We start from the raw sequence: 72,089 nt of genomic DNA on the forward strand, positions 1-72,089 counted from the left end.
TCCGTTTATAATTGATTACAAAACGCAGAAGAAAATTCAAGAAAACTTTTTCACAATTCATAGAGACGCATGGGTCGCTATGTCTGACTTAGGTCTTGCAAAACAAAGACGTCTTTTTCCGATATTGAGGCCTAAATATAAAACATGCAAACAAAATATACACTTTCTAGGCTTGATTTTCGTGTAGACAACTATCATATCTATATTTGAACAAAAAATCAAAAAAATAAAAAATGGGTTTTTTGAGAAAATCAATTTCAAATACGGCACTTCTTGGTTTTTGCATAATATTAACGTAAACGTACCGCAAAGGATAATTTATACAGCCAAGGCATTTTATAATAAATATAAAGAGCGTGTTTTGGGCTCTCCGTGGACATAAAAAATATCGGTGTAACCCAAGTAGATCGCCAGTAATTAATTGTCAAAGTTCGTCAACAATTGACCGAGGAGGCGTTTTTGACATTTTTACAGAAAAAAAGCAAAAGGCCTAAAATTATTTCATGGTATTGGAGCCCTTTAAATGTCTCCACAGAGTGCTTCAAAAAAGATAATATAATGTGGACTGAAAATCCATGGCGGGAGATCAAGCGAAACATCCGACCCACGACGGGTGTGAAAAACACTGCTTTTCGCCGCGGCCTCTTTAAAAATTGATAAGTCGAGAACAAAAAATCCGACGAACTTGCGGTTTGTGTCGACTGCGGTTTTAGAAACGGCGCCATAACATATATTTTTTTCATCGAAATTAAAAATTCGACCCTTTTTGCCTGCACGATTTGAGATGAAACCACCCATATATATTATGTTTCATTATTTTACAAGGACAATCAAAGCTAGACACAAGAACGCTAGTTACGCTCACCTTACGTTTGCCTATATCTCAACGGAAACAGTTATGAACCTTCAATTGAAGGTTTACAAATGCTTCTGTTGATATGTAGGCAGACATAAGGTGTGCATAACTACGTTCTTGTGTCTAGCCTTGATTGTTCTGGTAAGCGAATACAACTTTTTTCAGCACTTTGATCCTTTTGTCTTGTGGGACATTTCTTCTTAAATTCGCCATTAAATTAGAGTATGAGAAAGGTAAGTTTTATCCGGTTATTAGGGAGTTGCATTAGATCGTTTTTTTCCTCCGCTACGGTATCTGTAAAGAAAACGGCGCAGCAGCGCAAGCGCGTCGCCAGCCTTGTCTGCATAGTTCAAGGTCTTGTGGCGGATTACGGAGCGGTATGCGGGAGATTAGCGGGCGGCGGAAACCGGTACACTAAAACTCCCTCTTCCTTACGCGAGTCCGGGGCAGGGCATGATTACGTTATACAGAGTCGCGTGTACACTTATTGCTTCTTAATTAAAAGCAAAATGCTTCGCCATCACATCGAGGACCCGGCCACCTGACTCGGGGGATTCGCGTCACGGGCTTCTCAAACTGGGGCTTTTAAAAGCGGGACAAAGAGCACGGGGCATTTGCCGCAGGTCATTCGACACGGGGTTTTTGACATCGGGTGCTTTCGTACCTCACCCCTTTTAAAACCACCGCGTTTTAGTGAAGTTTTGTCTTGGTACAAAAGTAAATCTTCGATTCATTACCGAGAAAAAGAAATTACGCGATATAGCACGTGTCGCTGGCAGTACATTCACTTTTTAATTATTTTCCTCTCTGCTCCGACATTATCAATTCAGCTTCCTCGCTCACATTCATTAATCACGCGCAACCTTTCATTGAATAGTGCGGCTTTTGGTTACTTTTTCTAATGACCTTTTACTTTCATCTTTGTGTGTACATGGGTGTTATAAAGATTCGTATAAAACACTCTATATCGTCGACGACACGACCAGCATAAAAGAAAAATATAAAAACTGATTAGAAAACTTTACTTTAGATAGAGGCTCTGAAAAATAATACATGTCTACATGAAAGTACACTTTCCGAGATACAAAATTATGCGCATATTGATATATATAATTATAAGAGCCGCCCTTCCGGGCATTTATTAACGCTCGCAACTCAGCGAAGATATTTGTAACATCGGCGTCTCAAAAATAAAATACGAAAATAATGAAGAAAGTCAAATATCGTGTTGGGCCTACCCTCTCATATTATATTCATGCGTCTCGTGGCGAACATTACGACCAGACAGATTTTTTTTTTTTTATTCTTGACGGAACGAAGCACACTGTATTTTAAATGAAAACTAATGTGGCGTCGTTCCGATTCATTTATATTTAAACTGAATCGACATAATTGTTCTAACTAGGCTTTCATTGTTACTTCGACTGCTTGCCGCATTGGAGGCCTGGGTGTATGTCACAGCTCTCAACAACGTAGCGCTACGGAATTCAATTTTACGATCGCGGCAGTCATCTGAGGTGTTTCTTCAGAACCACGTCTTGAAATTTCCTGATTTATCAATAATGGAAGTCTCCCATATACAATACCCCTTTTCGCTCTTGGGTAGCTTTGTATGTTCTTATTCCTTACTCTAGATTATGTTCTTGGTACCCTCGGGCAGTAACGCACAGCGCGTTCTGTGGCTGGCCACGAAGAGAAGTGATATGTATACCAGCAACAAGCTCTGTCTAAAAATGTCTGCAATTTCCCAAAGGCAAGGTTTTCTTCCCATCTATCTGACCGGAATTTTTCGTGTATTCATCTCACAATTTAACGCGACCTCCAACACACCTTGCACGCTGTGACAGAGACTCTTTGATTATTCACTGGTTACACGAGCGTCGTTTTCGGAAGTTTCGCATGACACGCTAATGTATTATAGTGGGGGACAGGTTACGATTGCAGGACAAGCTCAGCTCCCAAACCCCTCCACTCCTTCAGTTTTAGCAGAGCGAACACTGGAGAGAAGGCGAGGAGGGACTCGCCCGTTATCGAGCGTTCGCTCTGTGAAAGTGAAAAGAGGGAAGGGCTCTGCGGGAGGGCCTTTTCTTGCACTTTTAGCCTGTCCCCAACAGTACATAATGTGGAAAAAGAAAAGGAAGAGGAAGGAAGGGTAGGCTTCAGGATAGATTATTAGGAAGCCTGGAAATGTTTGTTACAATTATTAACTTTGCGTATTTCTCACGACCCTGTAATGTCGGCTCACTGTTGTTGTTGTTGTTTTTCTTTTTAATTCTGCAGTGTAAGCGAGAAATTGAGGCGCAAGTTTTACAGTCGGCAAGTGTAACTGCCTTCAATGTAACCATATATAAGGTGGGTCCGACCCTTTAGAGAACAAAGACATGTCTCCTGCTGGGTAAGTAAGCTTTCATATCCTACACCGCGAGCAAGACGAACAGTACAATTTAATAAAAAGAAATCTGTCGAAGCGCTTCAAAGCTCACGAAGCTCCAGGCATACGGCATTCCAGGAACTGCGCACAAACTTGTCACCAGTTACCTTAAATCTCGCGCACAGTATACGGTCCATAGTAACACAAAACCACCTCTAGGGTTAATAAAATATGGTGGGCCACAATGCTCAATATTGGGCATTAGAAATCATGACTGCGAAAACAAGACTGCACAATACCAACTCCTCCAACACTCAGAACTTATCGATATTGGCTCCCTTGCTGTTTCTTAATTATATAATTGATATACATAATATACCGCTTACCGTAGACGTAATATTCTACGCCAATGATGGAATGAATTTGTTTTCTGGAGCCAGTCTTTATGAGCCATAGTTTACAGTCATCAACTATTTATCCGAACTTTCACTCGGGGTAATCGCAAATGAGTTATCACTAATACAAAAAAGACGAAAACATCATCGTTTTCTAGGCGGACCGGGCGCTCAATAAAAAAAAATTTTTTTACTACAATTCAAAATTACAGAATTTGAACGCGTAGATGATCGCACATTTATTGAAGTCTGTTTGAATAAAAATTTCATTGGACTAACCACGTATAAAAAAAAGAAAAAAAAAAACGAAATCTCGAAAATTAGTTGCTTGATTTCCTCTGCTAAATATTTATTTATTTATTTATTTATTTGTACTGATTAGCACCGCAGTATTAGAGCAGTGGCGTAGGTTACAGATCACATTTGTACATTCGAAACTCACATATACTTCACAAGCCAGGAACCAACAATATAAACAAATATATTTCAAAACAACACTCAATACTAAAATTTTAAAATATCAATATTGCCAAAATATTAACAAAACTTCACATTGCTTTGATCAGGTTAATAAAATATGCAATGTCAGCTAGTGCAGTATTGGGAGGTAGCGCATTCGATTCGGATATAGTTCTCGAAAAAAAACAGAAAAAAAACAACATTATTATGGTTCACGTATTTTCTTTTCATGATTTCTTCTGCTCGATATATAATGGGGCATCTGAATATAATTTGATTTGTTGATTCCAGTTAAATCACTAATAATAGCATAGATAAGTTTAAGTATATTTTTCTTATACTTTTTTCAAGAGGTTTAATACTGATACAAGCTTTCTTCTCTCTAACACTTTCTGCTCGAGAATAATCATTTACAATAAATCTAGCAACAAGATTTTGAATGCCCTTTATCTTGCCTACGTGACATTTTTGATGCGTGTATCATACTGCGCTTGTAAACTTGCATATTCAAGGTGTGGTCTAACTAATGAACGGTACGCAGATCCTTTTAGGACTTAAAAAGAATACGAAGGTTGCAAATGACAAGGTTAAGGACCCTGCCAGCCTTTTTCAATGTCATATCTATGTGTTGATTGAATGAGAAGTCTTCTTAAAGAATAACTACGAAATATTTAGTTTCGATTACTTTTCGCAATGAGTCTCTTCCAAAAGCGCACGCGGAATCAATATTCTGTTTCTTTTTACTAAAGGCTATGTAAAAACATTTACTTGTGTTTAAGCACAGTTCCCAGGTTTTGCGGCATGAACTAACTCGTTTGAAATCCTCCAGCGAAAACGACACGTCATTAACATTCTTTATTGCTCTAAAAATTACGCAATCGTCCAGGAATAATCTGATGTTAGAAAATATAAAAGTCGCTAAAAATATTGATGAAGATTAAAAATAAAAGTGGTCCAAAAACTTAACCTTAAGATACCCCCGAAGTTACGTCTATGAATTCGGATTTCTTACACCCTAGGACCAAGGCACTGTTTCTTCCCACGCAGATAGTCTTCTATCCACCGAAGTACATTACTGTCTATGTTTAGAGCACTCATTTTGTGCAATAAAAATTGGTGTGAAACAGAGTCAAATGCTTTACGTAAACCTATACAAATTGCATCGGTTTGCTGCCTATTTTCAGCCGTACTGACCTAATCATAAAAAGTTGAATTAAGTGGGTGTTGTAGGAGACTCCTCTACGAAAGCCTTGTTGGTTAGGACAAAAAAAAAGATTATTGTCTTCTTAGTGCTTAATTATACTGCTATGGACAATATGTTCAAATATTCTACATGATATACAACTTAACGAAATCGGTCTATAATATTCAACGATTGATTTTGGTCTGTTTTTATGAATTGGTACCACATACGTTTCTTTCCATTCTTTAGGAAGCAACCCAGTATTGAAAGACTTACAAAAAATTACATAAGAGTATTTCGACACTATACCCGAGCACGTCCTTGATACTTTGGGAGACATCTCGTCTGGGCCGACCGCCTTGTCTTTTTCTAAGAAGTTTAAAAATGTCTTATTCCCTCTTGTGCGATTAGGGCGGGAGGCATGGCATTTTCTATCCTATCTGTAAGAATCGTCAAATTTCGATAGCTACTGGTTTTTGAAAAAAGATTTAATGAAAATAATCATTGAAACAGCTAGCTTTCATAGCAAATATCTTCTAGTGGAATGGCTCAAGTACCTGTTTTATTATGCATTACCATGTAGCAAAGTCTACTACAGCTTTCCTGTCTGGGGTCACACGACAAAGATAAATATTGTACATCTACATATTTTGCAGAAAAAGGCTGCTCGATTAATAGGTGACTGAATATGACGCAAGCACTACTCCATTTTTCGAAAAAAAGTATATAATACTGAAATTTTATCAAATATAAACATGAAGATTTTGCAGGCTATAATTTCCAAGACCATAGACTTTAAGAGCCAACCTATCCATCACTCTGCACTAGACCCGACCATCATTATAAAACTCGTAATGAAAAGTATGTCATTTAAAAAAAACAATTAGGAGTAACATCGGCTCACAAACATTTGTATATCACGTTCAAGCTTTTTTAACACTTACAATCTTCTCCATGCACAGATTACCTATTGCATCTCGCTAGAAAAATACAAGTTAATATTGAAAAAAAATAACATTTACGATAGTCACGGAGAATTGATATACAAAATGTTCTATTACTGCTTTTAGCAGAGTTTGACGCTATGGCTGCGTTGAATCTTACATTTTTTTGCCTTGTTGTTGAAGCATTCCTAAATGTACGATATTATGCGCACCTGTCGGTAGAGTTTATATAAAACATTTTGTTATTTACTTAGTGGCACCGAGGCCTCTTGAGGCCATCCGGTCTTTTGTCTCGGTGCCGCAAACATAATGTAATGTTTATACAAGCTGAAATAAAAACACAAAAAAGTTGGGAGAATTGAGTAGTTTTAAATAAAAACCAAAAAGAAAGATAAGCCTTTTTCACCATCCCCCTAAGTGTTTCTGCTGATCTGCGGGCCAGCGAATTGTTCTCACCTTTGTCTCAGTCAATATTGTATATATGAGACACCATGTTTCTGAAACCCAGTCGACCTATCATCATCTCCAGTAAAGGCTTGGAAAAGGGGGGCGGGCCTCAAAGCTATCATAAGGTGGTATCAATTTTTATCCTTCCCTAGCAGCGCTTGCTACATCCCCGCATGAGGCAACCTCACGTATTGGGATGGCGAAATCCTTTCAGATAAATATCAAAACAAAAAAGATGCGTCTATAAAAAAAATAAAAGTATCATGTAATCATGAAAAAGTGAAACAGACGCGCTTGATCCCTGCCACCCGTAGCCACAGATGAAAACTTCGAGATTGGATTTTTGCCGATGATCCGGTAGAGCCGTTCCCCTTTTATTCTCGATATAGATCAAAGTATGGTATATGAAAACCGAGAAGAGGGGTTCGTCTAGTGAAGTGATCAATATTGAAAACTCCTCCTCAAGTCTATGAAAAGTCCGCCCAAAACAGAATCATCTAGACGAGCAGTGGCTTGTTTCACCTTCAATGAAATGCTTGGTAAATGTGATGGGCAAAATACAAACCGAAACACCGAAGTGGGCTTTACGACGGATTGCGGGCACATTTTTTCGACAGGGTTTAGCACTCTGGTGCTCCCCTGGCTTTAGCAATGTAATATATTCGACTCGATCCCACAAAGGAGGTGCAGATAGATTGGCGAACCGTTGGGTTAAACTTAAATCTCACGTGCCAAAATAAATGGTTTCATGTTTGGTCGTTTTGCCAAAAACGCGTTGAAATGCGGTGGCTTTATGGGGTGGGGGTGCTCTTATTTAAGGTAATGCCTAGGGCAGGATGACTCTCAGTCTTTCAGAATCTGGGGTCGGCGGTGCCATTAGTTCCGGTGGTGCCTAGGGTGGGGTTTCGAACAAAAACAGATTATGTGACACCCCTGTCTCTTTGTGACGCTGTGCGCGCTTCCTTTCAGCGCTATTCGCACGCAAAGCCTTTGCGCTGAATTTTCTGGGTCACTAAGAGGGGGGAAGCGCTCTTTCCTGCCCTTTCCATCCCTCCTAGCTCCGCGTGCACTTTCTTCACAACCTTCTTCCGCTCCTCTCTTGTCCTTCCCACTCCACTCCGCTCCGCGCACTTTTTCACACCACCTGCTTCTGCTCCTCTCTTTCTTGCGTGCAGGATCCATAGCTTAGTCAGCAGTACACGTGGTTTCCACGCCGGTGACTGGAGTTCGATCCCTAAAACTGTTTGGCGTTTTTTTTCTTTCCAACATGGTTAAGTGGTTACGGACTGACCGACCTCCACATTATCTGCTTACGCGGTCCTGAGGTTGGTTGGTCCTATAAAGCTACCACTTTCATTCAAATCCGAACAAAAAGAGACAAGACATGGCAGAATCGAACAAAGGGTTTCCCAAACAAATTATGACGCTATTCTGACATTCCGCACAGTCATTCGCATGCAGAAGTAAAGCGACGAGAAGTTTCGGTGGAGCCCTCCCATTGTTCCCATCTGTGACGTCACGAACAGAATTTTCACTTGAGAACGTCAAGCTGGATGGTGTGTGTAAAAAATACGGTGGAAGCTTGAAGCCATTATTCTCAGGTTGGCGGTCTGACGTGGCTCTTAATTCTTTCGACGTAAGCACAAATAATATTTAATATTATAAAAGATGTCATCGTGAGCGTGTGACCGATCGCGGAAGTCCGACCACAGCGGCGATTTTATTTGTCCATGTAACCAATATACGCATACCTAGGAGCGTTAAAGTGGGACGTGAGGTGAGATTCGGACTCGTACTGTCGCGTAACTAGAACAAAGCTCTTAGATCTATAATTTGTTCCGCTTTATTTGCGGACAAAGCCAAAGCGATACCTGCACGAGGATGTTGCCATATAAGATGCTATCATTGCATGAATGCAGATGCTTGGCCGGGATGTCGATGGCATGGAGCTCACACCTGCCACCTACGCTCGCACTTAAAGTGCATTACTTAAACTACTTAAAGTGATTCACCTCCAACGTAACACCCCGGTGTTACGTTGGAGGTGAATCCGATGTTTAACGTGACGTCAAGTTACGTCGCAACAGAACTTCTCACCGTGTGTCAAATATGCCACCATAACTTCACGCCGCGATGTCGCGTGACCTGGCGTGACCTGACGCGGGATTTGTGATGCCGTCGCCACGTGAGGGGATCCGGACATTTCGGTGCAGGACGTTTCGGTGTAGGACTTTTCGGTGCGGACTTTTCGGTGCAAGGACGTTTCGGTGCACAGACTTTTCGGTGCACGGACTTTTCGGTGCACGGATTTTTCGGTGCACGGACTTTTCGGTGCACGGACTTTTCGGTGCACGGACTTTTCGGTGCACTGGCCTTTCGGTGTAGGAAGCAAGCATAGCATCTGAGGCCAGACCCAAGATTTTAACTTGAAACATAGTTTATTCACAAAACACGTGCAATAAAAAATTTAGAAGGATACGTTACGAGCAATGCCTCTGAGAAATCAAAGAGCATGGTTGCGGACATACTATCTAGCGAGTGTCTGCAGGCGCTCGGAAACCTTCACATACTTTGTTGCCGGCTTGAATCGCTGTCCCATCTCAAGTTGTGGGAGCCGGTGAAGCTGCATGCAGTCCTCTCTTTGTAGAACCGCCAGGAACCTCCAAAGAGACGGGTTAGAGCACTGCACATGAGCCTGGAAGAACCTGTGCCATGCTTCCACCGAGTTGGTGGTCTTGGAGTCGCACTGGAGCACGGTGTCATGGTGATTCCAGAGTTCCACTGGAAACTGTGCGTCTCGCCTTCCCCCAGCCGTTGGCCGTCCTATGAAGGTATCTTCAAAGTAATCCACCACTGGTTGCAGAGCTGAGTGTACGCTGGACGCCAGTTCGGTGAAGATATCCTCCACATCACTCCGGGGTACCATGGAAAGAGCAGGTATCATGCGGGCCTCCAAGTTGATTTGAGGATCACAGGCGTATAGTTCTTGCTGTCCTTCAGATTGAACCTTGCCGTAAACGCACTGCGATAGGTGAAAGAAGCACCCACGCACTATTCGGATGTTGGCAAGACCGTCTTGAAAGCGTTAAAGGCTGCAAGTTCGTAGTCCACTATCATGGTACTTGGCTCGCAGACCCCTCCACACTCGCTAATAAGGGCGCTCAGAGCTCGCGTGTACGTATGATAGTTTTAACGGGTTAGCAGCATATAAGCCGCAGGCAGAACAGATCCGCCAACTTAACAATGTAGGCTGTAGACTTGAAAGAACAGTTCTGGTGCAACCTTGAATGTACCGTCGGCAAACCATTTGTTGGATGTTTGAAGAACTGCAATCATCTGCGGACTGCAGAAAATAAGGAAGCGGTCCTGATCTTGCACACCGGAGTCGAATACAAGAAACCTCGAGCCGTCTTACTTCGACGCGTAGTTAGCTGGAATGGCAACGTCTTCTAACCTCAAGGGTAGGGGTATGGGCCTTTGCTCCTTTGCACGAACTCTCCTGCACGTAAACAAGTTGAGATATCGTTGGCATCACGGTTCAAAACAGTGACACATGTGAATAAGAAATGTGTGCAATGTACGATTTTAAACACTACGAGGGGCTACGCCCTAAACACCTCTAGACTGTGAAATAAAAATAGCAGACGACTAAAGAAGTAAGAGGGGGACAAGACTGCTCATAGTCGTGAACTGTAGCGCGCGCCTTGTTATTTATTCTGTTTTTATGCGGAGCGCCGTCCTGTTCTCTTCTCATTTTCCTAGTCGTTTGCACTTTTTTTTTTATTTAACAGTCTAGATGTTTAACCGACTGGCCCATCAGAGGTACGCGTTTAAACACTTTTTTTAACTGTAAAAATAACGAAAGTACAGTAAGTATTTTCCCACTGCCATTTTCCATACCTCTTCTAAACTTTCTCCTCCCAAAATATATAGTTAAGGTCTATATTTGCAAACTGGGTAGCAATTAAAGTAGCCTATAAATGCTTACCTCAATGTTCTCTTGATGGTATCTTGAGGTGGCAGGTAGCTACACGCTTCCGGCGTCATCTCGGTGATGAGGCGTCCGACAACGGCTTGGTTGCATTCTTCCGTTGTTTTGGCTCTCTCCTTCATCGAGGAGTAAGCCAACTTGGCTTCTTGATCCATTTGGCAGGTGGCATGAGTATGTTCGTTGATGAGTTGCAAGACTTCCCCATCAATGGTATGTGCTCTTGCCTTGCATTCGAGCTTCCTGCTGCATGTCCAATATGTCTGCGAGGAATAAAAGGTGAATTAAATCGAAGTCGTTTAGAGCTTGACCATTAAGGACTGTCCACACTGCCCCATTTTCTTACGTTAAGTTACGTTACGAAATATTACGTTGAAGTCACCGGGATTTTTGTGCTTCATATTAAATTAGGCTACCAGTTCAAGGAAAAAGCATGACACGCGACATTCGAGGCAGGAATGTTTCGGTCGTGACGTAACTTAACGTAAAAAAATGGGGCAGTGTGGATCAGCCTTTTGTCTGGTATTAAAGGGAAGCTGAAACACTTCCTAAGAAAAAAAAAAGGAGTGAGAGGTGAAGTTTGGCGTATTTTTATCCCTTGAATCTGAATATCAGGTTCGTTTGTTTCCGAAGGTGCAACTAAACACGAGAAAACACGAAAAACCTCCGACCAGTCGTGACGTCATACTAGGATCTTTTGGCAGCCAAACGCGTGTCGCGCGAGTGGGCAGCGCGTGCAATTGCAAGCTTGCCATGTATATTCCCCCGTACTGACACCAGTCGCAACGTCTCTTTCTGACTTAAAAAAAAAAGCAAAAAAAAAAAAAAAAACAAGAGTGCGCGTACATAGCTTTGACAGGCGCTGTAGATACGTGAGAGCGGAGGTTCCGAAAACTCCTAATATGACGGCCCGCCCCGGGAAGGGGGGCTTCAGTCGTACTTTAAAAATTAATTTCTGCAGGCTCCATGAACCATATTGAAAAATAATCTCGATATTTGTGATCCTGGAGGACAAATTAAGACGATTTAGGAGTTTTCCCTCAAAAACAAAACCGCTCCAGTTTTCTTCAATAATAATTAACTGTGGTTCTTATGAAAGCGAGGAGTCGCGAGCGCCACAATATATTATATTTTACATATTTACCAAAAAAAAAAGGAAATCAACGTGAAGGTTGTTCGTCCGTAGGTAAGGCCGAACACTGGCTCACTCTCGTGTTATCTATTTTTTTTTTTGCGTGCCTCTCGCGCATCCCTGCGTCCTCTTCTTCCTTGTGACCGTAGATCCTACAAATACTCCCCCCCTAGAGAGGAAGCGGTTTGACGAGCGCTGAGTTTTACGCTGTTTCTTGAAAACGAACTTTCTTTGGAAGTCTGTTACTCCTTGGGGGCACAGTGAGGAGATCGACGCTTGAGGAAGGTTGCGGACATTCCTCGAATGCAGGCCTCAGTCGGTCGATAGACACTGTGTCTGTGCGACCATTGATAAGCAGAGTCATGTGCTTGGCGTCTCTGCGTAGAACTTCGTATGGTCCGTTGTATGGAGGTTGAAGTGATCGCTTTACTGCATCGTTCCGAATGAAGACGTGGGAAGATTTTGACAATGCTGGACTCATGAATATTGAAGAAGATTGTGTGGCTCTTGGGGGGCAGGGTCGTAGCTGTGCCATGTGCTGTCGTAGGCGGCTTGCAAAATCTTGTATGTCAGGAATTGCAGGCTCTCTTGCAGGTGCAATCAATTCACCAGGCAAACGTAAGGTCGCGCCATAAACGAGCTCAGCGGTAGTGCAGTTCAGGTTCTTTTTGAATGCAGAGCGAATGCCGAGGAGTACTAAGGGCAAAACTTCAGTCCAACGTGATGAATGCGTGGCTTGTGCGATGAGAGCTGCTTTCAGTTGGCGGTGCAGTCTCTCAACCATACCGTTGGCTTGCGGATGGTACGCTGTTGTGTGAATGTGGTGGACCCCCAACAGCTGGGAAAGATGGCGGAAAAGAGAGGATTCAAATTGTCGGCCACGGTCAGTTGTGATGGCAGATGGTATACCAAAACGACTGACCCATGTGGTAATGAAGGCGTGGGTGACATTTTCAGCTGTTATGTGTGTGATGGGAATTGCTTCAGGCCATCTTGTAAAACGGTCTACGCATGTGAGCATATATCGAAAGCCTTGCGATGATGGTAAAGGTCCCACAATGTCCATATGGACATGGCTGAAGCGAGCGTCAGGTTGGGGAAAAACATCGTGAGGCGAGGTGGTGTGTCGATGAACTTTTACCTTTTGACACTGAAGGCAGGATTGTGACCACCGCCTCATGTCTGCGTTGATTCGTGGCCACACAAAGCGCGCGGTGACCAAACGCTGGGTAGCACGTATGCCAGGGTGGGATAGTGTGTGCAGCGCATCAAACACTGTGCGCCGGAAATGAGGTGGAATGTACGGTCGAGGTGTGCCTGTAGATGTGTCGCAAACTATCGTTGTAATGCTGCCGGGAATGTTGACGTCTTGTAGTATAAGAGACGTTTGTGATGAGCGGAGCTCACTTAACTCCTTGTCCGTTTGTTGAGCTTGAGCGATAATCGCAAAATCGATTATTGGTCGGGATGAAGAGATCTCATTTATGTTTAATCGTGATAATGCATCGGCCACGGGGTTGTCCTTGCCTGAAACGAACCTTATGTCGGTAGTAAATTCGGAAACAAAGGACATATGACGGATCTCCCGCGGCGTATGGTTAGAGTTGTTGGATTGAAATGCGTATGTAAGAGGTTTGTGGTCGGTCCATATGCAAAACTGTCTACCTTCTAAAAAATGGCGGAAGTATTTCACGGCAAGGTACACCCCAAGCAGTTCTCTTCCGAAAGTACTGTATCTTGTTTCGGCTGGTGAAAATGTTTTTGAGAAGAATGAGACGGTATGCCACTGACCGTCTTTGAGCTGTAGTAGAACTGCACCTGCTGCGGTGTCGGATGCGTCAACCATAATGGATGTAGGGGCGTCGCATCGGGATGAGTCAAAAGGGTTGCTTTGGAAAGAGCCTGTTTGATGGTTGTGAATGCCTCAGTAGCTGATTCTGTCCACGTAAGTTGCTCGTTCTTGCGCTTCGAACCTGCAAGAAGCTGGTTGATCGGCTGGAGTATGGCTGCGCAAGCAGGAATAAAGCGACGATAGAAATTCACAAGCCCCAGGAATTCTCTGAGCTTGGTAGTAGTGGGAGGCTGCGGAAATTTCTTGATCGCTTCGATCCGTTGCGGCAATGGGCATATACCGAGGTGATTGACCTGGTGCCCCAAAAACGAGAGTTCTGAGACGCCAAACTCGCATTTAGCGGGGTTGATGACAACTCCGTACACGCTGAGGCGAGCGAAGAGTTGGTGGAGGTGATGAAAGTGTTGTTTACGGTCCGTGCTGAAAACCAGGATATCATCTAAATACGCAAAACAAAAGGGTAGTCCGCGAAGTATCTGGTCCAAACCTTTGAAACGTTTGCGCTGCGTTTCTTAGGCCGAAAGGCATTCTGGTGTATTGGTACATGCCGAAAGGTGTTACAATTGCTGTTTTTGGTATGTCGCAAGGTTCGACGGGAATTTGATGGTACGCTTTTACGAGATAGATTTTCGTGAAAATTTTAGATCCGTGCAACGCACCTCCGAAATCTTGAAGATGTGGAATGGGATAGCGGTCTGGGACTGTCACGTTGTTGAGAGCCCGGTAGTCCCCGCAGGGTCGCCAATCTCCAGATTTCTTTGGCACCATGTGTAGTGCCGATGACCAAGCACTTGTTGAGGGACGTACAATGCCTAGTTCGATCATGTGATCGAACTCCTGTCAGGCGATTTTGAGGCGATAAGGAGCGAGGCGTCGAGGTTTCGCAAATACGGGGGGACCAGTTGTTTCAATATGGTGCGTGATGGTGTGTTTAGCTGGCTCTTTCGCGTCGGATGACCGCAGCAGCTGAGGAAATTTGTCTAGAAGGGAGTTCCATGGAGCCTCAAGTATGGGTGCTGATATGGTGAGGTTGAGGGACTCGGTCTTGGACGCGATTCCGTGAACGTAGAGATGCGTTCCCGCGTCCAGGAGTACGTTTCTCCTCAGATCGACAAGGAGGCCAAAATTCCGTAAAAAATCTGCTCCCAGGATGGATTGCTGAACATCAGCCACATAAAACACCCAAAGAAACGTCCTCCTCAGACCTAGGTCGAGAGTGAGCGACCGTTGTCCATAGGTCTTGATGGCGGAGCCGTTGGCAGCTCGCAAGGGGGGCGTTTCTGTGGGGCACCGTCGCTCCTGTTTTGTTGGTAAAATCACGCTGACTTCCGCACCAGTATCAACGAGGTACTGTTGCTTAGTGGTGCGGTCAGTCACGAAGAATAGACGGCTTGTTCTGTGGCCCGCAACGCCGGCCGCCGTCAGTGCCGGGCCTGCCTGTTTTCCTGGAACGTGCAGGGTGACTCACATCTTCTAGCACGGTTGCCAAAGGTGCGGTGGTACCAGCATGTACCGCTGCTGTTTGCAGACCTAGATCGACGACGTCGTGGTGGGCTGTCGCAGAGTTGACGCGTTGTCGGACGACGAGTGTCCAGGCGCAGCTGCTTGAGGTCTTCTGAGAGGTGTGCGACAGTCGATGTCAGTACTTTGTTACACTCCAGCAGCTGGGGAAGAGTCTCATCCAACAGAGATGTTCGGTGTGAGGGGTTTGGACGTGTTAGTTGGCAAACGCTGGGCGTGTTAACGTCCATGATTTGGTCCGCCATTCGAGCTAGAGTTTCGACGGAGTCTGTTGCTGAGGTGGAGAGAATCATGCGGACTTGAGTGGGCAGTCTCTGAAGAAATAGTTCTCGGAGTATGCTTGCGTCCAAGGTATTTGCCTTGTCACCCAGTAGTTGTTCCATACGACGAAGAAGCTCCGATGGTTTCCTGTCTCCAAGCTCCTCTGATGTCAGAAGCTGTTGAAGTCGCCGTTGTTCGGACTCCGTCGTACGCCGTATAAGCTCGGCCTTGAGCATGTCGTACGGCATATCTTGAGGGGGTGCACGCAGGACATCCCGGACAACCGCCGCCACTGTTTGGGGCAGTGACGAGACGACATGGTCAAATTTAGATTGTTGTGAAGTTATCTTATCCTTCCGGAACGAGGACTCGATGGTCAAGAACCAAAGTTCCGAGTCCGACGACCAGAATTCCGGCAGTTTGAAATTTATTGAAGCAACTGCGGCAGCTGCTGAGCTGTCTTCTGAGTGACTCATGATTGACTGCGTGAATGTGCGTCGGGTGATGGGGCGGTTCCAAGGATTTGAACGCCAAAGAGGTACTTGCCTTGACGGATGAGGACGGTGTTTTTGAGTACGAGATGCCGGGTCACCAAATTGTGGTTCTTATGAAAGCGAGGAGTCGCGAGCGCCACAATATATTATATTTTACATATTTACAAAAAAAAAGGAAATCAACGTGAAGGTTGTTCGTCCGTAGGTAAGGCCGAACACTGGCTCACTCTCGTGTTATCTATATTTTTTTTGTGTGCCTCTCGCGCATCCCTGCGTCCTCTTCTTCCTTGTGACCGTAGATCCTACATAACTAAGAGTCATATCCCATCATAGTGATATTATTCTATTCCCTATACGATTAGGCCACAAAATACGCTAAAAATAAGCTAAACAAATTGACTGACTTCGCAGTCTTTTTTTACAAATTTGAAAACATATCGCTATTTAATGCTTTAGGCAAACAGCACTCACCTTCTCTTTGAAGCAGCGCTCCTTGTCGTATTCGAACCCTTCGTGCAGAAGTTTGGACCCTCCACGTTTACTTCGCAAGTAGACCGTCATCCTAAAGCTACCACCCCGACCCAACCAACATCAAATGAAATAGGACGACGACATGCAGATGCTGCGCTTTTATCCTGGTTTTTGTACAGTAGTTAGCGCTGTACCAACGTTCCTGGGGCACCAGTAGGTTTTGTTTTTAAGCGGACGTTGTAGATAACGAAGTCTGTGGTTTGGGGTTGGTTTAAGGTTCTTGGAAGGGAAGAAAAGATGGTGTTTCGGGTGTACCTTTCGTTTATGGCTTTAGTGCTATTTCTAGAGGTTTTTGTGAAGGCTACTTTTTCTAAGCGGACCTTGTAGATAACAAAGTGTGTAGTTTGGGGTTGGTATGAGGTACTTAGAAGTGAACAAAAAATTCGTGCTTATCACACTGTTGCTGTAACTGCATAATGTTCGGAAAAAACAAACGAGGTAGCTGGGTTCGACACGTCACTGTTTTCATACCTTATCTTCTCGGCTTTAATTTCAACCCACTCTATTTTACACTAGTCTCAGATAGTTTAGAAAAATTATCCTCCTTGTCTTTTGTGTGTCCCCGTTGCCTTTCTTTTTTGTTTCCTACTTTAATTCTTGGAAGGGTTTTGCCTTTTTGTGTCCCCTAGTGTAAGGGTTGAAAGTTGCTAATGGCTTGAAAGGATTTTGATCAATTCACTGTTGGTGCCTTCGAAACGGTGTGCACGCTTCGTTTAGGTGTTATAAAAAATATGTTTCAGAAAAGACCGTGCACCGAAAAGTCCGTGCACCGAAAAGTCCGTGCACCGAAAAGTCCGCACCGAAAAGTCCTACACCGAAACGTCCTACACCGAAATGTCCTAGACTTCCACGTGAGTCATGGTGGCGTCCCAATAAATTTAGCGCAAAATTAGCCGACTAAATTTAGCCCATTACGGCACAGTACGGCTACGTCGTTGTCAACGGCGTTGACAAGCAACGCGACGCAAATCCCAACTTCAGGTAAAATGCAACATGAAATACACTCACTTTGTACCATTCTAGGCCCTCGCGTAGTATAGGTTCTGCATCAAAAGGAATGACAGCTTTTTTCGACTACACAATATCCGTGCGGCAAGCCACGAGCCAGACGGACACAACTAAGCACAAGCTATAGACGGACAGCCATGGCCTATTGTCGAGAACGTAATCACTATGCTGTCCCGTGGTAGGCAGGTCAAGAGATCAAAATTTCTCGATGTTTATATTTGAATTCCACTCAAAGCACAGAACTTGCATTGCAGTTGTCCCGGTGTTTAACACAAGCATGGGACACCCCGGTGTTTTTATTCGTAGAGTTTCTCACATTTATACTACACGGATGCGTAACATCCATAGCTCAGTAAATCAACATCGTAATCAGTGGCTCCTGCGCGAATGAGAGTTTATAGTTGCTCGAAAGGTCTCGTTGTAGTCTGGTCCTGGGACGACTGAAAACATGTGACGACCTTCAACTGAGTGATTTTATTGTTTCATTAGAAGAATAAAAAATTTCTGCGCCGCCGGCACCGCCACCGGAATGCTCAAACCGACCTCGCGCATTCGCCGACAAAAACAGGCGCGACGCAAATTGTAAGCATAAACCAGTTTAATAAAATGAGGGATTTACATCACAGAAGTTATCGGGGAACTGTTTTACAGTGAGCCTGTATACCGCCCCATAAAATTGGGGCTTCGTTCCGGTTCGGGTTCAATATCAAATGCTTAATTCTGGTTTTTTTCCGGTCCTGTCAAGAAAAACGACCTTGACATGGTTTTCGGTTTTGAGTCCGGGTTTGATTTGACACCTTGGTTGAGTTTGTTTAACAATTTTTCTTACTGTTTCATATTTACTCTAGATGGCAAGAGTGTTTAGGCGTTCATCTACACAGGATTCTCCGACGGACTGAGAATATAAATCTACGCTGAACGTTTTCAACTAAATTGTTGCGTGACATCGTAATAGAGTTCCATATTACGGACGCGAACTCAAGACGCGATCTAACAAGTGCACAGTACAAGGTTAACAAACACTCAGAAAAACAAAACTTTTTTCTCAACCGCGAAATGACGCCAAGGCAGCGGAGGCCATGACTATCTATACGGCAAACGTGTAAACGAAAATCTAATCTCGAGTCTACAATCACACTAACGTCAGCGCGTTCGACACTCCCTGCACTTGTGCTTCAAAAAGAGTGTATTCATACAATATGCTTTTTTTCTTCCTAGTAAGGGACATCACCACTGACTTTTGGGGGTTCAGTAGAAGTCTATTTGTGAAGCACCATTGTTCATGAGTGCGGATATTATATTGGATATATATGCAATCACTAATATTTTCAACCTTGCGGAACAATTTTAAATCGTCAGCGGACATTAGCACCTTTGAGTTATTAATTCAGGACGGTAAATCGTTAATAAACACTAAGAACAAAAGTGGTCCCAGGTTAGAACCCGGCGGAACTCGAGATAACGCTGCATATGATTCAGACGAACTGTTAAAAAATCTAACCCGATTTCGACGACTTTCAAGGTAACTTTCAAGCCAAGCACAATGCAGTGGGCATAGTCCGTATTTTTTTAGTTTAAGCAAAATTATCTGGTGGACAACCTTGTGAAAGGCCTTAGTCATATCAAAACAAATTGTATCTACCTGACCGCTGTTATATACTGTAGGTCCACCATGACCAAGGAAAGCACTTAAGTTTGTTTCGGGTAATCTGCCTTTGAAAAATCCGTGATGTAATAGTGTAATGTTTTGTTTAAGAAAGTAGTACAAGCGCTCACAGACCAGCATTTCAAAAACCTTCGAAAAGCCACAGAGAATAGACACAGAACAAAAGTTATTAACATCGCGAGGATTTCCAGACATAAAGACTGATATTACAAGTGACATTTTTCAACAGGAAGGATAAAACCCACTTTTCAGAGAAAAGTTTAACATATATGTAAGAATAGGTACGAATATTTCACTACATCCTTTAATAATAAAGTTCGGAATGCCATCACAGCCAAGAGAGAGTTTCGCCCTAAGCTTCCGCAGGGAACACGCCACTTCATTCTCTGCTACATCGTGGTATTCCAAGCAGTCAGCGCAATCCCCGATTGCGATATCCGCAGGCGCATCAGGAGATTGCGAAAAACGGGCGCTAAATGGTCAGTGAAATCCTCACACACTTCCTTTAGTTTGAAACATATCTTACCGCTGGCCTTGAGCACGACAGTAGTGACATAAATTTTGATTTGCGAACGGGCATATCGCCAGAAGCAGCTAGGATCTTTCTTAAAGTTATCTTCCAGCCGGCTGTGATAACGCGTCTCATCTCGGAAATAAAATATTTTGAATATCGTTCTACAAATAAAAAATCTTTGATACCAATGTTAGCTCTTAAACTTATGTGTTATCTGTGGCACCTCTGTTTTTTACGCATAAAATGCTTCAGGTCAGAAGAAAACCAATAAGGAAATTTAGAGTTTTACGGGTGGCGCCTGACATCAACATTCCGTTGGACTGTTGATGTCAATAATTTTATGCAAGAGTTAACGTCCTTCAGACGAAAAAGACTAGACCAATCATAGCCACGCAAATAATTAAATAGGCTCAGATAGTTATCCTGCGCCAGGGTTGGGCAGTATCGCGATACAAATGTATCGCGATAGTATTTCAGAAATACATTTCGTATCTGTATTTCTGTATCGCGATACATTTTTTTTCAACAGTATCTGTATTCCTGTATCGAAATCCATTTTTAATGTTTCTTTGTATCGCGATACAATCAGGGTGAAAGGTATTTCGTTACATTTCTTGAGAAATACTCCCCCCCCCCTCAAAAAAAAAAAAAGTCCGAACGCATTTTTTTTTTACTTGTTAGGGCACCAGAGTCAAAGAGATGCTGGGGCATTGTTACTATGCTGACCAAGGTTCCTTCTGATTCTGCACACTATTTTTCGGTGCGTCCTCTTCTCTCTTCTGAGAAGTGTAGCGTAGTCGGGGACTCGAACCAGGTAGCGTGTCAGGAGTGGAGTCAGATCATCTTCTGCCGCAGGTCCTTAGGTAGGGATTTCTTCAGTCATTGTTTGCTGGCATCCAATGCCCGCTGCTAACCGTCTCTCTCGCCTTAGCGTACACAGTACACCCAGCTGGCAAAGCAGAGTCACATTCCGTTGCAGCACGAGCCTGGTGGTGGTTGACTTGAAATAGTAGAAAGACTCGCGCTGTGAAGTTCAAGACATATTCGAATGCATCTGCGGCTGCGCCCGCAACATTGCACGGCTCAAGGGTACGTCATCAGCCGACGTGAACGCGTGACCCGCTGCTCTGGTGATCCGAAGCCCAGAAGGAGGCCAGAAGTGGCTTTGCTGTGCCATCCCAGTCTACGTACTCCCACAACTCGTCTCAAGACCGCTGTTTCTCGGGCGGCTCGCACCTGTGCCGGCAATATCAGCTCGCAATCCACGAGGTCTCTGTTTGGATAACGCTAGGCAAAACTTTAGGACTGCAATCCGTGCGTCGGTGGCGGAGGGTCGGTAGTAAGGTGCTTCAGAACAGGGATGCTACCGTATCGTTTTTTCAACCGTAACAGAAGATAAGACATGTATTCCAAGATGCTTCAGGTGGCCTACTATTCTCAAAAATTCCAAATGACACTGCATGCACGATGTTCAACTAGGTAACCTACCACGAAAGTACGTATTGTCCTTTCATACAGCAGCGTGGTAAAGTTTCATGTTCAAGGCCACACCTACAGATAAAGAATACTAGTTTATTCCACCGTGACATCATGTGATCAATGTTGACAGGATTCCCTCGTCAGACAGACAGGATGTCATAGAAGGGACCGCGGTCAGCCCTTGATGGAACGTTTGTTTTGGGCTCATTGAACACTCTTTGTCGTCTCAACCCACTACTTTCAAGGCAAAGTGCCAAGCCTACAGGAAAGTAATTTCGGGATTGAAAACATCCACTTCAAACTTCAAGCTTCATCTCAGTTGGCGTCTGAAAAAATTTGGGAAATGTATTGCAGTATCAGTATTTGTGTATTTGTATTTCTGCTTCTGCCCTCCCTAAAATGTATTCCTGTATTTGTATTTCCAAATACTTTTGCCTCTTTATAAAATATATTTCCGATACGTATTGCGATACACTTTTACAGATATATCTCAGTATCAGTATTTTAGCTACTATTTTAATGTATCCCTGTATTTGTATTTCCAAATACATTTTTGAGTATTTCTGCCCAACCCTGTCCTGCGCATACATGATTTTTGGCGCTACATGCTCCCGCAGTACTTGAAATGACAAGAAAAAACAATCAGTAAACGGTAGATGAAATTCGTCTACCGGGTCAAGGCGGCTCTCGTGCTTCACCGAAATTAAAAATCGGTACATTCGATATAATCAAATCCAAAATGTTACCAGCACAGTGTTTCAAGTTATTGTGCTGATAAAGGCCATTAAAACAAAGAAGATTGCTCAGACATTTTGCTTTCTTCACCTAATGAAACAGAGTCACTACCTGTTAGGCCGTAGAGCAGTCGACTCTCAGAAGGGATGTTCAAAACAGGCCTGCAAATAAGTATGACAAACGAAAACCATATTGTAAAAGTTGCAACGTCAAACAAAAGATTTCTGAAAAAGTGATCTGCACTCAGCGTGTAAAAAAGAAATAGCAATATTTAGAAAAAAAGCATATATATATATATATATATATATATATATATATATTTTTTTTTTTTTTTTTTTAAGAAGTCAGAAAGAAGGAGGGTGCGACCCAGGAGACTTAAGTTTACATAAGCCTGAAACAGAACTTTCCCGGCAGCCAGCTCAATTTATTTATTTTTATATTTTCGCTCGGTATTGTTTTCTTTTAAACCAAGCCTTTTCTTTAAATATTCACAGGTCGCGGGACGGGGAAGCTCAGATAACCGTGCGAACGACACTCAGACATTAAAGAGAAAAAACGTCTGCTATGCAAATAGAAAAAAAAAAAAAAAAAAAAACCATCAGCGTTGGGTATTTGCTAACCTAATGGCCCCCAGGGGCTTTTGTATGCGCAAGGAATCCCAGGAACTTTGGAAATGCTCAGATTATATGAATACTTTCTTTATTGAAAAAAAGTCTCTTTTCAGGAAATTCATGTAGCTTATTTAGGTTATAGTACGCACACATTTAAAAACGAAAAATATTATGGTTTGAGTGTAAATTGTATGGAGATTGTAGAGATAAATTGGTCGTGAGGAGCTTCTGAAATTATACGAGCTCAACCGTATTTATTTTAAATTTTATTTAGACAGGCATATTCTTTTTGCGGCACCAAGTGAAGAAACTAGATGGTCTGACAAGATATCATTGCCGCTTTATAGGTACAAATGAAACAGTACTCGCACATCATCAACCACAAAAACATATTGAGCACTCTAATTAAATACAATAAAAAGTAGAACAAGGTTACAGTTATGAAAACAAAACAACAAAAAAAACAAAAAAAAATTTAGAAATTGGGTTGTATGTATGTTTATACAGCCTAGAACTTGGTCTTCCTCAACGGGCGACGAGTCTCCCAGCTGTAGATGAGCAATTTAGCCAGTGCAGTACAACCGCTAGCCTGGGGTCTTTAACGTGCAACACGCAGTAGTGATACACGACCGCACGCCGGTATAGTTTCTACATTTTTAGTTTCTACTTTTTTATATTTTTGGTTTTTAAAGAAGTGTTATTAATGTTTTTTTGCCCAGTTGACTTTACACAGCGATATATTATATGTCATGAGTGTGTATACCTGTCAATTATGTTTAACTGGAAATGCGCCTAAAAGAAACGTGTATGTAAAAAAGAAGAGACAGGACAAGCTCGTGTACACGTATTTTAGAGGCGCTTTTTCAGTTAAGCAGAAACCAACTAGCCCACTTAACCAGTTTACTGTTAAAAATGTTTGGTATTTGATTCACTAGTAATTGTCTACCCATGTGTATTTTGACTTTCGGAAGCAAATTTGTAAATTTGAGTACTGTAATGATGGTCGGTTCGAAAGCATAAGGTGAGTTAATTTTTTTATGTTTATTCACAGAAACAAGTGAATTGCAAGTTTTAATATCTGCAGAGGTGATCAAAACTCACTATTATATTTTGTACACCAAACCTGATTAACATTAATGGTGATCTTGTGTTGCTAAAGGCTGCATATTGTGGATGGGATGTAAGCCACATTTGATGAACTTATGTATAATTTCCTGTTCACTATATGCCTCGGGCTAAGGAAAAAGTTGGTTGTGATTTATGGAATCGGACGCTTTAACAAAACCATAAATAAGCAATCTGTAAATAATTTATTTTGAAAATCGTCTCGAATAGGCGCAATGATAATACGCGAGTGATAATTTACTTGTTTTTGCTTTATGAAATGGCTGTTCCAGTGTGGTGCTGACTATCAAGTACGTCCACGAGAAAAAAGTAGACACTCATTTGCATTAAATGTTTGTCGCGGCGCCCATTTTGTATAATTCTGTCAAAATCTGCACGCTTACAAATACGGATACCTTTGCTATGTACAAATTTTAAAAAAAAATGAAAGACGTTTAAAAATTTCTGTAATGCCGATTTAGAGCGCAGCCCTTGAAGAGAAGGGGAGGGTACAGAGGGGAAGGTATGCCGATCCTCCCCCTTCGTACCCTCTCTCCTCTTCTCCTGCTCCACTTCCATTTAGCTGCAAATTTTCGCTAAATTTCCCGCTAAATTTCGCCGCTAAATTGAGCGAAAATTTCCCTGCTAAATTTAGCGGCAAATTTAGCGAAAATGTTCTTGCTAATTTTAGCGGGAATGTGAACGAAAATTTCTCTGCTAAATTTAGAGGGGAAATTTTCCCATAATTGAACATGCGATGACACCCGGTTGAATTATTCCCATAATGCAACGCGCGTGGTTACGCCGACGGCGACGGCGACGCCGCTAAACCCGGAAACGGGCGCCAAAAGAGCTGCGCTCTGAAAAATAAGGTGTCAGACGGTAGATATAAGAAATGGCTGTGAACTTCCGAGTAGATTTAAGCCTAAGCGTGTGCAATTCAAGCTACTCCGCTCTCCGCTCACCAACACCAGCTTCCGGGAAATCTGGACTTTTTGTAGGCACCTGCGTGTCAACACGCCGTTCTCCAGCACGCGGTGAGAACGGTGAAGCACGTACGGGCGGTAGGTTATGCATATATATATATATATATATATATATTGTGGAGACTGAAGAAAAGACAGCCGCTTCACTGGTGTCTACGCCCGTTCTACCCCGCGCTCGTCCTGAGCGCGAGCTAGTTCGGTCTGCCTCACGAGGCATCTTTATTCTTCTTCTTTTCGATCCCCACATCATCCCCCTCTTGGCAGGGGGGGGGGGGGGGGGCAGGGAGTTTCCTAATCAGTTGGTTACATTTCGTCGTCGCTGAGTCTGATGTTCGCCAGTTCTGGTGGTAAGGGTAGTGTTCGGCGCAGGCGTTCGGGGCAGGCACGGCCAACAATAAGGAGGGCGGCCTCGATGTCGGCAGGTGTAAGGGCCCGTGATTCAGCTCGCACCAGCGCCCGCTGGCGGTCTTCTCGGTCGTGGTGAAGTGCTCCTTGATGATGTTGTTCGCATGAAATGAGTGGGACGCGGCAAAGTTCACAGATGTCGGCATATTCTTCCTCGTCGTAGGAGGCGGGTAGATCTGCAGCACAGCGCTCCGTCAGTGTCCGTCGCCGGAAGGGATGGGGAACGTCTTCTGGTGCAGTCCCTTGTGACACTTGAGGTTGGTGTTCCCAGGCCATCCGGGACGCGAATGTGACCATTCGACCGGCCTCCATCACGCACCAGGTGGCAGCCTCGGCAGTGCGTGGCGGTTGCTGACGGCGGTTATGTCGCCTGGCGCGGCGCGAGTGGCCCCGTGGGTTGAATTGGGGGCGTAGGGGGGATCGGGAGCGGCTCCGAGAGCGTCGGAAGGAATGGGTGTTGCTGCGTCGAGGTGGCATGCCTGGATAGAAATAACCATGAGCAACAATCTTTCGTGTGGCAAAAATCGACGGGGGACTGTGTTTCTTAGGACATCCCTAAAGGGTGACATGTCTAGAAACAAACGGCTTCAGATCACAAATGTTAACGGGTCCAGTTAACGACCCGTCTTCGACATGTCGTAACCTATACACCAAATGTGATACCCGTGAAACAACTTCCAAGGGACCTTCCCAACGAGGAGCTAGTGATGCCGCGAATCCCTTTGCTGCATTACTAAGCGGGTGCACGCGCCGGAGAACGCAGTCGCCTATTGAAAATTCTAGGGATCTCCTGCCTTGGTCATATTGGTTCCTCTGATCGAGCTGCGCTAACTCAATATTTTGTCGAGCCACTCGCACAGCGTCGGTGATTTTATCACGAAGTTGTTCAGCGAATCTCGCGTACGAGGTGTTTGGTCTTCGATTATCGTCGGAAAAGCTGTTCTCGAGGGGAAATCGCAGCTCGCGTCCGAAGTTTATTTGGGAAGGTGTGAACCCTGTCGTACGGTTCTCCGTAGTTCGAATGGCGAAAGCCATTTCCGGGATGTAATTGTCCCAGTCTTTGTGTCTCTCGGTGTATACCACTAGCATTGCTTTGAGGTTCCGGTTGACCCTCTCAGCTATGTTGGCTTGAGGGTGGTAAGGAGTGGTGCACTTGTGCTGGATGCCCAGTGTTGCGCAACAGTCCTCAAAAACCTTACTTGTGAAGTAGGATGCGTTGTCGGAAATTAATTGGGAACAGAACCCGAAGCGGGTGAAGGTGTCCCTCAATTTGTCCCAAATGGTCCTGGAACTCAGTTGGCGGAGAGGGTGAAGCTCCACCCACTTTGAGAAGTGGTCGGTGACTACCAGGAGATACCTGTTTCCTTTGGGGCTGCGTGGAAAGGGGCCCATTATGTCACATGAAACAATCTCCCATGGATAACGACTTTCCACTGACTGCATCAAACCAGGGGGTTTACCTCCCCTGGGTTTGGCTTGTTGGCAACGTAGGCAACTGCGTGTGTAGCGGAGAACATCCTGGCGCATCCTCGGCCAAGTGGCAACGCGACACAGTTTCTGGTAGGTCTTCTGACCGTCACTGTGGCCCGCTAGCGCACTGTCATGAAAATACCGGAGGAAAGTTTGCCTTAATGTACGGGGTACGACCACACGAAAAGGGGACGTTGTGGGGTCGGCTTCGTCTGCCTGCGGTATGTAGCGAAGGAGGAGTCCATCCTCGCTGTGTACATATGCGTCTACCGACCCATACGTCCTGTTTCCATCGGTTTGATGGGGCTGAGTCAAGCACCGAGATACCTTTTGGCACATGTCGTCTTTTTGCTGGGCTTCTCGTAGCTCGTCCCGGCTCACAGAAAGACCCCAGGAGACTTCAGCGTCAGCAACAGCGACGAGTTCCGCTGTGTCATCCGGTTTTCGGGGGGGTAGGGGTGCTCGTGACAGGGCATCTGCTGCGACATTGAACCTTCCCGGTTTGTATTCAATGGAAAAATCATATTTCTGTAAAGCCAGAGCCCAGCGGGCAAGGCGTCCAGCGGGGTGTTTAAGGTTTTTCAGCCATGTTAATGCTTGATGGTCAGTCTGGATGGTGAAGGTCGCTCCATCTAGGTACATGTCAAACTTTCGCAAAGCGAATATTATAGCTAGACATTCTTTTTCGGTTACCGTATAGTTACATTCGGCCGCGGTGAGAGTATGACTCGCGAATGCAACGGGCCGCAACGCTGCGTTATGTTCTTGGAGTAATACTGCACCTATACCGTAATCACTGGCATCCGTTTGGAGGACGAATGGAGCATTGAGATTAGGAAGTCTCAGAGACGCAGTATCCGCAATAGCATTTGCTAACGCTTTAAACGCTTGTTCCTGAGCGGAAGTCCAGGTCCATGGAACTTCCCGGCGTAATAGCTGGTGAAGGGGCCGGGCCAAATCAGCGCAGTTGGCAATAAACTCGCGGTAGAATCCCACCATGCCAAGGTACCGTTGTAAACTTTTTTTGTCTCGTGGCTGGGGAAATTCTATAATTGCTCTGAGCTTCTCTGCTTGCGGCTGGAGCGATCCTTGGTCGACCACGAAGCCAAGAAGCTCCACTTTGGGTGATGCAAGTTGCACTTTTGAAGGGTTAATCGTGAGACCAGCTTCACTCATGCGCTTCAGGACGACCTGTAAATGGTGAAGGTGGTCCTCGATAGTACTAGAAAACACTACTACGTCGTCCATGTAGGCCATTGCATAGTTAAACTTTGCATCACCCAAGACTGTATCCATGAGCCTCTGGAAGCTCGCAGGGGAGTTAGATAGGCCGAAGGGGAGTCGGACAAATTCGAACAGACCCCTGGGGCAAACAAATGCTGTTTTAGGGACGTCATCTGTTGCTACGGGAATTTGCAAAAATCCCCTACTACAGTCGAGGGTTGTGAATATCCGTGCAGACCCCAGTGCATATAAAACAGACGAGACTGATGGAAAGGGGTATGCATCTCGCTTCGTGACCGCGTTCAGAGGACGGTAATCTACGCAGAGGCGTGCGGTGCCATCCTTCTTGGGTGCTAACACAACCGGAAAAGCCCATGGACTTTTCGAGGGACGGACGGCTCCGGTCCGAATCATCTCATTCAGTGCTCCGTCAAGGAGTGTGCGTTTGTGAACACTTAGGGGCCGCGCGTTAAATCGGATAGGCGGAGTGTCTCCAGTATCAATTCGGTGTTTGAGGATGTTAGTCCTCCCAGGTGTTTCTGTAAACATATGTGAGAAATTCTCCAAAAGCTTTGCTATACGTGAACGGTCCGAGTCGGTGCCAGAAAATGACTTCATTGCCACGTGCAGATACCCCGAGGAGGGGAATCTCTCACATATTGTACCCTCTAGAGGACGAGCTGCCGTAGGCATTGGTCTGACTGCAAACTTGAAAGTAGCGGACTGCGAGCCATATCGATATTCTTCTGCTGACAAATCTAGGACTATTTTTTCCCTGGAGATGAAATCTCGACCGAGAAGAATAGGGCAGGCGAGACCCGGCAGATATGTGAAATGTTGTCGACATTGTCGCCCATCAAAGCTCAGCTTCAGTCGAGCTCCTTCAGTGACGGAGATAAGTTGGTCAGATGCCGTACGGAGCTCTCTCTGAGAACGCCGCATTGAGATGTTCCGGTCTTTGCACAATTTTCTAACGAAGTCTCCAAAAAGTGAAATTGCAGCTCCGGTATCCAAGAGAGCTGCGATCTGTTGACCGGCAATGTTAACCACAATGTAGGGTTCTGTTATACCTCTACTTTCGTGACGCATAGCGTCAAGGGATGGTATAAAGTACGTGACTGGACGGAACCTATAAATTCGAAGTAGCTTGTCATAGACTTTCAGCCGACTCACCCATGACACCATGGTCGCTAGGATTCCCATGATCAATGAAATGCTGAGGATTGTCACGTCTCGTAGACCCGCCCAGGTCACCGTTCGGTAGTGGGCACGGGGTTCCGGTTGGACCGCACGGGCCATACACTTGTTTACGGGTTTTCCAGAAGGCCGCGCTGGTGTGGTCGCATCAGCCATTTTTCTGGCATGTGGGTGGACGACGGGCGGCCACGCCGCTGCCACTTCCTGCGAGCAGCCGTTGTCGTCACGTCTGTTCTCCGGAGTTGTCTCGTCGGGGACCAGGACGCCACCGAGAACCGCTCCGTGGGAAGCCTCGGGGAAAGCACCGGCGCTGGTACTACCGGAGGCATCTCCGCGAGCGCCGCCGAGAGCGTCACCGCATAATCCGTGAGCGGGAGCGTCATCGGGCGCTCGAGCGGGCGCCACGCCGGGACCTGGGGCATCTCCGCGAGCGCCTGCGAGAACGTTGCCGCGTAATCCGGGAGCGGGAGCGTCATCGGGCGCTCGAGCGGGCGCCACACCAGGTGCTGCAACATCGGGCTCATCACAGGAGGCCCCCGGCGGGGCTGCTGGTGAGGCTGGGCCGAGACTGCTGAAGAACCGAGACGGTGGGGTGACCGAGGGCCTGTAACAAGGAGAAGCCACCGACAGACAGGGCCCTGCTATCGGCGGCCTACCTCGTTTCCCGAATTGTCGTTTGAAACCCGCCGGGTGCAGTCCCGGCGAAAGTGGCCGAGACTTCCGCACCGGAAGCAGCGGAGAGTAGCTGAGGTGGCCCTTGGGTATCGCTCTCTGGATGGGGCTTGGTATTGGCGGCCATGCTCGCGGACTTGAGCACCATCGCCCAGTCCGTGGGTGTAAGGGTCCAGCGCTCGGGGTACCCTTCCGGGGAGAACTGGCCGTGACCCATGCTCGTCCATGGATTGCCTGGTCGTGCCTGTCCAAGCGCAGGACGGTTCCAGGCAAGCCTCCGGCGGTGGAGGAGGCCGATATCTTAGTTCGGCCAGGATGTCCGCCTGGATCTGGTGGGCTGCTTGGGCCAACTCGTCCAAACTCCGGAACACCCGCCCACGCAGGTAGGGATGAAACTGCGGGTGGCTTTGCCGGATAGCCCGCGACACTTTGTCTGAGTCGGACGCACTAGGGTCAGCCCTGTCATAGAGAGTTTGGAGCGCCCGAACAAACTCGACTAGGGACTCGTCGCGGTGCTGAGTGCGCGCCCTAAGCTCATCGAGCATTCGCGCGCCGTAATCGGGAGGCAGAAATTCATTTTTGAACTGCTCCGAAAAGTCTTGTAGCGTCGAGAAGGGTGATTGTCTCCGACGCCATGTCGCGGCGCTTCCCGTGAGGGCGATCGGCAGTACGCGTGATAGAAGTTCAACCTCAGACATTTCAGACACCGCCTGGTATTCACGCAATTCGTCAAGAAAATCAGCAACCGATTTTCTATCTGCGTAGCCTGAATATTTCGGAATCTCGGCATGTAAACGCAATGTCCCCGTCCGAGGTGTTGGAACTAAGGGTGGTAGCGGACGGCGTTGTTCCTGCAGGAGCCGCGACATCTCCGCCAGGAACAATGCCATTTGTTCTGGCAATGGGCCCAACGCGGTGAGAGGTGCAAGCGGCACCGGTGGGGAAAGGCTCTCAGCGGGCAATGGAACCTCCAAGTCTGCTGTGGGTATATCAGAGCCCGGTCGCAAGTCCTCCGCTCCATCACCAGTCGCGGTAGCACGAGCTGTGTTCGCTGCATTGGGGCGGCTACGGGATCGCGTAAGCGGGGGCGAAGTTGACATTTTAACGGTCACTATAACAAGCTCGGCGGTGAAGTAATCCAATGTCTGTATAGGCGCAGCGACTGCGAAGGCCTGCTAAACGTACCTGACTGTACGGGAATCTGGGTTCGGGCCCCACGCTGTGGCGCCAATGTGGAGACTGAAGAAAAGACAGCCGCTTCACTGGTGTCTACGCCCGTTCTACCCCGCGCTCGTCCTGAGCGCGAGCTAGTTCGGTCTGCCTCACGAGGCATCTTTATTCTTCTTCTTTTCGATACCCACAATATATATATATATATGTATATAAATGTGTGTAACCGACATGGTGGCGAAGGCCGAAGGCGTAAGTATATAACCGAGAAAAAAAAAAAGAAAACCCTTGGTGAAAACAGCAACAACGGATGGTTTAATCTTCAACGTTTTGGCCGGAGTCCGACCTTCGTCAGGAGGAATTGTAAAAGTTCTTCCTGACGAAGGCCGTACTACGGCCAAAACGTCGAAGAATAAACCGCCAGTTTCTGCTGTTTTCAACAAGGGATTTCTTTTCTTCTCAGTTATATATACAGGGTGCGGCCGTAAAAACTTTCAGATTTGGCACGCCTAGCAAAAATCGAATTTCAAACGTACATACCTGAAATTGGGCACGCGAACGTCGTTTATTCCAAAGTTTTTTGCCTATTTTTTTTAGACGTGAACTCAGGAGTAGCGAATTATTAGAAAGATAACAAAAATGGCAGACGTGCATTTCCTATGGCCTATACCCGCCCGTTCGCAGTCTGCTATCTGGTTCGCAACGCCGCTCCCAGGTGGCGCACTGAACGCAAAAACGCGGGAAACGCCGCACGAAAGGCTGGTGTTGGGCGAAATAATCGCTATAAAAAGTGATTTGAAAGAAATATATGAACGATTGTTGAAATTACGTGTTTCAAGTTAAGTTTTGACAGATCGTCATGCAGGCAAGAAGGCACCATGATGTGACGAGATCATTTATTTACAGCCTGAAATAGCAAGTGGTGCTGCTGCCGTTGCAGACAAGTTCGTTTTGATTTATCATTTCATTCTGATTTTTACAGGGCCGCTGTAACACATGTAAGTAATTTTTTTTCATACAGCTTGGGTATAATTAACACACATGTCGCAAGACGTATTTGTAAAAAAAAAAAGGAAGAGAAATCATATTAATTGGAGCAATATTAACGGCGCTGGAGTCATTTCGGTGGGCCGGTGATAAAATGGCTGGTATTTGACAGAGATAGTCGTCTTTTTGCTGGTTTGCCATTGGTACCTCTATCAGCAGCCTCTACTTTGCTCTCCGCGTCCGGCAAGCAGCACGAGAGAAAGTAAGAGGGAAACTCATAGTTTAAATTCCGTCAGGAAGTGGAAGTTGTGCGTTCATTCAATATGTTTATTCTTGAAAAATTCATCTTCTGATACGCCTCTTCTGTCACGGCGATTTGAAATAATGTTGATGCTGCAGCGGCCCTTTAAACGACTAGGGTTCGGCCGATTCGATGTGCCCGCCTTTTACAGACACGCAAAGCCGAAGTCGAGCTTCGTACGCCAGGAAAGCCATTTCGCGCATCCCATCGTCGATCTCGAGGAACGCGCCCTCAATTTTTTCTTTCAGCTCTTCGATGGGGGATCCTCTTCTTGTAGACAAGTTATTTTATAAATCCCCCTACGAAAAAGTCGCACATATTTAAGTCGGGGATCGTGGAGGCCAGTCCATATAATCTGATCCCCGACCCATCCACCGCCGAGGGAACGTCTTATTGAGCCATACCCTCACGCTCTTTGCGTAATGGGAAGCCGCCCCATCCTGCATGAATATACAGTTTCTCTTTGTCATGTGGTACCTTTCAAGCTCAGGGAGAATTCCCGTTTTCAGCATGTCCAAGTAGGCATCTGCGTTAACGGTGCCACCGAAAACAAAAGGGGCCCACTGTGCCTTTCCACGCCAAATCCCACTCCACACTGTCACCTTCGGTGAATGGAGATGCCGTTCGTCCACGGCATGAGGGTTATCGCGAGCCCATATCCTGCTGTTCTGGCGGTTCACACGTCCATCTAGGTGAAGGTTTGCTTCGTCACTAAATAAAAGAAATTGCAGGTACCCCGGGTGGCTCTTAATTCGCAACAACTCCGTCTTGCAAAATTCTAAACGTCGGACGTTGTCGCCGTCGTGCAGGGCTTGGACAACTTGCATCTTGTAGAAGCGCAAATTATTTTTCCGCAGAATCCGTCGTACGCTTTTTTCTGAAATTCCGAACAACCTGGCTGCTAGTCTTGTTGACAATTGCGGGTCGCTCTCGAAGACAGCAAGCACCGCTTCAATGAGCTTCTCATTTTTCAGCAGGCTCTCACGTTCACTGACTGGATTCTTCTTTTTAAAGTCTCCTCCACTCACAAAACGATCCGCCCAAGTCAAAATAGTTGGGCGTGAAGGCGGGCGTTTATGAAATGTAGTGCGAAATTTTCGTTGTGCTGTGGCCACCGAGTTCCGCTCCACGTACCACTTGACTGCCTGGGCACACTCACTTGCCGAGTATCGCGGCATCGCAGGGGGGCGCGGAAAATATTTTGATAATAACTGCAGAAGATAGTGCAACAAAAACAATAAATAGGAACAATCAAGAGGCCTCAGCAGCGTCACTCTTGATTCCAAAGTTGAGCTTTCACCGGGAACGGACCCGCCAACAGATAAGCAGACGACAAAGAAAGGGACACGTTCGTCTGCTTTAGAAGATATTTTTATTAAACGAGGGCGTCCGCCAGTTTTTAAATTTCGAGTAAAAGGGCATAATTGTTCACATATTTCGGTAAAATCACTTTTTATCGCGATTATCTCGCCCGACGACAGCCTTTCGTGCGGCGTTTTCCACGTATTTGCGTTCAGTGCACCCCCTGGGGGCGGCGCCGCGAACCAGATAGCAGACCGCGAACGGGCGGGTATAGGCCATAGGAAATGCACGTCTGCCATTTTTGTTATCCTTCTAATAATTCGCTACTCACGAGTTGATGTCTGAACAAAATAGGCAAAAAACTTTGGAATAAACGACGTTCGTGTGCCCGATTTCAGGTATGTGCGTTTGAAATTCGATTTTTGCTAGGCGTACCAAATGTGAAAGTTTTTACGGCCGCACCCTGTACATATACAGGGTGCGGCCGTAAAAACTTTCACATTTGGCACGCCTAGCAGAAAACGAATTTCAAACGTACATACCTGAAATTGGGCACTCGAACGTCGTTTATTCCAAAGTTCTTTGCCTATTTTTTTTAGACGTCAACTCTAGTGTAGCGAATTATTAGAAAGATAAAAAAAATGGCAGACGTGCATTTCCTATGGCCTATACCCGCCCGTTCGCCGTCTGCTATCTAATTCGCGACGCCGCTCCCAGATGGCGCACTGAACGCAAAAACGCGGGAAACGCCGCACGAAAGGCTGGTGTCGGGCGAGATAATCGCGATAAAAAGTGATTTTACCGAAATATGTGAACAATTATGCCCTTTTACTCGAAATTTAGAAACTGGCGGACGCCCTCGTTTAATTAAAATATGTTTTAAAGCAGTCGAACGTGTGTCTTCCTTTGTCGTCTGCTTATCTGTTGACGGTTGACGGTTGCACTATCTTCTGCAGTTATTATCAAAATATTTTGATAATAACTGCAGCGATGCCACAATACTTGGCAAGTGAGTGTGCCCAGGCAGTCAAGTGGTACGTGGAGCGGAACTCGGTGGCCACAGTACCACGAAAACTTCGCACTGCATTTCATAAACGCCCGCCTTCACGCCCGACTGTTTTGAGTTGGGCGGATCGTTTTGTGAGTGGAGAAGACTTTAAAAAGAAGTATCCAGTCAGTGAACGTGAGAGCCTGCTGAAAAATGAGGAGCTCATTTAAGCGGTGCTTGCTGTCTTCGAAAGCGACCCGCAACTGTCAACAAGACGAGCAGCTGTAAATTAAATTATCTCGTCGCATTATGGTGTCTCCTTCCTTGCATGACGATCTGTCAGAACTTTACTTGAAACAGGTAATTTCAACAATCGTTCATATATTTCGTTCAAATCACTTTTTATCGCGATTATCTCGCCCGACACCAGCCTTTCGTGCGGAGTTTCCCGCGTTCTTCAGAGCCGTTTTTGCGTTCAGTGCGCCACCTGTTAGCGACGTCGCGAAACCAGATAGCAGACGGCGAACGGGCGGGTATAGGCCATAGGAAATGCACGTCTGCCATTCTTGTTATCTTTCTATTAATTCGCTACTCCAGAGTTGACGTCTGAAAAAAAATAAGCAAAAAACTTTGGAATAAATGACGTTCGTGTGCCCAATTTCAAGCATGTATGTTTGAAATTCGATTTTTGCTAGGCGTACCAAATGTGAAAGTTTTTACGGCCGCACCCTGTACATATAGACGCTTTACACACGCGCCAAATTACAGCCGCCATTGCTGACCTTCTCTTGTCTTTCCCAGATAGCGAGCCACTAAAGCGGGCGTTGACAAGCCTCCAGAAAGGCTAATGATGTGGAGAAGGGCACAGTAGAACCTAAAATGGCAATAACCTGCCCCGCTGTGGTAACGATGAAGCGAAGTAAATGTAATAAGAGGAAACAAGAACTGAAGGGCGGTTATGGCGGCGCCCATGCACTGCTGCTGCAAAGCGTTTGTATATACAGGGTGTTTTTAGAGCGCAGCTCTTAGGGGCCCGTTCCCCGCTTGAGCGGCGTCGGCGTCGCCGTCGGCGTCGGCGTAACCGCAACCCTCGTAACCCTCGTGAGGGTTACGAGGGTTAATCTCATGAGGGTTACCCTCACGAGGATCACGAGGGCCACGAGGGTTACTTACCCTCGTAACCCTCACGAGGGTTACGAGGGTTAGTTACCCTCAAAAGGGTTACCTTCACGAGGGTTACCCTCACGAGGGTGTATCGTGCAAGTCACGCACGCGCTGCATGTAAACCGCGATGTCATATCTCGTTAACAGATAAACTGTTGACACGTGCTGCGCTGCCGCGCAGCCGCGTCGTACTATATAACTAATCGCTTCCTGAATAAACGTTTTTGTTGGCTTGACACATCACGACTGATACATGGTGTCAGAGTGGGGTGCCGTCCACGTCGGCGGTAGCTCAAAGTAACGACGTCAGTCACCATAGCTATGGAACTACTCAAGCCACCGGAGCCACTGCTGCTGTCTGGGAACATCGCAAAAAACTGGGACCTGTTCAAGCAGAAATTCGAGCTCTTTCTGAGGGCAACGGAGCCAGCCAAAGAACCAAGGTCGGCATCGGTCAAGACCGCTCTCCTGCTGAGTGCAGCCGGGGATGACGCTTTGGAGGTATTCAACAATTTTGTGTTTGCCGAAAGCGAGAATAAGGAAGATTACGCGACGGTCGCACTCAAGTTTGAGGAGTACTGTAGACAACAGCAGAATGAGGTCTACGAGAGGTACATCTTTCGAACAAGAACGCAAGTTGAAGCAGAACCTTTCGAGCATTTTTTGCGTGAATTGAGGAAACAAGCACGCGGCTGTAACTTCGCGCAGTTGACCGACACAATGATTCGGGATCAGATTGTGTTCGGTACAAACAATTCAAAGTTGAGAGAGAAAATGCTCAAAGAAAAAGATCTAACGCTGCTCAAGGCTGAACAGATCTGTAAAGCAGCGGAAGTATCCGCCCAGCAGAAGGAAGTGTGGGCGCAGGCGGAAAAACAAGTGGCGCTGGTGAAAAAGAAGCAACAGTACAAATGTGCCAAGTGCAACCGGCCGCACGAGCCAGGACGGTGTCCGGCATTTGGAAGGTCATGCTTCTTGTGCAGAGGTACTAACCATTTTGCGGCTTGCTGCAAGAAAGGGCCGCAAGTGAAGGAAGTACGCGAAGACCACGAGACCTTCGACATCCTCGACCTGAAGATAGACAGCGTCGGCAACCATGCGGACTGGATCATCCACGCAATGGTGGCGGACCAGCCAGTCGTCTTGAAGGTGGACACGGGCTCCCAAGCTAACCTGCTGCCTTATTCGATCTATCGGAGGTGCAGGAACAAGGCGAACTTGAAACCAAGCGGCTCTGTGCTTCGATCATACAGCGGGGACGCCATCAAGCACATCGGGGTTGCAACTCTACGAGTGGTAATGGACAATCGGTCCGGCGACATCGACTTCTTCATTGTCAAAAAAGGCAGCCAGGCACTACTCGGACTGCTAGCAAGTGAGGCGCTGGGACTTGTGTCGCGCTCGGTGAGTGTTGTGAACACCAGCAATACCGAGAAAATAGTGACAGAATTTCACCAGCTATTTCAGGGTACCGGCTGCCTGGCACGTCAGTATCGGATGGTCCTGCGAGATGACGCAACACCGGTAGTTCAACCGGCACGACGAGTACCTCTGGCGCTGCGAGAGCCTCTTCGAGAGGAGCTGGAGCGTATGGAACGAGCTGACATCATCCGCAAAGTCAATGGCCCAACGGACTGGGTAAGTCCATTGGTCATTGTACGAAAAAAAGACGGAAAACTACGCGTGTGTATGGACCCCAGGCGCATTAACGAGTGTCTAAAGCGCGAGCACTATCAGATACCTAAGCGGGAAGACATTGAGGCCGAACTAGCAGGAGCTAAATATTTTTCACGCCTCGACGCGAACTCTGGGTTTCACCAAATTCCCTTGGATGAGGATACCTCGGCTATCTGCACGTTCGGTACGCCTTTTGGTCGCTACCAGTTTTTGAGACTTCCATTCGGGATTGCGTCGGCACCCGAGGTGTTCCAAAAAACTCTAAGCGAGATATTTGATCCGTCCCCAGGGGTGCGCGTATACATTGACGACATTTTGATTTGGGGATCCATTAAAGAAGAGCACGATTCACGCCTCAAGAACGCACTGCAGTTAGCCAGTCGGGCGGGTTTGACATTCAACACCGCAAAATGCAAGTTTGGGCTAACTGAGATCGAATTTCTCGGTGACGTCATCAGCCAAGAAGGAATAAGGCCGAGCTCGGCATTGATCACGTCACTGGGGGAGATGTCGTGCCCTACAGAAAAGACAGCAGGGCATAGAATGCTTGGAGTCGCAAATTACTTTGGGAAGTACCTACCGAATTTGGCAGGAAAAACAGAACTTCTGCGCAGTCTTATAAAAAAAAGAAACAGTTTTTGAATGGACAGACAACCACGCCAAAGAATGGAAAGATATCTGCCTAATGCTTACCAGCACGCCCGTGTTGGCGATCTTTGATCCAGCCAGAGATACGAAGATCTCGTCAGATGCGTCAAGGAATGGATTAGGGTCTGCACTTCTGCAGCGTCATGGTGACAGCTGGCGGCCGGTCGCCTACGCATCACGCGTTATGACTGACGCAGAACAGAGGTACTCGCAAATAGAAAAGGAAACGATGGGTATCACGTTCGGCTGCGAGAAGTTTCATCACTTCGTGTACGGGCGTAAGATCACTATTGAAACTGACCACCGTCCACTGTTAGCAATTGCCTCAAAAGGAATCGGTGATATGCCCCCGAGACTTCAGCGTTTCTTTCTGCGGTTACTGATGTACGATTATACCCTTCAATTCGTACCAGGAAAACTGCTACTGCTGGCCGACATGCTATCAAGGTCGTCACCAGTTACCACAAAGGACACCGCCGGCTTTACGGAAGACGTGGAAGTCCACGCAGTGAGCGTCGTCTCAGACTTGGTAAGCAAGAAAACCCTGAATCGCCTTGCTGAGGCGACCGCGAAGGACGCAGACCTGCAGTCAGTCATTTGTTACATGAACGGCAAGGGTGACATTGACGGCATGCTGAAACCTTTTGTGTCTGAGTTGTCACTGGTTCAAGGAATAGTATTGAAGGGTAGCAAAGTTGTGGTCCCGAAGTCCATGAGACCGGAGATGCTCCAACGTATTCATGAAGGTCATTTGGGAATTAACAAGTGCAAATCAAGAGCCCGACGTTTGGTGTTTTGGCCAGGACTCAACTCGGACATCGAAACTCTGCTACAAGGGTGCTCAGTATGCCGAAAGTATACGTACAAGCAGCAAAGTGAGCCCCTCATATTAAGGCCAGCACCGAATCATGCGTGGTACAGAGTGGGAGTTGATCTTTTCCAGCATGGCGGAAGTTCGTATCTTTGTGTATTTGACGCGCATTCGAACTTTCCGGAAGTAGAAAAGCTGACGGACACCACAGCATGTTCTGTTATTGCAAAGTTGAGCTCTATATTTGCAAGATACGGAATTCCACTAGAGGTCTGCAGCGATAACGGGCCACAATTTTCGTCTCATGAGTTCGCTGTTTTTGCATCCAGATACGACTTCAAGCATGTGACGTCGAGCCCGGAGTTTCCCAGGTCGAACGGACTCGCCGAGAAAGGGGTGCAAATTGTCAAGCGGATCTTGAAGAAAACTGAGGAGGCCCATGAAGACTTCTGGCTGGGGCTACTGGGCTATCGATCTGCCCCCCTGGAGGATGGTCGGTCGCCAGGAGAGCTGTTACAAGGCAGGAGGCTACGCAGTCGAATCCCCGACTTCAGCCATCAACCCAGCAGGCGTGTTTTTAAACACCGCCAGCTCGACACCCGAGGCAAGAACCTACCCGACCTCAAGAAAGGCGAAGTTGTGAGGGTGAGAGACAGAGCATGGACTCGTAGAGCTCGGGTCTTGGGATCAGCTGCGCCAAGATCATATCGGGTGGTTACCGAAGACAACAAGCTGCTGCGACGCAACCGGCAACATCTTCTTGCAACACGTGAGCCGCTTCAACAAGAAACTGCTGAAAGTGACGACTCGGACAGCGGGGATTCAACCGAGGAACTGAGAGCGACACCGGCCTCCTTGCCCACAAGACCGCCTACGCCGGGTTTGCAGGACCACCCCCTGACGCCGGTCCCACGAAGATCCACAAGGCACACCCGTCAACCAGAGCGCCTGCAATACGACAGCAATTTCAACCAAGTGCATCCCATCTACCATTGGAACTCCTAATGTTATTTATGAAACAAAGGAAAATGTATCGTGCAAGTCACGCACGCGCTGCATGTAAACCGCGATGTCATATCTCGTTAACAGATAAACTGTTGACACGTGCTGCGCTGCCGCGCAGCCGCGTCGTACTATATAACTAATCGCTTCCTGAATAAACGTTGTTGTTGGCTTGACACATCACGACTGATACAGAGGGTTACTTACCCTTGTAACCCTCACGAGGGTTACGAGGGTTAGTAACCCTCGTGAGGGTAACCTTCACGAGGGTTACCCTCACGAGGGTTATGAGAGTTACCCTCACGAGGGTTACTTACCCTCGTAACCCTCACGAGGGTTACGAGGGTTAGTAACCCTCATGAGGGTAACCTTCACGAGGGTTACCCTCACGAGGGTCACGAGGGTTATGAGAGTTACCCTCACGAGGGTCACGAGAGTTACCCTCACGTGGGTCACGAGAGTTGCCCTCACAAGTGTTACTAGAGTTACCCTCACGAGGGTCACGATGGTTACCCAGGTCAAGTGACCCACCCTGGGGTCACGTGACCTGGGGATACCCCCCGAGGTCACGTGACCCCCCGTTCACGTCATAGCCACTGATGACGTCATCAGTGACGTCACTGATGACATCACCGGCATCCGCATCGTCATCATCACTGATGACGTCATCAGTGACGTCACTGATGACGTCATCGGCATCCGCATCGTCATCATCATCACTGATGGCGTCATCAATGACGCTACTGATGACGTCATCGGTGTCGTCACGTGGCCCCAGGTCACGTGACCCCCCCGATGTCACGTGACGCCCCAAGGTCACGTGGCTCCCACAGGGTCACGTGACCCCCCGCCCCCCGAGGTCACTTGACCCACCCTCCAGTACCCTTCCCTCCTCCTCCTCAAGAGCTGCGCTCTAATTCGGCGTTACAGGGAGTTGTAAACGGCTTTCATTTTTTTAAGCTTAACAGATTTGTTTAAAAAAAGCCGTGAAAGTTACACTTGTGCCGCTTGTGGAAGTGAGTTATACGGCCAGGGGGGACATATATAGCGGACTAATCATAACGATAAGTCGGCTAATTAATTAAAACTAGTTAATTAACTTCTTAATTAATGAAAATAGACATATGGTTCCAATTAGAAACTTGTTCAGCCTCATCGAAAGGCACTAAATCAGTAATTTTCAGAAAGACTTTGAGCGCGTGAGAAGCGTAGTAGTGCATTAAAGTTACCACTCGTGGAGCAGGTACAAAGCTAGCGGTTGCGATAAGGCGCCCACGCGATTTTTCCGTCTCTTATCTAGCCCCAGCCTTGCACCTGCTCCACGAGTGGTAACTTTAGTACAATACTACGCTTCTCACGCGCCGGAAGTCTTTCTGAAAATGAGTGCTTTAGCGGTTTTTGATGACGCTGAGCAAGTTTCTAATTGGAACCATATGTCGATTCTCATTAATTAAAAAGTTAATTAGCGAATTTTATTTAATTAGACGATTGATCGTTACGATTAGCCCCCTATAATATGTCCCCCAGGCCGTATAGCTCACCTCCACTAGCGGCATAAATGTAACTTCCACGGCTTTTTTTAAACAAATCTGTTAAGGTTAAAAAAAACACCCTGTATATATCTATATCTATATATATATATATATATATATATATATATATATATATATATATATATATATATATATATATATATATATATATATATATATATATATATATACATATATATATATATATATATATATTCTTAGATGGATAATGGAAGGTTGCTTTTAATGAATAACCGAGTGGGTTGAGGACTAGGTTCCAACTGATTCGGCCAGCGTGCGCCGCGTGAGTCGATGACGATCACGGTGGTTGTGAATGAAGACGATGACGAAGTATGAGCGTCAATCTTCTTAACAATATATATATATATATATATATATATATATATGTATATATATATATATATATATAAGGAAGAGGGCGCTTTTTCCGGTTGCCTGACTCCACGGTCGAGCACCGCCTTGGCCTACTTCGTCCGCTTACCATATTTGTCTACAACTAAAAATGTACGGTTCTAGGGGTGTCTAGCAAATAGTATAACTCCTGTTAAAGGGAAGGTGTTTCGCCGAAATAACGCACCAAATATTCTAGTTATGATTTTTAGGGTTTGCTCCATGCTTATCTCGAGGTAGCCGAGTTCATCTGGTTAGCCACGCGTGAAAATGTTCAAGTTCCTAGTTCTTTGAGCGTTCTATTTTATTGGAAAAATCTGGCATCTTGTTAGAGGCCTCTTGTGTGAGAAAGTTAAAGTAACTATACATGTGTTGAATATAGTTGCTGCTCGCTTCGGAAACGTAGGGCGTGTAAAATCCCGATCACTCTATTATCACGCCTCAGCCAATGGGAATGAGGCGCAATTGGATAATAAAAAACGCCCAAGAACGAAATACTGCTATCAAAACAAACCGAAGCGAAGTAACTCGGTTTCTCATTAAACCTAACTTAAAGCATCAAACAGAACCACTCCTTGCAAAACATAACATAAGAAACAGCAACAACAAAAACAAAACTGTGTTGATCACGCAAAAATTAGAAATCGCTGCGTCACACTTTTTCAAATGCATCTGTGAACCTTCCGGGCACATCTTACCTAACTGGCCTATTGTAGGATGTCAGGGTTCCTTTCAGAAAAATAAAACACGAAATAAGAAAGTCGTCTTTCGTCGATACGAAAACTTCACTTCCCTCTGGAATTTACGCAGAAATAAAATGCGGAAAACAATACGGTAGGATCAGCATTCCCACGAAGCCCAAAGCTCAAGCGTTCGAACACCAAATCTTTCTAGCTGTCGTATATAATACTTTATTTTACCGAATTACTTTTATTATTTTTTTAATTTTAAGTGTCACAAGGCGGCGCTGTGTAAAAGCCTGTTTTCGTGTTCGAATTTGATAGACTGAGATGGAAGGGGAGTAAAAAAAAAAATTAACTGTCTGTTATTATTTTGAAATTGACCGTCTGAGGTGAAGTTGAGTGAAAATATTGACTGTCTTGATCATTCGGTAAACACGGAAAGGTGCGAAGATTAGAAAAATTACCATTTCTCAATTTTGCGATTTTGTTTAAAATTTGTCCCAAGAAGAAGAAACGAACAGCGATCTAGACTTGTAATATTGTCACGAGTGGTGACCAGAATAACAATAAATAAACAGGAAGAACTAAACGTTTAATGTGGCGAACTTGTGCCAAAACAAAAAGAGAATAGAAAATAATAACAAAGCGTCGCGAGCGTCGAGGTCGGCGAGACAGCAGGGTCGAGCGCTGGGGCGAAACTGACTCGACAAGGTCGCGGGCGGCCTCTTATCGAGAGTGAGTCACTATCTCGAAGATTCGGCGGAGAAGGTTCGAGCGTAGCGCGCTCGGGGCGAGAATGAACAAGCACTTTCTAGAACAACAAAAACAAGGATGAACGATAGTTATGTCCGCAGCAAGAATGAACGAGAACTTTCTACAAGTCCGTGACCCTGCGCGCGGCATTATCCCCCCCCCTTTAAAAAGTGCATCGTCCCGATGCGGCACAAAACGAAGAACAACAAACAAAAACAAATCCAAAACAAAGAGGCAGCAGAATCGCGAGTCGCAGTTCACAGTTCACAGTTCACCCGTCGACGAGAGTGGAAAGTTCTATCGTTCGTAATACGGCTTCAGCCGGACGACGTGCACCACCTCGGGTCGCGGCTGACGTCTTGCAGATGGGCGCGTTCCGTCGGGTAGAACTTCGTAGTTCATATCGCCGAGGCGTCGGATGATCTTGTAGGGTCCGAAATAGCGTTTCAGAAGTTTTTCGCTGAGACCGCGACGACGTATTGGTGTCCAAACCCATACCCGGTCTCCGGGTTGAAAGTGGACGTCCCGGCGACGAAGGTTATACCGGCGTGCGTCGACTCGCTGTTGGTCTTGAATCTTGACTCTTGCCAGTTGACGAGCTTCCTCCGCGCGCTGGGAGATGAGTTGAGCGTCGTCGTTGACATCACCGGTTGGCACGTGAGGCAGCATGGCGTCGAGCGTCGTGGTAACCGTTCGGCCGTGTACCAGTTGGAACGGTGTCATTCCCGTGGTTTCTTGAACCGCTGTGTTGTACGCAAACGTGACGTACGGCAGCACCTCGTCCCATGTCTTGTGCTCTACGTCGACGTACATGGAAATCATGTCGGCGATGGTTTTGTTGAGTCTCTCCGTCAGCCCGTTGGTCTGCGGGTGGTACGCCGTGGTGCGACGATGGCTGGTGTGGCTGAGACGAAGGACTTCTTGCGTCAGCTGGGCCATGAAGGATGACCCGCGATCTGTAATCAGTACTTCAGGTGCGCCGTGTCGAAGGAGAATGGACTCGACGAAAAATTTGGCGACTTCCACGGCTGTTCCCGATGGCAGGGCTTTCGTCTCGGCGTATCGTGTAAGATAATCGGTCGCGACGATAATCCACCGATTTCCTTGCGTCGATGTTGGGAACGGCCCAAGCAAATCCATTCCGACTTGCTGGAAAGGCCTAGTCGGGGCAGGTATCGGCTGCAGGAGTCCTGCTGGCTTCGTCGGAGGCCTCTTACGTCGTTGGCACTCATGGCACGACCTTGTGTACAGATGGACTGTTTTCGGGAGTCTCGGCCAGTAGTACTTGTTACGAATCCGGGCGAGCGTCCGGCTGTAGCCAAGGTGTCCAGCCGTCGGGTCGTCGTGGCATGCTTGAAAGATTTCTTCTCGCAGGCTGGCCGGAACAACCAGCAGCCAAGCAGGGTTGCTCGTTCCAAAGTTCTTCTTGAAGAGCACACCTCGCCGCAGAACGAAGCTTGAGAAGTCTCGGGCCAAGACTCTCGGAACTGAACTTCCCTGGCCTTCGAGGTGTTCGATCACGGCGCGAAGTTCCGGGTCCTCTCGTTGAAGTGCTCCGATGTCGGCATCTGTCACTGCACCGAGAAAACAGGCGTCGTCGTCGTCGTCAGTGCTTTCGGGAGGAGATTCGACTGGGGCCCTAGACAAACAGTCGGCGTCGTTATGCTTGCGGCCAGACTTATGCACAATGGCCACGTCGAATTCTTGCAGTCGCAGACTCCAGCGAGCGAGGCGTCCTGACGGGTCCTTGAGGTTGGCGAGCCAACAGAGAGCGTGGTGGTCCGTTAAAACGCGAAACGGGATCCCGTACAGGTACGGGCGGAACTTGGTTAACGCCCAGATGACAGCGAGACATTCCTTGTCGGTCGTCGGGTAATTTTTCTCTGCCTTAGACTGTGCCCGGCTTGCGTAAGCGATCACCCTCTCTGCTCCGTCTTGTCTTTGGACGAGTACCGCGCCGAGTCCGGTGTTGCTGGCGTCCGTGTGAACTTCCGTTTCCGCTGATGGATCGAAGTGTCCGAGGATAGGGGGCGACTGGAGTCTTTCCCTCAGTTCGTTGAACGCTTGTTCTTGCTCCTCCCCCCACTGGAAGTTCACGTCGTCCTTGGTCAGATGCGTGAGCGGTGCAGAAATCTTGGCGAAATCGCGAACAAAACGCCTGTAGTAAGCGCACAGTCCAAGAAATCTTCTTACGGCTTTCTTGTCTGATGGCTTGGGAAATTCTGCAACAGCAGATGTCTTGGAAGGATCAGGGCTTACACCCTGAGCACTCACGACATGGCCCAGGAACTTGAGCTCGCCGTAAGCGAACCGACATTTTGACGGCTTTAGTGTCAGTCCAGCATTCTGGATAGCCTGTAGTACGGCTCGCAAACGTCTCAGGTGCTCGTCGAAGTCGCTTGCGAATACCACGACGTCGTCGAGATAGACGAGGCAGCTTTGCCATTTCAAGCCGGAAAGAACGGTGTCCATTACGAGCTGGAACGTCGCCGGTGCTGTGCACAGTCCGAACGGCATCACTTTAAATTCGTACAGTCCGTCCGGCGTGACGAAGGCAGTCTTCTCACGATCCCGTTCGTCGACCTCGATCTGCCAGTACCCAGTCTTCAGGTCCATCGACGAAAAGTATCGGGCATTGCGCAGCCGGTCCAGAGTGTCGTCGATGCGTGGCAGCGGGTAGACTTCCTTTTTCGTTACGGCGTTTAGTCGGCGATAGTCCACGCAGAACCGAAGAGTCCCGTCTTTCTTTTTCACCAGGACTACCGGTGAAGCCCACGGGCTGCTTGAGGGCTGGACAATGTCGTCATCGAGCATTTCTTGGACCTGCTTCTGGATGACTTCTCTTTCTTTCACGGAAACACGGTACGGCGACCGATGCACAGGAAGCGCGTTGTCTTCAGTGACAATTCGATGTTTCGCAACAGTCGTTTGGCGCACCTTTGACGACGTGGAGAAGCACTCAGTGAACTCGGCGAGAAGGTCACTGAGTTGTCGTCGTTGTGGGGTAGGCAGGGTTGGGTCGATGTCAAACTGCGAAGGCGGCGTTGTCTTAGGTGGCCACGAAGAGAGGTCTTCTGATATTCCGGCGATTGCGGCTGCGTCCGGGAGTTCCTCGGCGTGGCCCACGGCGGTGCCTCTCGTAAGGTGCTGGGCCTCCTGTCGGAAGTTCGTTACGAGTGCGACAGTAGTGCGTCCGTCTTGGAGCTCCGTGACGCCTCTTGCGATGCCGATCCCTCTTCCTAGAAGCAACTGGAGGCTTCCTTCGAGCAAAACGTCGCCACAGAAAGTCTCATCGACCCCGACGGGTACGAAAACACTTGACTGCGGCGGTAGGTTCACGTGGTTTGCGAGGACTCGTACCGCGGATGACGTCATTTTGGGGTCCTCCTGTGGTGGAGCAGGTTTTCGAAGCGTCAGCCGGTTTGCTCCGAGGTCGATGACGGCGCCATACTCGCAGAGAAAGTCCATTCCGAGGATAACGTCCCTCGAACAGTCTTGCAGAACGAGGAACTTGACAGGGCACGTCTCACCGTGGATCTCGACGCGACCAGTGCATCTCCCGACCGGTGTGATGAGCTGCCCTCCGGCGGTTCGTATCTGAGGTCCATCCCACGGCGTCGTGACTTTCCGAAGGCGGCGGGAGAGTCTCCCACTCAAGACTGAGTAGTTTGCTCCAGTGTCCACGAGCGCTGATGCGTCGTGGCCGTCGATGACGACGTTTAGGTTACTGGACACCGTTGCAGGGGCGTGGTTTCGATCTCTGGTAGCGTTCGAGTGGGGGCCCTCCGACGTTCGTGGAGGATCTTGGCGTCGGTCGTCTTCGGCAACTCCACCTCCAGGGGTTGCCGCGCCTAGTTTCCCTGGCGAGGAGCGAGGGGCGACAGGCTTTCACGTCGGGGTCGGTGCATCGGCGAAGCTGGACGTCGTGGCGACGGCGACCGGAACTCTCGGCGGGACGTAGGCTCGGGGGACTGAGGTCGTCGCAGGTACTCGTCGATCTCCCGAGGGCGTTCACCATAACGGGGTCGCGGGTCGTTCGGGTGGAACCCGCGAAGCCCGAGTCGTCGGTATGGGCATCGGCGGTAGGTGTGGTCCGCTTCCCCGCAATGGAAGCACAGAGGGCGTCGGTCGGGCGTTCGCCACACGTCGGTCTTGCGGGGTGCGCGAGGCTCCGGGCAGGCGTACTGGACCTGGTCGTCGTGGTGTCGGTCGTGCTGCGGCGCAGGAGACTGACGTTGGGGCGGCGCGACATAGGCGCGACGAGGAGGAGGCGGTGGCCGTCGAGCCACTGCGGCGTAAGTCAACGTGGGCTCCTCGGGGGCTGCCACGACGACGGGAGCCTCTTTCTGGAAGGTTCTCTGGACTTCTTCCCGCACAACCTCGGCGATGGAGAGTGAGGCCGGGCGTACTGCAGCGGGCAGGAGCTTCTTGAGTTCCTCCTGGACGACTTCACGGATAATTTCACGGATGCCGGGGAGGGTGGTGCCAAGGTCGGATCCGGATGTCGCCAGAGTGGTTACGCCGGGGTGTCGCTGGTAGTGTCTGGCGCGTGCTTGTAGGGCCCGTTCCATATTCGTCGCCTCCGTGACGAACCCGTCGACGGTTGTCGGGGGATTGCGAATGAGGCCGCCGAATATCTCACTTTTCACACCCCTCATCAAGTGGTGCAGCTTCTTCTCCTCGGTAGCCTGAGGATCGGCGCGGGCGCTCAGGCGGAGAACATCCTCAACGAAGCTGGTGACGCTCTCATGTAGGTCTTGGGTCCTTGTTCGCAGGAGATCTTCGGCCCTCACACGTCGGTGTTGGCAGGCAAACGTCTTCTTTAATTCTTGCTTGCACACCTCCCATGACGTCAAAGAAGCCTCGTGGTTTTCCAACCAGTGCCTCGCAGTTCCTTCCATCGAAAAGTAAAGATTCTGCAAGCAGTGCTCGGCTGACCACCCGTTATGGCGGGCCACCCGTTCATAGTGTTGCAGCCAGTCCTCGATGTCCTCGTGTGCGTCTCCGTGGAACGGCGTCGGAGTTTTGGGTGCGACGGGCAGGTATACGACGGCAGGAGCAGCAGGGGCCTGCGCCTGGTCGGCCATCGTCGTCTTCTTCGGCTTGGGCTTGTCCAATAACAAACCGTATTCAGGATCTTCTCCCTTGATGCGCCGGCTGGTCCGAGTTTCGGGTTCCGCGGGGAATGGTCTTCTCACTGGGCTTGGTACCGGACTTGCACTGCGGGATCTTGGAGGGGAACGCTGTACAGGCATGCGGTACCCCGCACCTCCACCAAAAATGTCACGAGTGGTGACCAGAATAACAATAAATAAACAGGAAGAACTAAACGTTTAATGTGGCGAACTTGTGCCAAAACAAAAAGAGAATAGAAAATAATAACAAAGCGTCGCGAGCGTCGAGGTCGGCGAGACAGCAGGGTCGAGCGCTGGGGCGAAACTGACTCGACAAGGTCCCGGGCGGCCTCTTATCTAGAGTGAGTCACTATCTCGAAGATTCGGCGGAGAAGGTTCGAGCGTAGCGCGCTCGGGGCGAGAATGAACAAGCACTTTCTAGAACAACAAAAACAAGGATGAACGATAGTTATGTCCGCAGCAAGAATGAACGAGAACTTTCTACAAGTCCGTGACCCTGCGCGCGGCAATATCGCGATAGGTATCAGCTCATCAGATACCGACACTTCGTGGATGCGTGAGTTAAATTGTGTTGAGAAACTATTATAACCTTTTATATACTGTTGTTTCGCCTTGCTACAAGGCCGCGTATTTATAATTGTTTGTGGGGTACATATATTTTTCCAAGCTAATAAAAAATGAGTGTGAAAAAATATTTTTCATGACTCGGTCATCTTTTGAGATGAGCATACGTGGCATTGGCATTTATTAAACGCACTGATGAAGTATATACCTATACGACCCCTGAATGTTGGTAAATTCCAATGGCCGCTCGCTCCACTCTCGCAAAAACATTTAAGGTCATGCAAAGTCGGCTAATATATACATTGTGTAGTTGACGTTGCGACCAAAGTATCCCATAAAAACGAATGTGACTAAAAATAGTAGCTTTGTAGTTATAAAGTTTCGCAGATGACGTACTAACCCACTCTACTCCATTGTTAATTAAAATCACAAATTTCTAATTATTTCGCTTTACTTTCGTTTTTGAGCCTGATGCTTCTTCACTTTGTCATCAATTAAGTTGCAAGCATAAACTATTTATGAACAGACCGCGCGCAGGGGCCTTTAATTAATTCCGATCACGAATTAAAATTCAGGACAACTTATCAAGAATATAAATGAGAATTTGAGAACGAAACCTATGACACGAAAAACAAAGGAAGAAGGCAATCAAATTTGGTGGGAAGACCTCGACAAGAGGTTTTTAAAAGACAGGTGAAAAACATCAGGAATGCTTACATAGAGGAAAATTGACACCAATGACGTTCTTTAACACCGTTTTTGTATGTTGAGCCGTGTTTAGCTGTAATCAACGTCTACACGCTGCGTGTTTTATGAGGCACATCCGCCGGTCCCAAACGCAGTCTCGCTTAGCGCAATCATACTTTTTTTTAAGAGGACTGGGGTTGGGGACAGTCTTGCACTGACAAACCTCACAGTCCATCGTTGCTCAGACTAGAACCTTCCTCTAGTTTGCCTTTGGTAGAAAGGTTTTCTGTAGTATTTCACTTCTGATGGGCCTGCGTGCGTCAACATGCTTTATGAACCACCACGAGAAACGAATTGTAAACTTTCCTAGAACAATTCGTCAAGAAGCAAAAATGAAGGCCGCTTTTATTATGCAATAATTTGTTTCTTAATCTACCTTAGATTATTTTTTAACGCAAAATTGGTAGTTTTGTTTTGTATGCACAACGTCCACTTAATATACACTTCTTAAATGAAAAAACAAACCTGCCTGATTGAAAAAGAAATTGGGGTTACGAAGCATGATTTTAATATTTTTCAAGGACGTCTTAAAAACAAAATAAAGAAAACGATAACAATAAAGCGAGTTCATAATATAGTAATTAAATAACGAAATTAAAGTCAAAAGTCGGTAACTTTGGCAAACAGTTATTAAAATAAATATAAGAAACATCATAAGATAAGAAGAAACTTGTCCGACCGACGTGCGCGGTTCCTATTTTTAAAGAGACTCGAGCAAAGACGAGGACTCTGTTACCTCGAACTGCGCACACAGCTTGAAACATCCGGACTGGAGGTGGTCTCTTATTTAGAACTCTAAGGCGAAGCTTGCTTTGGCTACGGAGTGAAGAACGTTAAAAATGTAGAGCGCTTTAAAACTTTCGAAAGCTAACAACACCGTCCGCTGACTTCTGTGCAGTTTCGAGAGAAATGCTGCTCAACCCCATGAATACGCACAATTGTGTGAAATGTTTATTCACGCGATTTATGGGCTCGGTGTGATGTTCAGTATTTATTACATAACTCGTCCTTAAAAGCCCAGCTGCCTTCAGAAAAAAAAAAAATTGGAGTCGTTTATTTACACCGCCCACTAAATATATATATGTCCCTCTGGACATTCAATTGATTTTTGCTTCGTTGGCAGAGGAGCCACATGAGAGGCGCATAAAAAAAATTAAATACACTGTATGCTACGACTTTTATAATGGGCACGAAACATTTCCGTAAAAAATACAAGACACGGTAGCGCACACAAAGTGACTAACTTTAATTTCTGTTAAAGGATACAAAGCCGGGTGTCGGTGTCGACTCCCATTTTTTAGGGTTGAAGTAACCAATTTTTTTTTCTTTAAAGGGATACTTCAACGAAATTTGAAATATTCCCGTCGTGTTAAAAAATAGGTTGAATATGATCCACAATATCCGTAAATGACAATCGCACGTTTGTATTCTGAGCCTGGTGGCTGTATTTTTCGTTATAAACAGCCCACTCTGGCAAGCGCTCGGAGAAGGCACAGCGGCGACCACGTGAGATCCAACGCAATCGTGACGTAGGTCGTCTCAGGACGAGCAAAGCTACGGCGAGGCTGACGTCGAGAGGATGGCCTAGTCGTTCCAGCCACCGAAGTGGCTGCTTTTGTACAAATTTTGAGTGACGGGTTCATCTTCCATAATCTTGTAGGGGACAATAGCGACTTCTGCGACACACAAAAGGCATTCTCGGGAAGAAGGAAGTTCCTCCTTCCCCTCTTCTCTCGTCGTGGCCGGAGGCGAGACAACCTCCGTCACTAGCTGTCAAGGTTCCTAGACGGGCATTACAAGCGAGGCGTTAGCGACATCCACCAGGTGTCCTTTGCTAATCGTTTAATTCGTTTTGAAATCCCTTTTCGTGACTTTTTTAACACAATAGTGGTATGTTCGATGTGATGCTGCACCTGTGAACACATATAGACCAAAAACATGAGCACCGAAATTTCGTTGTGGTATCCCTTAACGCTACAACATTAGCTATTTTCTCTAAAAAAACATCAACATCTCTCGACTTGTAGCACAAGTTATCAACTTCACCAGTAAGGATTACGAGAACCATCCCACTCAAATAATCCCGAGTCGCAAAAAAAAAGAAAATGACCGTATCTTCACGTGGTGAATGGTGTTGATTGGGGCGAAGCTCTGGTGGTGCTGATGATACTGATTTTGTTCATAGGCAGTGCTGATTCTGAAGCTGAAGGTGCTGCTTTTTTTTTATTGCTCATAGGTAGTGCTGAGTTCTGGGTTGCGTTTCGACTTCATTATTACTGCTTTATGGTCAGTGAAATGCAGAGCCAGTGGTTCTTCTAGCGGATCAGCTTGAATCCGCTAGAAGCCGTGGGAACGCATCTTCACCGCCTAAGTCAACGGTCCCTGTCAAAAAGAGAATGTGTGGTATGGGACGTGGTTATATACGCATTTGAGCATTTAACCACAGCGCCCTCTCGTCTATAAACATTGAGCCAATGCATGCAAGGTTTAACGCGATTATATACGCATTTGACCGCAGCGCCTTCTCCTGTATAGACGTTGACTGGCTACATGCAACGTTTCATCCATGAGATCCCCAGCTCTTGAGTTACTACCACATCTCACAGCCCCCTACTCGTCCCGCAGTCGTGGCCGAGTGGTTAAGGCGACGGACTAGAAATCCATTGGGGTCTCCCCGCACAGATTCGACTCCTGTCGACTGCGCAAACATTTTTTTTTTTTTTTTAAGAAGGCAGATTGGATGGCAGTCGATGTGAGCACGAACGCCGGACAAGGCTAGACCCCAAGGAGCTTCGCCCATAAATGTAGCTTTTTTTTCTTTTTTTTTTTTACAGATAATGGTCATTGAAGTGTGACTCTGCTTGTACTTGTCACGAACTGCACAGATTAAAACGAGATGTAGCAGTTGACCCTCCGAGTTCGTATAGCGTGGCAATGTGCTCGGAAACATTTCCTCGGGTGAACTCTCCGTCATACGCTGAGCGCTAACGTGACTGGCACTGCTCACATTTGTTCAGGGCGGCAATTGAAGGCCTTCGAACGCTATCAGGCACGTTAAACTACTGCAGCGTCGTCATCGCTCGGCTGTTACACACACAACTGCGACAAGTGTCACTGATCTTCAAAGAGGAAGACATTTTAAGATATATACAATCTAAAACTTGTCGATATGTTTCTGATAATTCCTTTAGAGCTCTGATAACACTATTCCTCGCGCGCTTGGACAGTCCTTTAGTCGCTAGAGATTGCAGCGATCGATGACCCGGTAAGTTCTTGCTAATTCTCGCTCTTCGGTGTGTGCGCTCGTGCCGATTGTTCAGCCCCTCTTTCGTAATTTGTCGGGTCCCGCAGCGCCATTTCTTGAACGTCGGCAGCCTCGAACAATTACCGAGCGTTCAAAACGACTGTAGCCTTCTTGCGCGCTCTGTAAGATTTTGAGGCGGACATTGACATCTATCACGTTTCCTTCCCCGATCCAATTGGTTACCCACTGGCGCTGACAGCCCGTCTCTGGTGGTTTAACTTGTCCCCAGGCATAGCTTGTGTGGCGTTCGACGTTGAGGACGAAAGAGATAGCGCGACGGACTTTAAGCTTAAATGAAACCGTTATGTCTCCTTTTTTCATGCGTTCAGTTTGTGCCAACGAGTGACTTCATTGTCTTGCGTTGGCGGCAACAGACCGATGAACCGCTACAATCTCTCTCAGCGTGACGGAAATATTTCCAGAGCTAAGACATCTAAAAACCGTGATATCGCGGCAGCGAGATTCGTCAGATGGTGCACGTGTCCCATTATTAACTTGACAGTTGCTCTTTTCTAAAACAAAACAAAGAAAAAGGCAAGCAAACATTGGAAAGCAGCTTAGCCTTTAAGTGGTTGCCAGACCATCGGAATTCTGTAGCCTCTGGAAGTTAAGGTACACCACCATCTTCAGCTAACAAGGTTCACCGACCACCTCGAATTTGGACGGTCAATCCACGATAGGTATAAAATGCAGCGATATCTCCTTTTTTCAAGTTTCTTGCGCTCAACTGAATATATATTTTTCGCGCAGCTTCACTCGGGTCACTAGTTCTCTGAGCAACTTTCTTCGGCATTGGAACTACTGCTTTTACGCAGTGTCCGGAACCTAAGCACCGCCGGCCTGACCAAGCCGGATCACGCTTCTTGACCAGACTCTCAAACAGGGGGACTTCAAAGCGAACACATTTTTTTTTTTGGTTCCTCCTGAGAGATTAGCGGGCACTCCAGAAAACTCGGCTCAGACGCGTGCGTGAAGTTCAAAATTGGGGCTCAGCAAGAGCGCTTCTTGCTCGTCCTTGCCGCCGTTACGGTTAACCCATGCTAAGATGGGAAGGAGGCGAAGTGTACAGGGAAACAGAAATAGCTTTTTGTTCGTGTGTGAGCGCTCGATACTAACTCGTACAAGCGAAATTCTAGATAGCTCTAGTGTTGTGATGACGCTAACTGCTTTGAGCAGTGTCCGATTCAGGTAGTTGCTTAAAAGTATTTAGAGTTTGATGAGACCTCATAAAGGGTAAAATGACTACCTTGACGGCCTCTTACAACTAAGGAATCAATAAAATACTTGTTTTAAAATGTTGTGGTATTTTTCGTTGTTGGTGTTGTTGTTGCTTTGCTGGCTATAGTTACACGTTTATGAACATAAAAGTCATTAACGACTGCGTTAACAGCGGAATATAAGAAACATCTGCCGTGTTCAATATATATATAAATATATATATATATATATATATATATATATATATATATATATATATATATATATATATATATAGAGAGAGAGAGAGAGAGAGAGAGAGAGATATAGATATATAGATATAATTCCATTGGTATCTGTAAGAATGTCTTCAGGCTAAAAGTACTTGCGTCGCTAACATCCATTTCCCACACCAAGGCCTGCGTAGTACTGTAGCAACTCTGTTCTGTGCTACGTATTCGCGACTCCAGCGACCTATAGGGGGCGCCGTTACCAAACAAACATGGCGGCTGAGTCCAGGTCGCGTCAGCACGGCCGGGCCGCCTGAACAGGTGGCGCGTTCAATTTAACTGATATTCTTTTGTTTAATACCCAATTTTATAGGTATTTGAAATTAGACGGTTAAGTGTAGCCGGTGCACATAAACTTGCAAAGCATAGTTTTGTTTTCCCGTTGTCTCCTTGTTCTTTTCATGTCAAACTTTCGTTTCAGAGAGTCCGTTCAAAACCGAAACTATGGACTCCAGAGAGACGGTAATACACTAATCAGTTTTGATCATCTAAGGAAAACGGCGATGACTACAGAATTGTTCCACCGAAAGTAATTTTCAGCTAACTCGCATGTCTCGACCATGCGACTTATCTGTCCGCAAAATCGAGCTTTTGTGCGCATCCGCGTTTAAGAAACAGCTCCAGTCGTCTGCCCTCTCAACAAAACAGGCTGCAGGAAAATTACGAAAATTAAGCGAGCGCTTCTTGAGCCAATTACCATGTTAACCCGCCGGCGCCCCACTAAGCAGCTTATACTCGTATTTCAATTCAGGTTTTAGTAGCAATCGAGAAGTCATTTTGAGAAGCGGGTTATGTATTATATTACGTACTATGTTCCATTAAAGCGATATTAGTATATTCTTTGGGTTGAAATATGAGCGTAATTGACCAGCTATTAGGTGAACTGCTGAATAAAAGTATATTTGGCAGACAGAGCGATACTACTTAAACTTAGCCAAATGGTTCTAGCCGGCAGCACGGAGACAAACAGAAGAGAGTCTTCATCGGAGGTTCACACAGAACCTCTCTGCATTGAACTTTACTTCGAATCCAGAACGGAGAAATTTTGTATTTTCTTGTGGCCGGTCAACCTGAGCAATGTGGACGCATATTGCTGCTTGCTCCGACGAGGGTATAATATAAATATTGGAGGCGCGATGGATCAAAATGTCGTGATAGCTTGTAATGTTGCGAGACTCGTCCCCCACCTTTTGAAAACAGATAATTTCCCTCATTCATCATTTGCAGCGAGCAGGTTTTCCTGAACCAAGTAATTGCGAAATCAGCCCAACTCCTTCAGTGTGGTTCAGAGACTTTTTCGGCGAAAAGCAGACAAGATGAATAGCCAACGTACCGACCGGCGTCGGTGGCTCAAACTTGAAGCTAACGAAACACAACCAAACTCAAGAAAAGCAGCTGTTGAACCTTCCCATTCACTTGACTGCAACATTGGTGTTCCCTCCAGTGAAATGCCTCGTCTGTCGTCCTCAGTCCACTGTTGATTCCTTATAAAGAAACCACTCATCAGTTACCAAGCAGTCGTCAATTTGAATGTGATTCGAGACAGACAAGAAATCGAAACGATTTTCGTGATTCCTCCCCATCCAAGAAATCGAAAGCACGCGACCGTGTGTTGTGGAGTAAACGGGCTTTCAAACACGTGATGGAAGGACCTACTGAGCCTTCACCACACTAATAAACACACAGGCAAATTTAAGACATTTCCGGACTTTCGTCCAATTACAGTGTTCGCCACCGCGCCGACAACACGTGTCCGCGAAAGCCACCAGAGGCGCGGAGGGGCGCAGAGCGACCTGGTCCGGCTGGTTCCCGGTTTTCCCGCTTGGTGGCGTGCGTTTTGCTGGAGTCGCGAATTTTTTTTAGAAGCAGAGAGGAAAGTATACTACGTTTACGGTTCTAAAGCAAGGTTTGCGTAAACTGGCTTTCGCCTACCCTCTTACCAAACGGTATAACTAACATTTAAGAGCCTCGCATGTACTGGATCTCTTACCTTGAGTTACAAATATCAGGCGTGAATGTTTTTGAATCTGTAGCTTTTCATAAAATGAATAAACTTCTGCTAAATACGTGATTGAAAAAAAAAATAGTATTTGGTCACTGAGTTACTTTGAGAACGGGAAAAATTGTCCTCCAGCCAGCTTTGCTTGGGTCTTGTTTTTTATTTACTTTCCATCAGAAACGAGCAGGTTCAATCGATTTATTGCAATTCCAATTTTGAATAAGTAATTGATTTGCAATGCAAATGTGACGACAGGAAAAAAACAAATAACGACAATTCATTTTCTTCCATCTAAAGTGAAAAATAATCCTTTCAATTTTTTGTTGGAATTTTCACGGTTCTAAGGATACACTGCAGGTCCGGAATTTTAGTCTTACTGAGATTCTAGATATTCACTATCACACGTAATTAATCAGCAAAAGCGTCACGTAATAATCAAACTCCCAACGGTGAACAAAGATAATATTATTTTTTTATCCCCTGGAATTTAAATACTGTGCCTAACGATCTGACCGACAAAACATTTTGACCGCCATAAAAATAAAAGTTTTCGTTTAACTGTTACTATGCTTTCTTGACAACGCCGAGCATTGTGCTTGCGACTACCTGTGTGTATGGTGGATTTCTGTGGTGTCATCTAGACTTGTGCCCATTACTCGATAAATGTACTGAACTACAGTTACACATTACCGGGCCTCAAAGCTAATGGATTACCGTTAAAAATTCCTTCTGCTGCAAAGTAACGGATTACTCCACCCCTCAAGTTACAAATCACTTTCACGTTACGTTTACCATATACACTTATCAAGAAAACTATAGAAACAATTTTGATGTTTTCACAAGTGTTCTGCAACACTACCTTCCATTTCTCATACGCCAGCATTTGGTAGTGCTTGGAAAAATAATCTATTTAAGAGAAAGAATGTCGGTGCCCTCCGTTCACTTGTAAGCTGACAAGGCAGCGCAAGCTGCAACTACATTCGTCATCCCCTTAGCTTACGGCGACCGGAAATAATCCCTGCAATTCCGCAGAGCAGGCTAGCGGTGCGTATGCTCAGTAGCAGCGCCTACCTGCGCTAGGAGATTCGGAGGTAAGGAACCGATTTACGAACGCTCCTATTGGAAACGAGCCTTTCAAGCGGCGTGAAAGTCAAAAGCAAAGAAACAAGCTAAACTTCAGGAAGAAAACGGGAAAGTACGTTTTCGTCCTCAAGTTTAATTATCCTTCCCAACCCGCTCGTTCTGTCCTTACAAAAAAACACGAAGAGCTTTCTCGTGCCCAGAAAAACACGATAAAGGTCGATGGAAAGGCGCAGAGCCTACTCTGCGTTGTCTTCCTTATAATTGTTTTTCGCGTATTTGTACGCACCCTCCGTGTTTTTTAGTGGTTCTGGTGGCCTGTCAAACAAAAAATCGTGACGAAAAAAATCACTGCAGAAGGGGAACAGGAAAAAAAAATCTTTAAGAAAATGGATTTTTGTTTACGTTTCTGTTGTTTTGTTGAAATTACTCTCTTCATGCTGCTGACATGCCTGCTCATATTTCTCCAGTTTCTATATATGTTCATGTTTTTAAAAGTAACAAGTAATTAAAGTAATCAGTTACTAATATTTGTCACGAAACTACATTAAAAATTACTGCCGCCAGAAAGTAAGATGGGAAATACAAAAATTATTTGAAAAAGGAACTCATTACTTCCCAGGTATGGTACCATTTATATTTTTCCTAAGTTAAGCCTGTCTAAAATACAATAACACATATTTGAGCAAAAAACTCCCCAATTGCCACTCCGCAGATGTTCACAGCTCCTATCGAGCGCGATGTATGTTGTCTGCAATGAACGCGCAACTCTCCTGCCTAACCTGCCTAAAATTTTCTGGCAACTGTCCCTATAATTGTAGCTCAGGGGACAATTTACTGCACCCCTCACCCACGGTGCATATTCTATGCAATGACTGTGCCGCTCTCTTGCCTCAAGGTATCCTGCAACCCTTCCTACGTGTCGCTCAGAAGGGGGTAACTGTGCTTATGAAGCCCGGTGTTTGTTGTCTGCAATGAATGTGCAACTTTCATACCTCAAAGTTTCCTGCAACTTTTTAAACTTTCACTCAGAAGGCTGCCATATTGCCTATCAAGCCCGGAGATAATTTTCTGCTATGAATATGTAGCTGTCACGCAAACAAAAACAGGAGTAAGTCAACCCGCACGCACGTTATTGTGCAAGCTCCGATTCAATGTGTTATATCTTCAGAAGACTGCCTTCCATGATACCGCTTCGTCGAATGAAGAGTGTATCACACCGTAGCTAACGTGAACTTTAAAACGCTTCGTTGAAAAGCGAGTCTGTAACAATTAATTATGGATTAAGAGTTGCTTTTTTTGGGTCTTCATAACAGAGAGATGAAAGCCAGCCGTTTCCTAAAAGCAAAGTGTGGAACCAGGCGCTCCGCCATTAATATTAATGAAACGGCGTCAGCAAGGAAAGGAACAGCGCTGGAAACCGTCTTCTGGAACGGGGGTCCCCAAATCAAATATACTTGAGACAACAGGACTCTCAAGATGCCGTCCTCGAGTAAGTAAGAAGAATACGCGAAGATAACTCAGCGTGTCGTTGACTAATCAAGAGACAGGGGCCAGACACAGCGCTCTGAGACCATCTCTGTACTTCCGGTTTCTTCCGACGGTTACATTCGGTCGAACCCATGTTGTTGTCAAGCGCTGATTTTTCTTAGGGTTGGTGTCACAAAGGACACAAGAAACCTTTCAGTGACTTTTAGATGCTTTAGGGTTCAGTGACGACAAACTTGGGGCGGATTGTGGCGGCGACCAAATCGGGATTATACTGTTCTGGGGAAGTTGTCCGCAGTAGGATGTTTACTCTCGGAGGGAAGGGAAGGTTGACCCACGTACCGTTCCGCAATTTGTCGGACGCGTTTGGACTTGGTAAATACGGGTACCGCGCTTCGCGAACGAAGAGCATTGCAGATTGAATTTAAATTGCAGATAGCGTCCAAAATTTATTATTTACAGCTACTGCCGCATCTCCCATTTTTGTGTTAGTGTTCGGTATCTAGGCCCCTGGTGTAGACTGATCGGATTTCAGGTGGACAAACAGGTCCATTGTAAAATGTATTTATAGCTTTAGAATAACATAGACAGTAGGAACCGCATTTAAATCATGGGTTTACTTCAACAATGGTAATTTAACGAGGCATTATGTTATAGCCATTTTACCAGAAATATTTGAATATCGCCAAAATGTTTGCTTGTGCAGGACTTGGTTCTACTTTTATTCTGCTTCTTATGGAAGATTTTTTTCCTTTTTTTAAAGATAATGTTGCTCATAAGGATATGACGATACCGGGTAGTAGAGCCGTGCCCGACGATTGAGCTCCGGGAACCGTGCGCAATGTTTGCTTTTGATTCAAATTCTCCCCTCCGGAATCGCCAATGCCTTCCTACTCTTTATACTGCCGGATTCTATTTTAGTAGAAATATAGAGGTACGAACGTCAATCTCGGTTGACGTAGGCAATGAAACAAGAACAAAAATTCAATAGCAATAAAACACAAAGAAAAAAGCTTAACCATGAAGCTTGACTCGCACAAAAAACAACGCATAAGGTGTGGGACCACAAAGCGCAATTTTACGAAACATTCTAAAAAAATTGCTTCTCGTGCCGCCCAGTACCCCTGTGTTGTACGCTCGTTCTTTTATTGTTTTTTTTTTCTGTTGAGAGCTATAATTGTTTGAACTCAATAAATAAGTTAGTGTTCGACGGTTTCGAGTCTGTTGACTACTCGCCCAATGCACCTACAAAGTCTTTATCATAAGGTTGTAGCAATTCCTCTTGCTGACCCGCATATCTTGCTTCTTTTCTGGTGGTGCAGACAACGTTACTAAATTCTTACATGAATGTCCTCACTCGAAGAAACCTGGACTGCTTCGATTCTGCAAAGGACTTTCGAGGGTTGGTCGTAGCAACTTAACTAAATTATTATTATTATTAGTAGTAGTAGTAGTAGTAGTAGTAGTAGTAGTAGTAGTAGTAGTATTAGTAGTAACATGTGCATGTCTGGTTTGCAGCGTCTTTAGATTTTGGGGCGAGCCAGATAGCAAGACCATGGTTGCTGAGCCGTGATGTGTTGCGCACTCTACGAAGTAGCGAAAGGTGCCTCTCCTTCATTTCTTTTTCACGCGTTACTTGTTTCCTTTTAAACGCGCCTGCCAACTCAACAAAGCAATGCGTTTTGCATAGAGGACTCCAGGGAGACCTCGCTCCCATGGGAGCGCTTTCTGGCCCCCTTGCGTGCTCCCGACAGATTGACGAGGAGGCCACGTGTTCGATACGGAGAGTGGCATATCGATCGAGGAGCGTGAAGCAGCCGGGCAGCAAAAACGCGGGAATGAAGCGCATAAAAGACCCGCACGCTACAACGGGTTCGCCTTATCGTCGGGAGTGTGCTTGTAGTACAGAGATTCACCCTATCGACCACAAGCAAGAGGAAACCGCGTATACGTATAAAGGATCAAATAAAACAAACGCAAAAGAAAACAGTAAAAAAGAAAAAAAGGAAGCACCCTGGTGGCCTCCTTGTGGCGATAAATGGTATCAGCGCCGACGCTTCAAGCTTCGCCGGTTTTGGAAGGCACATATAGGGCCAAGAACGGCCTTGAAACGCTCTCGCGTTAGCTCGAAGATAAGTTAATTGGAAAGGCATTATCGCCCGTGAGTTTAACAAGAGGAGCTAAGCAACTTGATAGAGCTCATGTGAATACAGTAGTTTCCACCTATTCCACGTCTCCTCTATCCCTCTCTATGCTCTATTTATTTGTTGTTATTGTTTTGTTGTTTGTTTGTTTTTGTTTTTTTACATACGGTTGCTACAAAATTCGATGACACACACTGCAGATATTGAGAAATGCTACATATATGTCGTTTTCCCCCTTTAATTTCTTTTTTTTTTTTACTACAACCATCTTATAATTAACCTATTAGTGGCTATACTGCATGTGAGCAGATATTCATGTTCTTGATACGTCGTGATCGTTGATCGGTTGACGAGAATATAAATCCCCCTTGTTTTAGATCGTTCAATTCATTCATTTATTTATTTATATACCTTAAATGCTCTCACGGGCATTACATAGGGGGAACAACATTACAGTAATTTGAATAACAGAATAAACAAGCAGCAAAACACACACAAAAGAGAAAATACAATGCATGCATAAAGAAAAACAGATTTCGACAATTCCTGCATTTCCAGCAGTAATATTATTTCCATACAAACCGCATAGTGACCGTGAAGTCTGTATGCACTTGGATCTGCCTCTTTGTGCAATGCAAAATGTTGCACAGGTTCTCGGGCGATTGTGTCCAGTGGATATGAACATTGCGTTATTTCTTATTTCGGTTTTCTTCGCAAGATACGGAATATAATACGCATAAAAAAAGACTGAATGTGCATGAAGTAGTCTACTTCAAACAAAATATAAAAATAGCAGTGTATCCAAACAAGCCCGCTTTCCCACACCAGGTGTGGGCACTGCGTGTGCGCAGATACCAAATTCGGAGGAGTGAAGCATCTGTGCATGCGCAGTACCGACAGCAGCGGCACTGTAGTGGCGTGACGTCGGTGAGTTGAGTTGGTCTATAAAAAAAATAGCTGTCGGCCAAGAAAACAGTAAAAGTACAGTGTAATGATTCACGAAAGTGACTTTCGTGAAGTAATTACACTTTGACCTCACGGAAGTGACGCCACAATGTAATGCACTGCCGATTAACATCGACATCGGTTATATGCAACTGCGGCGTTTTTTCCACGTAATATTTCTTCTGATGCCATATTTTGCCCAACTAAAGCGACATCGTTCGTTTGCTTTGGTGTGACCTTTTTAAGAGAGTTTCCTTTTAAATTTGCAGTGAATTACTTTTCGTGAACATCAGTTTTTGAGTCTCAGGGTCATCGAAACAACTGAAAATTACACTTCCATGTAAAAAAGAAAAAGAAATGTGGATTACAAATTATGTTTTGAAAGGAAGGAAAGGGGCGAACGAATGAATGTATTTTAAATTTAAAAAAAAAAAAAAAAACGAACAGATTCAACTTTGAAAAAAAAATGCAACCTTTTAACAGAAACACAAAAAACAGGACTAACCCACTCATAAAGAAATGTCAGCTCGGGAAAGATACGGGTTATCAAGCAAAAAACAAATGAATTTCGCCACCGGGTGGACTCGAACCACCAACCTTTCGGTTAACAGCCGAACGCGCTAACCGATTGCGCCACGGAGGCGAACATGAATGACTGAGTGAAAACGGAAAGTGAGGGATTTGTGCGGTAGGGGGAAGCGGGGGGGGGGGGGGGGGGGGGGGGGGGGGAGAGGGTCTTTTGTGTCACGAATGTAAAGATTTTAGGTCATTTTGACTAAGTTTGCTTTATATTAGTCACACTCAGTGGTCACACATGACCAAAGCTAAGTTCAGGTAGGTTTACTCAAGACCAGCGAATCAGGAAGCAGTCTTATCACCGCTTTGTTCTGTCTATTCTCAAGGACTGCTGACAATTCCGCACTCACTAAGCAACTGAGTTAATATAAATTAATTAAAAAAACTAACCTATCGACTCGTCTCTAATATATTGTCACGACTAGAGTTGAATATATTAGAACAGACGCTAATACTTTCTTTTTTGGGCCCTCCATTGAGAGTCCGCAAGAACATAATTCCCTATAGATTTTTGTGTAACTTGGGGTCGAGGCGCGGAAGAGAGTTAATTTTTAATAGTACGGTCCAGACATAAAGATAATTGAACGTCCATGTATATATATATATATATATATATATATATATATATATATATATATATATATATATATATATATATATATATATAATTTTAGTATGATGGTGGCCGTTTGGAAAAGTTTAGCTATCTACAATTCAACAGTACGTCGGCGGAGTGCTGATTATTAAATAAAATTATTGAAATAATATTGAGGGCTTGTCTTTATTTTAATATTTTTTTGTATAATCACGGCGCTTATTTTAAGTACTCAGGTTAACGATATCTGTGATGTCCCTCGGGCGCGTAGACATTTGTAAATATAGGCTCATACACACAATTCTAAGAAGTTATAAAGAAGAATGGTACGGCAGGCCGCGTTTTTATGAGCTATAAACTTATGTTTTTTGTTGAGGTCTTTTTATAGCAGACTTTCTTCTAATATGGAGACTTCAAACACGCTGGTGGCACAGTGTGTGATGCAATTAATACAAACAAAACGCGTTTTCCTTTACAAAATTGTAATGCTGCCGCTTTACGTTTGCTGGAAAGCTCTTACTTGGGCCAGTAAAATGACTGGTAAAATTCAGCGCTCATCCACACAATGAAAATATAAAGTGCAAAAAAGAAAAAAAGCCTCCGTGTCATGTTAGCAAAACCTGCGTCGCGCAGTACTCATGAAATATGGATGCCAGTAATATCTCGTTTTGCTCTTTTCATTCAATCTTTTTATTGTTAAATCTCTTCACTTTTCTTAAGGAGTTCTTGCAAGGTAACGCGAAAGGTGTCAAACCATCTAGAAACAGATACCAAATTTTTATCAAAATATTGACTATGCCTGATGCTCTTTCTTTTGTATACCTCTCACATTTCGGTTCTTTTTTTTAGTTTTTATGCGTTTTTGTTTGTCCAAGAATGAAGCGTGTCTAGATTGGTCAAGATCAGCGAGCTCACGCTTTACTTCAGGTCGACATAAGAATGAAATAAACATATTTTGACATTTCTTAATCAAAAATACGTGAAATGAAACTTTAACGGTGTATTCTTAAAACAGTTGGAAAATGTTTTCAATTCCTAATCACAAATATTAATTTTAAAAAAAAAATCAAAACGCACACTAAATGTCTGTTGTCGGCGCGTATTATCAGATAAAAAAGACTCTTGACCATAACTTGGAAAAAAGAATGTCAAACCAACATTCCCATTACCGTATAACAGAACAGCAGTTGCCGTCCATTCATGAGATGTGCGTGAGCTTCAGAGCAGCGAGGATGAGAGGGCGTGAAAGTTAGAGCTTGGCAAATTATATTCCAAGTACGAAGATCAAATTCGGATTTTTGCAGGTCAGCACGCAGTAAGCTGCAGCGATAAACTAAATCGTCAAAGAAAAATCTAACGGCTTAATTATACGCGGGGCTGATTCACAGAATGTAACAAAATCTGGCTCATAGACCAAAAAACATATTCTCTGCAGAAAACAGAGCATTTCCTCAATTGTTGGCAAATTAAAAAAAAACAAAAAACGAGTGCACGTAGAGACAGTTAAACCTGCTCCATTAGCGCTCAATATGCTCCAAATTTGTTTGTTACCACATGTTTCAACTATTTGCCACTAGCTCACAGATATATAACAGCATTGTTTGGCGCTATGTTTTTTATGACAAAATGCCAGTCTTCGTGTTGACGCTGTAAGATCAATGACAAATCAATTGTGGTAGCATTCTGCACCGTTCCCTTTGTTTTGAATCGGTAATGAAAGTGACATACTAGGGAAAAGAAACCAGTGTTGCTGACTGACTGCAAAGATACATATACGTTACAAAATTATCCTGCCACTAAAACAAAAGGCAAATTGTTAGACAATTTTGCTGCATAAGTGAAAGGTTCTAGCATCACTAATGTTTAACGATAGTCTCAGTTTCGAGACACCAGATGCCTACGTTCACGGCTCTTTTCATCAGATAGTTTAACGCGCACCATGTATACATTTCATAGTTGTTCCTAGAATAAAGCGATACTATCGCTAATCGGGCTGATACACCTGGCGATCTTCCAGAGCCTTCATTATTATCGAGCTCCTCTCCCTCAGTGCGCACAGGTAGTCGAGCTCCTCGCCTGCCTCACTCTTCCTTACCTATCACTCTGGTCATTTGAGATCCCCGTTAACCAATCTGCGTCGAGCACCTCACTCCTCCTCCTCTCCCACCCGTCAACCAATCAGTGTCGAGCACAGCGGCCACGCTTGTATCTAGGCTTCACGAAATGCCGAACACCTTGCCAAACAATGTCTCACGTAAAAAAAAAATAGTTTGTATGCGATTTTTGTTGCTTCCGGTGACAATGGTATCATGCATTTTTTTTTTTTAATTTTTATTCTATACCTTTTTTTGAAAAGAAATATTTAAATTTTCGTTCTCAAGGCAGAAAAATAAATCTCGAATTTAAGCACTCACATCATTCATTGCCCCTATAGAGCCAGTTCTCAAGTGCTCCCTTTTTTTTCTTCTTCTTTCATCTATGTTTTAATTGCCACGAATAGATCGTGGACACCTGGCATATATGCTAGGGTAGAGAAATATATATAACAGCAAAGGATTACAAGGAAAGATAAAAAGTTAACGTCATTCTGAGGCTGTATTACGCGTAAACCTTTACCACCCAGAAAATTATTTTCCCATGACAACCAAAGATATTCCCGGGAAAACATGGTTCGCTCTACGAAATTCGGTGGTGACGTTTTGAGATATATTTTCACATAAACATTTTTTTTAACACCGTAAATGAATGTTTTAATTCGTTGTTAGTAATGACACCAGAATCGGTTTTGAAAGTTTCTTTGACGACCCAAGAACGCTTTCAGCTAGTGAAAGAACGGTTTCGCCTCAAGCAGCATCGCCTTTTCCGCGCTGCAAATGTAACTGGGTGATGAACAACTCTTTCGCATAAAAAAAAAAGGCAGCTTAAAAGAACCGCTTCAGGTTTTTCAAGAAGAACCCTTTTAGGCTGTGCTTAAAATAACTTTTTTAGGAGCAAAATAAAGACCAACCGCACAACCTCCAAGACTTGTTTTACGACCAGATTCTTTAGAGTGTACAAAAGCTCCTAAATAGATTCGGGGTTTTCTGTGTTGAGATTTATCGAAGCCTTGGTAGCCAAAGCGCACCACCGCCTGTTACGTCAGCGACGTCTTAACTTTGTCCCATCAAATTACGAATGCGAAGTCACAATGCGCAATGCTGCTGATCACCGCAATCCTGGCGGCGAGACCGCTGCGGAGGTTATACGGGAGTCGTTTGTTTTACTGCAGCTCGCTCTGCAATCGACCAGTCGTCGGAAACTCCTGCAGCCATGAGTTCTGACGCCGCGACGACAGAGAAGACGCTTACGTCGTCTCGTCTTCTTTGCCGGCACTTCTGCAGTAAAACCACCAAAAACGTAACATATGTATTCACTTGCAGTTTAAGAAATTCAGGGCGTGTCCTATATTGTTCCCTCTTCTCGCTCCGTGATTTGCTCTTCTACATTCTTATCGGCCACAACTCATTTGCTAAGGACCGATAATAATATTACCGGGAACTGGTCAAACCCTGCATTTCTCAAATTGTCAGTGGCTGTTGTACACCTATAGAGCCACTAAAAAAGCTAGGCTTAGGGTATCGCCACTCTGTTCCCCGATATTTTTGTGGGCGCCGCCATCTTTGTGCTTGCAAAGCCCAGACGCAACTGCCGAGTGTCATAAGATTTAAAAGTGCGACGTCCTCAGCATTAGATTCGATGTGAGGAAGATGCATGTGGTATTACTCTGCTGTGTCGCGAACTGTTTAGACATGTTTGGATAAAGAAAAAGCGTGTCCAATGATTTCAGATAAAGTTTCAAATATCTGGTAATGGCAACCGCGATTTGAATCCACAAGATGTGGAAGTGTCGCTACTCTGAAGTGTAGCTTATTTAATGGGTATAATATAGCCTTATTCTAGGGCCCTTGTGGCGCACTTATTTGCTCTTTCGGGGTCCCGCTGAAGACATGGGAGGTATACTACGTTAAACATACCGGTGAACGAATCTTTCCAGACACCACGCCTAAAAATACAATGATGTGTTGTGACAAGTGCAGCACGGCAATGGGCACGCCGAGTTAGAGTACCGAAAAGAAAGCGATCACGAAGACACGGTAAGGTTGCATCGTTGATCACGACAAAACCGGTGCCTCTTATTCCCAACCCCTCCCCCCCCCCCCCCCCAAAAAAAAAAAGAAAAAAAAAAAGAAAGCACTGGTTGCGGTAAACATAACATTCAACTTCCAAGCGAACTACTAATTGATAGTTCGAACCTCTTCAACGTTCGCTACTTCCTTGTCTACCATTCTCTCATTTCCTGGGGTTTTCCGCAGTGAAGCGGAATGATGCCATCGATCGAGTCCATCTATACTTCGTTTTCTGTGCCGTGGAGGTGAAGGCAGCGCTAGGCGGAGAGAGAAGTTGCGAGCCCTAGAAAGGCGGGACGGGAGAGGAGGGCAGTGAAGGGCGAGGGGGTAAAGGGAAAGCACTGGGACAACACCTATAACACCTCAGATTAATTGGGAACGTTAAAGAGAAGAGAAGGTTTCTCTCCTTATCCCAGCCTTCCTAGTGCTTGCGCTTTCAACGCTCGCCTTGCGTTGCCTTCGCCTGTACTGAACGCAACTAGTGACACGGAGCATCCACGTTTGCAAGTACGGCCTCAGGAAGCCGCCCCCTTGCTCAGTTGGTTGCGCCTGGGCACGACCTAATCCGAATGCGACGCCTTGCTGAGGCTTCGTAATCGGCGGACCATGGCCGCGCCCAAGCGAACCCCAACTGAGCAAGATGGTGGTGCCCCGTGGCCGTACGCGCACCCCGCTGATGACGTCACTTTTGCTCGTTCTCTATCCGCTCTCGCGGTTTCGCACTGACGCCGAAATTTTAATTGTTTCATTGCGACGCTCCTACTATTAATATCAAAATAAAACTTAAGACACATCAGTTTTTAAGGTGCCCACACTTCAACTCTTGCCGTTTGTTTGAATGCAAGGATCCCTGCAGCTTCTCTTGAAGTCCAGAAGCAGCCCACGCGATACGTGGTAATGGGACCAATCCAGTCGCATAGAAAGCGCAAGTGACTAAGCCTTTTTATCTGTTCATGATTAGTTCAGCCATGATAGAACAGGTACAGAAACATCGCGAGCACCACGATGACACTCTTTTGACAATGTCTGAATGGTTCCATAAGTTCGTAGAGGAGGCTGCGCCTGGATGTTTAGGGGGAACGATCTATAGTGTGAGAATTACGTTGAATATCTAGCATTGCACGAGTGCTGAAGACCAAAGAAGTGAATATTTTTAGTATTAATTTTGGTTGCCCTCGTATCACACAATGTCTACTTCTGAACAACTTTTTTGTGAACTCCGTCCACTTGACTAAGTAACATATCGCTTACGCTACTTATTCCTACATGTTCAACGGTTTGATTGATCAAATTGGATGAGAGTCGCCACATGGTTTTATAAATTTTTGCTTCTGACTTACACAATTGACCCAACCACGTTCCGGTGCGCACTCTAGAAAAAGAGCCGTAGATTTATCTCGGAGGATGGTTATAGGCGAAGAAGCCACCTGGCAGCGCAGTTAAAACGAAGTACGAAAAAAACGTACCTCTGAGCATTCGCAAACTCTAGCGAGCGCGCAATGCAATACTGAAGTGGAAAAAAGACACCACACACACACATACGCGCGCGTGCGCAAGGAAAAACGATTTTTAGAGTCAGCAAGATGCAAGACGACTGCAGCCTACGTCGTAAACGGGATGCAACAACCTCAACAAAAAGCCTTCTTCAAGTAAAAAAGAAAAACTGGTTCTTTGAAAATTTAGGATAACCGACGTCTTTTTTTATGTAACGCACATAAACCGTACCCCGTTTGAGACGTAAAAATTCGGGTTCTTAAAACGCTCACTGGTCGATATTATCAGCCTGCCATTCTGCGTGCATCAGCCTTCCTCGGGTTTAAATATGTATACAGGGTGTTCTTTTTTTAGACTCTAAAGAATGTTTTTAAGAAAAATAAATGAAAGACGTTTACATCTCATTGTAAAGCGGAATTAGAGCCCAGCTTTTGAGCAGGAGGAGGGTAGGGCACGGAGGGGATGGTATGCCACTCCTCCCCTCCTGCTCCCCACCCATTTAGCGGGGAAGTTTCGCTACATTTCACGATACATTTAGCGGGGAAATTTTCCCACTAAATTTTGCGGGGAATAATTTCCGCTAAATTTCGCGGGGAACTTTTTTTGTTAAATTTGGTGGTAAATTTTTTTTCTGCTATATTTAGCGTGGAAAGTTCCCTCCTCCTCCTCCGCCTCCTCCTCCCTCGTGACCCTCATGACGTCTCACATGACGTCACGTGTGACATCATTATGGGAAACGTCTCATAATGAAACGAGCGGTTACGCCGGCGGCGACGGCGACCGCAACGCCGCTCTAACCGGAAACGGGCGCCTAAGAGCTGCGCTCTGAAAAAAACAGCCGGGAAAGCTACACTAATGCGGTTGGTGCATGTGAGTCATGCGGCCAGTAGGACATAATATATGCCGCTAATAGTAATAATTGGGGACTCGACGAGCGTAGTCGAAAACAACCATATCAGTACATTTTCGAAATACATTGGGCGCGTGGGAAGCCGCCGTGGTGCATTAAATTTACCACTCGTGCAGCAGTTGTCAAGCTTACAGACGCCAATACTCGGACTAAAAAAGAGGGAACGTCAACTCGGGCGCGTTTCCATACCGCTAGCTTTGCGCCCGTTGCACCACGGCGCTTCCCACGCACAGCAAATCTTTCTCAAATTTACTGTATTAATGTACAAGTCTTCACCAATAAAGTGAGTTGTCAATTTTTCACAAAAAAAAAATGTTTCTTGATAATAATAGAGTTATACTGATTATTATCCCCTATAATATATCTCCCTTACCATATATAACTAACCTGCATATACCGCGTTAGTATGGCTTTGTCGGCCATTCTCAAGGACAGTCTGTATAAAGTCAAAACAAAAAAAAAACGACCCTTGTAGTCGCGTTGTGTTTACGCTTTTTAAATTTTTTATATTACAATTGTAGCTCAATAGCCAGATTTTTTCCATCTCCACCGGAAACAGCTGTTGAAATTTCATATTTCGTGTTCGAGATTTCCGTTCAACGATAATCCCTAGGCTTAAAAATAAACGTACGCCACTACTGCTTCCTAAAGCATGGCCATACGTCTACGACCTGGAATGCACCAGCTCATTATTTATTCCTGAAAGTGCAATGTGCAAAAGCTCGCATTGCCCATGCTCCGGTTGTGCAGCTACAGAAGCACCACCGCTATGGCTTGACATCCGAACAATAAGTTGGTATGTACCGATCTACGTTTGTCTTAGAAATAATCGCACTGCCCTTTAACCCTCAAGTTTCACTATCAAGTAACACGATACTTTTCACAGTTCGTGTCGCAGTTTTGAGATTAACAGATAGCCCCGCTTGAGCAGTATAATGATTTGCTTTGAATTTGTTTACTTTCTGAAAGGCATGTACTGTTTACAGTATCTGGACTAATGCTTAGAAATTACATTTTGAAATCCCTTCAATATAAAAAACCACAATTCTCGCTGAATTTCGCACTGATAGCATTGATATTTATAGTTTATATCGCAAATCACTGTATTTAGTTTTTGAACTGCATGCATTTGTTTTTTATATTAATCGTTTAACTCCTGAATTTTTCGTACACCGAGTACGAAAAATGCAAATAGCTAAGTAGAAAGTAGCTAAAAATAAGCAGGTGAAAAAAAAAAAAAAGCTTTTCCGACAACATTTTGCCAGCCCCGACAGATGAAAAAAATTTCGAACAGCATCAGCATAATCAGCTAGCTACTTAACTAAGATTTACTAATGAACTTTGGAATTCTGTCTGAGCTGTCCCCGAGCATACATCGGCACGTGAAATCATGTGATGCCTGTTAACGCTGCAAGATTCCCACACTCGCTCCCGCTAGCTACCTCCACCCATTACAACATTCGAATGACCCTTTTGAGAGCATTGTAATTGACCTACTCGGATCTTTTTCGAAATCCACACATGAAGAACGCTGGATTGTTGTTGCCATCGACCATCTTTCCCGGTACGTAGAGACAAATGCCCTGAACACGGAGAATTCCAAAGAAATAGCATCGTTCTTTCTCTACAATATTGTTCTACGCCACGGATACCTCCGAAAACTTGTAAGCGATCGTGGTAGAGCCTTTCTGACATCTGTAGTATAACATCTCCTCCGACATTGCGGAACCATCCACCGTACCACCACCGCATACGATCCTCAAGCCAATGGTATGACGGAACGATTTAACCGTACACTTTCCTCGATACGTGCAACGTATATTCAGCAGGATCAGCAAAACTGGGGCAAGACACCTCCTTTCGTGGCATATGCTTATAACACTGCTGTCCATGAGATCACGCAATACTCGCCATTTCACATGATTCATGGACGTAAAGCATTTACTTTCCTCGGCACGATCGTACCCTCCGTTTTGTCAGACCATCCTCCTGACTACGTAGCCCGTCTTCGTCGCCGAACTGAAGAATGTCCCCCCCTTCGCCCAGCATCGCACAAGTGCATCTTAGCAGCTACAGAACAGCCGGTATAACAACACACATCGCCACGTGACGTACTGAATAGGAAACCTCGCCTTGATCTGGTTCGCCGTTCGCCTATGTTGGCCGCTCTCCCAAACTTTTATCGCTCTATTTCAGGCCATATCCAGTCACTCGTCAGACACCTGACGTAAACTACGAAGTGCAACGTGCGCTCCCCATTCCCGATGGCCGTTCCCGAAACAGTGGCAGTGTTCGTGTGTCAAGGACGAAATTGTACATACCTAGATCTTACATCTTTTATCACGCAATTGTCTTTTCGTAAAAAAAGAGGGGGGGGTTGGGGAGTGTTACGTTTTGTTTGTTAGACTGAACGATTGTGGATAGAGGAGAAAGGCGAAGCTGGTCACGACAATAGAAGCCGTCACGACAATATTTGTCCCCTCTCAAAATCGTGTTATAATATTAATATTATTATTATTTC

The 72,089-nt window shown here is 45.6% G+C and overlaps 2 protein-coding genes and 1 non-coding gene across 3 annotated transcripts; 1 reads left to right on the top strand and 2 right to left on the bottom strand.

Moving 5' to 3' along the window:
- Positions 1 to 29,390: 29,390 nt before the first annotated feature.
- Positions 29,391 to 30,395, bottom strand: LOC115327402. The gene has a single exon (XM_040220409.3). It carries the CDS (start codon positions 30,393 to 30,395, stop codon positions 29,475 to 29,477), a length of 921 nt encoding a protein of 306 aa, XP_040076343.2. The 3' UTR covers positions 29,391 to 29,474.
- Positions 30,396 to 38,886: 8,491 nt separating this feature from the next.
- LOC115326066 lies at positions 38,887 to 39,697 on the top strand (the record flags this gene model as incomplete). The annotated part of the gene is made up of 1 exon (XM_040220410.2): positions 38,887 to 39,697. A coding segment is annotated over one exon (672 nt), but the record flags the coding sequence as incomplete, so codon positions are not given.
- Positions 39,698 to 62,396: 22,699 nt separating this feature from the next.
- Trnan-guu lies at positions 62,397 to 62,470 on the bottom strand. Its single transcript has one exon. It is a non-coding gene; the product is annotated as a tRNA-Asn (tRNA).
- Between the last annotated feature and the right edge of the window lie 9,619 nt (positions 62,471 to 72,089).

The sequence above is a fragment of the Ixodes scapularis genome, unplaced genomic scaffold, assembly GCF_016920785.2.
Source record: "Ixodes scapularis isolate PalLabHiFi unplaced genomic scaffold, ASM1692078v2 PGA_scaffold2__306_contigs__length_199485367, whole genome shotgun sequence".
In the NCBI taxonomy this organism is placed as follows: domain Eukaryota; kingdom Metazoa; phylum Arthropoda; class Arachnida; order Ixodida; family Ixodidae; genus Ixodes; species Ixodes scapularis.

What these genes read in the sequence shown, in the direction of transcription:
- LOC115327402 (XM_040220409.3), bottom strand. Translation starts at nt 30,395, where the DNA reads ATGGCATTGTTCCTGGCGGAGATGTCGCGGCTCCTGCAGGAACAACGC.